The 72,089-nt window shown below is 35.9% G+C and overlaps 1 protein-coding gene and 1 long non-coding RNA gene across 2 annotated transcripts; both read left to right on the top strand.

Moving 5' to 3' along the window:
* Positions 1 to 29,955: 29,955 nt before the first annotated feature.
* Positions 29,956 to 30,993, top strand: LOC110685494. The gene is made up of 2 exons (XR_002504084.1): positions 29,956 to 30,317; positions 30,595 to 30,993. It is a non-coding gene; the product is annotated as an uncharacterized LOC110685494 (long non-coding RNA).
* Positions 30,994 to 32,688: 1,695 nt separating this feature from the next.
* Positions 32,689 to 54,546, top strand: LOC110685509 (Fanconi anemia group J protein homolog). The gene is made up of 28 exons (XM_021862042.1): positions 32,689 to 33,211; positions 34,268 to 34,352; positions 35,486 to 35,561; positions 37,289 to 37,353; positions 37,444 to 37,488; positions 37,574 to 37,674; positions 37,782 to 37,923; positions 38,786 to 38,847; positions 38,921 to 38,994; positions 39,087 to 39,157; positions 40,169 to 40,256; positions 40,334 to 40,406; positions 40,486 to 40,581; positions 41,986 to 42,082; positions 42,520 to 42,613; positions 42,700 to 42,783; positions 42,877 to 43,033; positions 43,238 to 43,431; positions 46,696 to 46,740; positions 46,910 to 46,938; positions 47,028 to 47,149; positions 49,166 to 49,213; positions 50,839 to 50,963; positions 51,041 to 51,363; positions 52,084 to 53,011; positions 53,285 to 53,341; positions 53,541 to 53,660; positions 53,738 to 54,546. Exons 1-28 carry the CDS (start codon positions 32,866 to 32,868, stop codon positions 53,774 to 53,776), a joined length of 3,786 nt encoding a protein of 1,261 aa, XP_021717734.1. The 5' UTR covers positions 32,689 to 32,865; the 3' UTR covers positions 53,777 to 54,546.
* Positions 54,547 to 72,089: the final 17,543 nt, after the last annotated feature.

Here is a 72,089-nt window from a genome sequence, read left to right as displayed (position 1 = left end):
CCGTCTGTGGGGAAGGGATGGTTTCCCTTTTAGGGTTTAGAGGACACGTGTCAGCAGAGGATGGGAGCCCTGCTGACCAACGGCTGGATGCCACGTGTCACTAGGTCATTGGGCCACGTGTTTAGGGTATTTTTACCCCAAACATGTTTGATTAATGCGAAACAAGTCAATGAAATTAAGGGCGAGAAAAACAATAAAGAAGATATACAAAGAACACAAGGATTTACGTGGTTCGGTCAAAATAAACCTACATCCACGAGTGGGGGATTCGAGTGCTTCTTCACTATAATGGAGAAAGAAACAAGAGAATAATACAAGGAGTCTTAAATCTAATGGCTCAAAAGGTATTGAACCAAACTATCACCTCCAACTTGAATCACCTCAAAATCAATTTTAGTTTGAGAGATATAAGCGTTCAAAGTCAGCCCTACTAGATTTCGAGTCACAATTTAACAAATTTGTTTGTGAAATCCTATGTCTAATGCCTTGAATGTTTGTAAATCGTACGAAGTAAGCCTAAGCCACATGTGAAACTATTTATAATTTATGTATTGAATTATGTTTTTATATTTCAAGTATGATATGGACCATGTTGTTTTCCACTAACGTGAACATGTTAATGTTGATTGCTTATGTGCTTGTTTCTATTTTCTAATTAAGCTTTATCAGGCAATATATTGATATAATTGATCCTACAGTATAGTTGATTCAATCGATTCAGGTATATTTTTATTAAAGCGTGAAGTAGTAGGTTCTCATATTGTTTTTATCTTCTCATTTTAAAAGGTTTGATAAATTGACTAATTAATTTGATTTAAGTTAAGTACGAAAGATTATGTTTATTTATCTGAAGAGGTGAATTTTTCATATTTGTAAATATGTATATGTTTATTAATATTATAATCAATTCAGTTTTGTTGTATAATAATATACTACGTATGAAATATGAAGTTCTAAATTTGTGACATACTCATATGTAACTATTTATAAATTACATGACCAAATAAACTAACATGACTACTAAATAAGGCAACAATCAATATAAATTTATGGTATACTTTAAAGTATTTGTTACCTATGAAAGCCTCATAATTTTATGTTATTTACACTTATTACTATTAACTTATACTACGTATTAATCTAAACTTGGTATGTACTTGTAGACACCCATTTGTGTCTCCCCAAAACCAAACCCAGTGAAGAGTACCTTTCGCGTCGAATCATAATCGAATGAAGCGAAAGTGTGGAAAGTCTAGTGTTGCGGATAGTTTTAATTTCTTTTCTCTTCTCTCTGTTTTTGAAAACTTATTTTAAGAAAACAGCCAATTCAGTTTGGTTGGTCCATGATATGGGTCCAATAATAGTGTATTTGGATGGGGCTTGACAAGAGCTTTCCAACGATATATTATAAGCCCAATTCCGATGAATATTGAGGAAGTTATGGTCAATTTACCAAACTGAGCCCATTTTGAGCTTTATATGCGGCCCAATGATCTAGAGGAGGGCCTAATATGATTTATCATTCCCAATGCAATTAGGAATGGTTTTAGTCTTCTAGATTGTTCTAGAAGGTTCTTTTCATTCCTAATTTGATTAGCATTGATAAATTGACTTTTGTTGACTTTTCAGAGTTTTAATTAAAATCAAAAACCATTTTCGAGGAAAAGATACGATTTTATCCTCCAGTACGGCAAACTTATCTAATTTTCGAAAACACGTCCAAAACAGGCTTGGCGCCTGACTCCAGGCGTTGGCGCCTGGAACCAGGCCTGGTGCTAGCCATTGGCGCCTGACGCCAATTAGCTGGTTCTGGTGCCAGCTCTGTTTTGCGTGCGCCAATTTCGTTTTGCGTTCGCCAAGTGCTCTGTTTTGATATTTTATCTTTTTGGCCGATTTCTCTATAAATAGTGTATTAAAAACTCCGTTTTCATTCATCTACATTCGTCATACATCAATTCTCACGAATTCTCATCAACAATCAGTTTTCATTCGCAATCGTTAATTCTCTCATTCTCTTCTGAATCATCAATTCTTTCTTTTCTTTTTTTCTAAACTAATCTTTTGCATACAAAATTCCGCATTCACAAGATCTAGAAACATCTAGCCATATTCGAAGTTGCCTTCGCCCTAGACGTGAAATGTTTAATTTCTGAGAGTTTGGTCCCAAATCTCTATTTCAATTATTTAATTTAATTGTTTTGATTGTTACTTTCTTTGAAGTTACTAACGTGTGTATTTTGTTATTAGAAAGAGGTATGAGGCATCAAAGTAAGTACTTTAATGTTTTTATTGATGTTCTGATGTAGAAATCATGTTTAAATTGTTATGATTTTCCTAGTATCATGTTTAGGGAAAAGATTATAATATCAAATATGCTTATTATGATTCCTGCGATGCTTCCTATGTTCTTCCTAATATTTGTGATTGTTAGTATCATGTTAGGGTTAAAGATTTGATTTTTATTGCTTAGTGACATGCTAGGGTTTGTTATTAATCTTGTCAGTATCATGCCTAGGATCTTGCTATTATTATGCTTTAATATTAACATGAACATGATTATGATTATAATTTTTATTATGAATATTATTATTGTTATTATTTTGATGATGATTATTTTATTTAATATGATGATTATGATTATTTTATTATTATTGATATTATTTTGATTATAATTTATATTGATTATTATTATGTTGCTTGATTGCTTGATCACGCCTTTTTATGCATGTTTAAAGGGAATTTGTACTTGTAATCATGCTTAATAAGATAATTAATAATCTTGTTTAGGGTTAATTTGATTATGATTCAAGTGATCGCCAATAATAGATTTGTTTGTGCATTAATATTCAACCAACATAGATAAACATGCTTAGGGTTAATCCTATTGATTGTATGTTAGTAAAGAAGCGCACATGAATACGATTAGAATAAAAGTAGAGGCCTATTATTAGGGCAGGTTCAATCTCTTTTAGGTTGGATTTGTACCTTCATCCCCGAACCCTTATTTGGTTCTAGACCTTATGGAGTTGACGATCTCTTGGATCGTTAAGGGGTGTAACCTTCACCCTGTGAACGGTTTACAAGTTCCTAAAACTTGTTGGCGACTCTTTTGCTCTATCTTCTTCCCTTTTGGACGCCACCGTACTTTAATGTATGATCACAGTGGGGTTCAAGCTAGGGGTTAATGCTTGAAATATTCTCTACAGTACTATGGTCATGTTATTAATTAAATTTATATTATTATAAATTCCTGGAAAAAGGCATATATTGAACTTGGAGTAATACTTGTACATATGGACCTAGAGTTCCATTACGACAATATATTTATGCCCTTAAAATAGCTAATTGTTTTGAAAGTATGTTAACTAAATTATTATTATCCTTGTAAGTTGATAAAATTATGAAGCAAATTATATACATTATATTGATTGACGTGTGATTAAATTCAATTATAGTATTATGTACCTACTTGAAGTTAGATTATTAGAATGAATGTAAATTGAATACGATGTGCGGACCTGAAGTTCCTTACATTTATAAAGAGTATTCACAGACATAGACTTAAAGTTCAAAGCTTGAACATATAAAGTGCTCAAAACCCTTAAGGTTAATATATACAAAGAAATGTGCATGATCTACAAAGCTAAAGCATGTTGCTTAGATATCCACTACATACTGTAGACACCTAAAAATGTCTCCCCAAAACCAAACCCGATGATGAATAACCTTTCACCGCCATTATTGGTCGGGTTGAGTATTTAATCTTGGAGTGCTTATATCCATATTTCCATTTCATAAACCAACCCAACTCCTAGCCCATTTCCCCAAACCATAACTTATTTTCCTCTTTTTCGTGCCTTTAAACCCAAAATAATTCATTTTGTGTCCTTTAAAATCATTCATTTCGTGTCCTCTTTATAAAAATGTTTATTCCAGTTTATTTGGTCCATAATCTGGGTCCAATGATTGAATATTTGGATGGTTCTTTAAAAGAGCTTTCCTACGATATATTATAACCCCAAATCCGAGTTATAACGAATAAGTTATGGCCAAAATATTAAACTGAGTCCAAACCGAACCTAAGCCCATCTTACCTACGACCTAATGATCATGTGGAGGGTTCAAAAGATTTACTCCCATTCCTAAATCAATTAGGATTAATTGGAAGCTTCTATGAGTTTCTAAAATATCTTAATTATCCTTTTTGAAAATATAAGATTTAAGAGTTTGAAATTGAATAAAACTTTTCTTTTTGAAAGTCCTAATTCTATCCGAATTGAAAGACGTTCAAAGATAGACAGATATTATTTTAGTGCCTCATAATTTTTATCTGAATCTTAGATGGTTGTATAGCCCTAGAAATTGTGTTTCCAATGATATATTATAATATAAATTCCGAGCTATGACGGAAAAGATATGAATGAAATATCAAACTCTATCCAAAACTGACACCGTCTCACTATTTCGGCCATATTTTTTATTCTACAAAATATTTTAATCTGATTTTAATTGGTTTAGAAAGTAGACTTCAATGGATTTTCAACGATATCTTATTTATCTTATTCCGATTTCTGGATCAAAAGATATGATAAAAATAAAAACCGCAAAAACTGCTGTCTATCGTAAGAGTTTTATTCCGATTCCAATTCTTATCTTTTCTTGATTCTTCGACCCTATTTTTTCCTTATAAATAGAGGTCATATCTCCCCTTTTTCAATGAAAAACAAGCTTGATCATCAAATCATTCTCTCTTCCTCTCTTTTACACCAAAAATCATTCTTCTCTCTCTCTTCCTCATATTCTAAGCCTTAAATCTATATTTCTAATTACACCATTCTTCCCTTAAGTACTCCAAGGAGTCCATACTTAATATGAGGTTCCGTACTTAAACCAAGGTGTGAAAGGTACAAATAACTGATGGTTTGGACCAAATCAAATCTACATGTATTTAATTTAATTTTTAGTTTATTTATATTTTTATTAAAGTTACTAACAATTTATTCATGATGTAACAGTTTAAAGGAACGCGCAAAATGAGAGTAATTGATTAATTTAATTACTCTTATTTTATTTTTATATTGCTAGTATCATGATTAGGTTTATTTATATTTGATTTGACTAACGATATTATTGTTAAATTGCTTCCAATATTAATGTTTATTCTATTATATATTTATGATCACAATATTGCATGTTTAAAGGGAATATGTAATTGAAAATCACGCCTAATAAGATAATTTGGACAATCGGTTTAGGTTCCTCTTTAATCTTGTTGTTTAATCAAGTGATCACTAGTAATTAGAATTATATGTTGCATTAATATTAAACCAATATAGCTTAATAATAGTTTGGAGCAAATTGAATCTTTGTTTGTATGCCTTTGAGATCGCATGAATCACTTTTCACAATAAGAATCGAGTAGAGGCCAGTACGGGCGAATGTGACTCCATGACTCACTTCGTACTATCATCCCCGATCCTCCTTTTGTGGTTCCGAACCATATGGAGTTAGTAATCTCATGGATTATGAATGGGGTGTAACCTTTACGGGTCAATCGGTGTTGCCTATCGTTGTCCTTTAATCGTGGTTGCCTTTTATGATCCGTGAACGGTTTACAAGTTCCTTAAAAACTTGTTGGCGGCTCCCTACTTTCCTTGTCCCTAATCGTATATGTCAATTCTCACTTCCTATGAGTGCCAAGCATATTCACAACATGCTTTAACGTAGGTGCACTTCGAGTGACGCCTACACATACTAACGTGATTCTATAAACACAATGTCATGAAATAATATTATACAAAATATATTGAATAGTATTCAAGTTATTGAACTTTAGGTGAAAATTTGAATGATTAAGAAGGTAACAAGCATGTATGCATGAAATTATTCTTGATTATAAAGTTCATAAAAATTGCAAACTTGATTATATATATCATCTATTTTGACCTAGAAATAATGTTATGAGTTCAAGTAATTAAACATGGCATTGTGAGCAACTTGCATTGCTTGGAAAATATATTTATTATGTCCATACTTATAAGAAATTAATATAATTGGGCAAGAGTTACGAGTAAAACAAGTTTGTAAGAATAACTTTATTATGTTTGATACATGTATTGCTAAAAGAATTTATGCCTTGTGAATGAGATTTAAATGTTGTTGGATTCATTTCATGTCCCACGTGCAAGAATTAGGGGGAAACTGTATTAATTATTCTATTATTTTATCCTTGCACATAAATAATAAAATATATTGATGGTCAGTTTGGAACATACACTAACTCAAATATTAACTATTTACTTAATAGAAGTGGCCACATGCATATTATTTAAATATTTTTAAATGATACCATCTTAAAGATGGATATAAATGATTGATAATATACTAATTATAAATGCTCCAAATAAATTATTGTCCCAGAAGGACAATATTGATTACTAAAGAACCTTAAGCAGAAGCGTTGCAGTCCAATAGAGTTAAAATATAAGAACTTTTGGAAAAGAAATGGAGCATCTATTGATAATGATGACAAATTTGAGGAAATGATAAATCTCATTACATTTCTAGAATAAAATAACTTTTAATAAGATTCATATGTTCCATGATTATGTAAAAGACTCCAGAAGAGTATGAAATGTCCAACAAAATTAACATGTATCAAGATTATAGTCAAAACTCCAACAGAGTATATATAAGTAATTATTAGATAAAATATTAATTAATTGATTGTCTTGCTAATTGTATAAAGAAACACATGTTGGTGTTCTAATATCACATCACATTCATGGCCATGCATATAGTAAGTTTAATAAAGTGATCACTAGTGGTGAAAACTGACCAGAGTTCAAATTTAGAGAAGTGATTGGATGTGATAATTAAATTAGGTCATCCAGGTTTAATAATAATTACCCGCAATGGAAACCTGAAGTTTCATTTGATAATGTGATAACGCTTTCTCAATGCGACATTGAGATTGAGTTATATTTGGCTTGTGAGTTATAATAATTTGTATTGATGAAAATTTCAAGATTTAATATGTTTTGATTTTTTTATATAAAGGAGTAATGGCTGACCAGAAGTTCACCAAAATAACTAATATATTATTGTCAACTATCAAGTGATCAGAAGCTCACCAAATACACTATTTAAGTCTTTAAAGATCCAGAAAATCATCACCTACTAGAATTACAAGCAAGTGATTTATGCTTGTATAACAATTCTTTTGATTATGGCTATTATATGTCAACACATGAAATAGAGGAAGAAAGAAAAACGTACAACTGCACAATATATGTCTCCCCATTGATATTGATCTCCAGAAGAGAAAATATTATTGAAAATTTAATAATAAATACACATGAAATATAAAGTTAATGAATAAATGATTCTTCATTGCAATTGTTCTCCAAAAGAGATAGATTTTGATTGTGATCCTTCCAATGAAATGAATTTTAATGAAAATTTATATACTATGTTGGTATAGAATTAGACTCCCCTATAAAAGAGATATTTTACCAACTTAGGGGAAGAAGAAATAGCAAAAGTTGGGAAAATCGAAAAAAAAAATTAAATAAATAAAGAATATTTATGATCCCTATAATGGTAGTTTGAAAAGTTATATACATGCCAACTTTTGTATATACATTATCAAGATATGTTGCACTTTTATGATTTGATTTGTATTCAGTTATCACTCATGTTGCATAGCGTTGAAGATACATTTTGGTCATATTAATTATGTGTATACATTGAGATAAAATCTTGACAATTGTACTTGAATCACTACACCTGAAGTGTAGGTTGTATATGATCAGTTCCAAAATAAAGATATGTTTAATATATATGATATTTGGCAAGATAGTGCAGTTAACACTAATAGTGTAATAGTATATAAATACCATAGTAAATGAAATACCCTAAAAGTGGTATAGATTTCTGAATTATTATTATAGATGGCCTATGATGTAAGAAAGTTATGATGGTACTAATAAAAAATGTATTCATATATCATAATAAAATAGCATGCGAAATGTACGTTAACGGAATTTTAAAATACTGGTACCAATGAATAATATGCATATGCATAATAGAGTGAACTAGAGAATAAATGATCTGAAATTGTAGGGAATATTTCAAGCATTACCCCTAGCTTGAACCCCACTGTGATCATACACTAAAGTACGGTGGCGTCCAAAGGGAAGAAGATAGAGCAAAAGAGTCGCCAACAAGTTTTTTTAGGAACTTGTAAACCGTTCATGAGATGAAGGTTACACCCCTTAACGATCCAAGAGATCGTTAACTCCAATAGGTCTGGAACCATGACTGGTAGTTCGGGGATGAAGGTACAAATCCAACCTAAAAGAGGTTGAACCTGCCCTAATAATAGGCCTCTACTTTATTCTGATCGCATTCATGTGCGTTTTTTGACTAACATGCAATCAATAGGTTTACCCTAAACCTGTTTATCTATGTTGGTTGAATATTAATGCACAAATAAACTATTATTGACGATCACTTGAATTATAATCAAATTAACCCTAAACAAGATTATTAATTATCTTATTAAGCGTGATTACAAGTACAAATTCCCTTTAAACATGCATGAAAGGCGTGATCAAGCAATAACAATAAAAATATATCACGCAACATAATAAATAATCAAAACAATAATCATAATAATAATTGTAATCATAATTAAAATTATCATATCAACGCTAAAGCATAATAATAGCAAGATCCTAGGCATGATACTAACAAGATTAATAACAAACCCTAGCATGTCACTAAGCAATAAAAATCAAATATTTAGCCCTAACACGATACTAACAACCATAAATATTAGGAAGAACATAAAAGACATCATACTTTTAATCATACTTGATATTAAAGTTACCCTAGACATGATACTAAGAAGATCAAAGCACCCTAACATGACACTAGGAATCATAATAACAATCTAAGCATGATTTCTATATAATAACATCAATAAAAAAACCATTAAAGCACTTACTTAGATGCCTCGTACCTCTTTCTAATAACAAAATACACACGTTAGTAACTTCAAGGAAAATAATAATCAAAACAATAATTAAATTAAATAATTGAAAGAGAGATTTGGGACCAAACCCTCAGAAATTAATACCCAGCCCTACAAATTTTTGAATATTACAATTACAAACTCTTGAAACTTTATGTGACTATATCATTGACATCTCAACCTGAAGTTTGAGTATATAAGAGTTAGTGAGATTTACTATTTGTATTCGCAGAAAAAATATCGTGTAGTTAATTACGAAACTTCTAAAGAAACGGGATACGTATGCGTGAGACTGTTTTTTTTATGGTCCAGAAGAACCATGATCAATGTATATAATTACATATGTTATATTATAATTCATATGAGATTGTAGAATGACATTAATAATGTCAAGTTTTGTCATCAAATGATTATTAATGAATGTTTGATCAAATAATGATCATCAATTTCTATTATTAACAACTTCCAGAAAAAAGTCATAATCGTATAAGTTTAATTTTTAAATCAACTATTAAACAGAGATTTGAAATAATGATATTAGAGATAAACACATGTATGGTGAAATGAAGACACTTCACATGTTCACGTGAAGACTTGAAGAATTGAAGATGCAACTTCAGCTTAGGAGATTCGAAGATCAACGTATGATATTTTACTTACTACATATGAGAAGATATCCAAACATATTGGATTCATTGTTGCGGCACTAGAAGATCTCAAGTTATGTATTCATTAGGGGGAGAAAATACGCGCTGCACTCTTTTTCCCTTGACCATGGTTTTGTCCCACATTGGGTTTTCCTAGTAAGGTTTTTAATGAGGTAGCATCTAGAGTGTATTACGAGGAATGTTGTACTCTTTTTCCTTCATTAGGTTTTTATCCCACAGGGTTTTTCTTAATAAGGTTTTAACGAGGCACAGTCTTCGATATTGGACATCCAAGGGGGAGTGTTATGAAATATCGTGTGGATTACCATTATGCTCCTTATATCATTCGGGAATATTCTAGATATAGGGTTTATTCTTATCTAAACATATTTGTGGATGTCCATCTTGTATCACTCTAGAACTTTCTACAGTTTAGGACTTATTATTTTCCAAGTAAACTCTATCAATTCCAATTATACCTCCATCATATAAAAATAAGTAAAATACACATTTCAATTCCCTCTCAATCTTTTGTATTTATCCTTATTTTACAACACTTTAAAAGTTATTATTTTTTAATTTTTAGGATTTTATTTCATTTTAAAAAAATAAACCAAAATCTATTATAATTACAGAGTCGTTTGGATGAGAGTGCTCCAAAACCCAAATGCTCAACTCTCATGCATTGAGTTTTTTTTTTTTTTTTTTTTTTTTTTTTTTTTTTTTTTAAAGAACAAAATAACTACCCATCCCACTACTTTGTTTTTATTTTTTTATCATTTTTTTTTTAAAAGTCAATAACTACTCATTCACTATTTCCTTTTGGTTTTTCTTTTTGTTTTTTTTTTCAAGGGACTACTACTAACCTTTCACTTTGGTACAATAGTATAATATATGTTGTTTTGGGGTTTTCTGATGTCCTGCGGGAGAGCTATAATTCCGAGACTGGAACCGGACGCCTGTACCTGCAAAATAACGGAGACTCCTGAGAGCTCCGCCTCCAACGGTCAAGTTAGTACCTGATTAAGGAGTAATTAATACAGAAATTAAAGTAATAAGGTCTCTCTAGGTGAGAGTATTTAATGTAGGTAATCTGCTTTGCTAGCGAGATCAGCCGGTTATTAGTGTGTTCCGTAATGTATTCGGTTCCTTGATTAATGAGGATTAATCGAGTATTTATAGCCTTGGGAAGCGTGCAACTCTCTAGGTTTAAGGTAAACCTAGGGCCGATCGGGCTTCTAGACTGAAATGGGCCTTGATGGCCGGTTGTCCCATTTGGCATGGGTGGACACGTGGCGTGTCTTAAGTGGTCCGTGGAGGACGCGTGGCGGAACCTGGTTGGTCCACTTGTCAAACGGCGCTTGGTGGATAAAAATCCCCTAATCATTTGCCCCTCACAGGTGGCACGCGACTGGTCACGTGTCGCCTGTGACAGGTGTCGCACGGTGACAGGCGACGGCCCGTTACAGGTGTCACCTTGCAGACGGCCGGGAGACTCTCCCGCCCAAATTTGAATTCGGAGGCGACCCTTCGCCTTCTCATTTTGCCTATAAAAGGAAGTGCTGACTTCGGTCATTTTCACATTTGAGAATTTTTGCGAGAACATTCGGACCCCTGAACTTGCTCTGACATTTTCGGACTTTTTCTGCCTACCGCCTGTTCTGACAAGCCGACTGACCCGAACTTTCAGGACTTCATCAACTGTCATCCGTTCAGGTAACTCAGTTCTCTTACTCTTAATTTTCTTTTTATTTTTTGAAATGGCACCATGGAAGCACACGACACGCCCTAAGTTAGTGATCAGCCGGTCACCGGGGACGGCTGAATCTAGGACTAGGAGTGCCGCCTGCCCTTTTCTGGACCCATCTTTGCCCTTTATACAAAGTCCGACTGAATCTGTGTCTATGCAGAACGTGATGGCCAGAACAAAAAAGACTGCTAGAATATCAAACTCAGACGGCTCCTCCCAAAGGGTACTCCTTAGCGAAACATCTGACCAGGCGCCAGATGTGGAACGAGGCGACTGTCAAGCTGACAGTTCTGAGAGAGGGACCAAGGTGTTCCCTTCTCATCTAACCGTGGACATGTCTAATTTACCTTCTGCTCCTTCTAAGGGAGAGGAGGCGGGCCCCTCTAGGAGAGGGGAGGAGTCGTCCTCTTCGGACTCGTCAGGGGACGAGTCCGATTCCAGCTCTTCTGACCATAGTTCTTCTGACCATAGTTCTTCTGACTCAGAAGAAAAACATAACCGCCTACAAGAGGCGAGAAGTTCCCATGCAGTGGAGAAGGGGGATAATTGGGCAGAGCCGTCCGCCTCTTACAGAGAGGAAAACACCCCCTACTACTGCAGGGTGCCCCGGGGCCGGATCGCAACCATGCGAGACAACGTGGCGAGCTTTATTGCTAACCACAAAATGGGCCCGGAGTATTTACTGTTTGTGCCGGATCCAGAAGATACTGTCGTCTGGCCGGCTGGTACCAGCTATGGTGACGGCTGTTTTGGCTGCTATGTGGCGGCCATCAAAGCTGGTCTGCGCTTCCCATTACATCCGGCTGTTCAGCGGATTTTAGATGGGTATGATCTGGGGTTATGGCAGTTAGCCCCCAACTCTTGGGTAAACGTACTCGGCTATGTGGCCGGGTGCGAACTGAACGGGGTGGAGCCAAGTTTTGAGGCTTTCGCCCACATGAACTATCTCAGCCGGACCCCTAAGTCGGGAGGTACCGGCTGGTATCAACTAACAAGCCACAGGGGTTACCTCATGACGAGAGGTAAGGCAAACAAATGGAAGGATTGGCGGAACACCTTCCTTATTATCGAGAGTTCAGACACGGAGCTGAACAAACGTTTTAACAAGTGGAACAGGGATCCGCCTCTTCTTTCAGGCGGCCGCAGCATGCCGCCTGTTCCCCCAAAGGCTAAAAGAGAGATCCTAGACAAAGGACTCTTCAAAGTAGAGACTAGGGTGAACTCTACTTCAGGGGTACGAGAGCAAGTACCCCTACACTGCGTCCCGAGCTTCAAGTGGCTCTATGATGAGTACTTCTTGGCCGCCTGTGGCCTCGGCAGTCGGTGCTCTAGAGGTAGCCGGCCTGACGAATACTCTGTTTTCTCACGCCTTGTTTACTTGGGATTTTTACTAACTTTGCTGTTTATTTCTTTCAGCCGACGCCATGAGTAAAATAACAGCATCTAAGACTGCGGCGGCCATGCTGCGGGTTTCGCTAATGAAGCAGTCGTACGCCGACTCCCCCAGCAAGGAGGCACCCTTGGTAAGCTTTGAAAACTCTTCCCCTTTAAGTTGTATTATGCATATACTAACTCTTTTTGTTTTCAGTCTGGCACTCCAAGGGCTTCTTCCTCGCAACAGCCGGACCCCAAGGCCCGGAGAACGACTGTTGCAAGCTCTCCTGGGTCTTCCAGGAAAACAGTGGCGGCTGAGAAGCAGCCGGCCACTTCCTCAAAAACCCAGGCGGGGCCGCCTAGATGTATGGACACTTGCTTGTAAAAACTCACTCTTGCTTCCTTCTTGATTAGGTCTAACTTGTTTTTCCTTTTGCTTAATGCAGCCGGCCCCCAGGGACTTGACTTGGTTGAGGTAGCCAAGTCAATGGTTAAAGTAGTTCCTCCCTCTGACAGGGAGGCGGTCAAGGGTGCCGGCACCCTTGACCTCGATGGAATTTCGGGGATCCTAGCTGAGGTATACCCTTTTGAAGTTCCAGGACGCCTGTTAACCCTTTTGATTGGAAACTGACGCCTGTTTTTCTTTGTACTTAGGCCCTGCTCCGAGTCAACAGCCTTCGCAAGCCGATTGATCGGAAAAACAAAGAGGTAAAGGCCGCAAAGGCTATGGCCGCCTCCAGCTGTGATAAAGCAATGTTTCAAATTGCCCAAAATGAAGTACTGACCATTGATCTTCTTTATTATCAGGCGCAGGCGACCGCCGCTGTTCGGGCTCAGCTAGAGGCGGCCCAAAAGAAGGTTGACGAGCTGGAGGGGACCGTCACCAAACTTAAAGCCGAGCTGAAGCCCCTTCGTCAGAAAATGCACTCTTACGAAGCCATGGAGAAATCTTTGGCTAACGTAAAAGAACGCCTGGTGAACCAGGAGAAGAGTCTTACCCAAGAGCTCTCGGACAAGGCCGAGCAAGAGAAACAAGAGCTCGTCCGGGAGATGGTGGAAGACTCCGCCCAAATCCAACGCATGACCTGGGAACGACTGTTCCCCAGTGCCGACTTTGCCTCATGGGAAAGAACGTACCGCCAGTGTTCGGAAATATATAATCAACAGATCCTGGCGGCTGCTGAAGAAGAGGCGATGGACGTTGCGTTGGAGGAGGAAGAGCCTGTTGTGGCGCTTGTGCCACTTGGGGGTAAGGCATCAAAAGATGATGCAGCTAAGGCCGAGTCCAGCAAGAAGAGTGCTGACCAGGCGGCTGCTGCTGATACTGAACTGCCCCCTTCTTAAGCTTTAAGTATATTTTTTCTTTTCACGGCCTGCGTGCCGTTTGCTTTGTAATTACCCGGCCAGGGGGCCGGGGTTTTGAATATTCTGCTGGTCTTTTATGGCCGGCTCATTTTAATCAAATTTTTTGTTTTTGTTCAAATTTGTCTAAGTATTTGAAATTTGCTCACTAGACAGACTGTTGTGTATGGCCGAACGTTAAGACAGGTACAAATAGTAAGTATGCCGCCTATGCCCCTGGACGACTGGTTGTCTGTTTCCAGGATAGATGATCAGTCGGCCATTTAATCAATCGGTATTCGAACTCTTTATTCAATTTGACCAAGTAAATAGAATTACCAAGTAGCCAAGGAATTTAAGTAGGAAAACAAGCGGCGGGTACCGGTTGTTTCCCTTTATTGCCAATGTTGGCCTCTAATTTGTTATTTATTAACCTAGCAAGAGTATTGGTTGAGAGCCTTTGTTTATTAAAAACAAGTGGACGACTCGTACCTTTTAGGCTCAGTACTAAGTTTGAGTGACTATTAAGTTAACATAGGAGTTACTTAGTCTTCGTCACAATCTTGATTGAGTAGTAAAGGTATCAGGCGGCGTAGGCCGGCTAGACCCCTTGATTTACCAATGTTTGTTGGCTATTTACTCAATAGGTTATCCAGTAGGAATAGGGGTTCGAGTGCCCTTGTTTGTATAAAACAGGCGGACGACTCAAACTTTTTAGGTTCCATACCAAATTTGAAGGAGTGACTATGAGTTAACTTTGGAGTTACTCAGTCGCCGTCACTTTTGTTTGAGAAGTAGAGGTACCAGGCGGCGTAGGCCGGCTAGACCCCTTGATTCGCCAATGTTTGTTGGCTATTAACTCAATAGGTACCCCCTGCATTTATCCCAAGTAATACAGGCGGTCATCTGACTCAGATGTCAACTGCTACCACTGGTTTGGTTAGTGATAGAGTTATCCTTGTCTCAAAAACGGCTACGTGGTTGCCCTTTGGGACAGTCGTATAGGTGCCGTGTAATTAGTTTATAGAACAATGTTCCACCCAAAAGGGAGCTGCTCTCTGCGACGAATTTCATCCGAATGGATGCCGCCGGACGCCTGCTATAATGTTGGGACAGGTCGGATTAGTTTTTAAAAGTTAGATCAGTTGACTAGGCGCCTGGTCTGATCATTCGGCCAGTGGCCTTGGTATGTTCTTGGTGAACGTATGTGCTAAGTAAAAGAAGGGTAGCCGCCTGTTAGTTACAGGATCGGCCAGGCCCTAAACTTTTTAGCTAAGTATTGTGAGTAAAATACTCGAGGGAGAGTAGCCGACTGTAATGGAACAGACGGCATGCCCCTGTAAAGATAAAGAGTGAAACTCAATGGAGAGTAGCCGACTGTAAAGGTACAGACGGCATGCCCCTCGTAATACAAAATTGAATAGTAAGTGCCAACTTTTTTAAGTAGCTCTTTACTTTACATCATTCAAAAGAAATATTTCTTAAGGTTATCTACATTCCAAGTTCGAGGCAACGGTTGTCCGTCTGGTGTTTCCAGACGGTAGGTACCGTCCCTGACTTCCGCATAGATTCGGTAGGGTCCTTCCCAGTTGGGAGTTAGTTTGCCAGACTCGTTAGCCCTACCAACTGCTTCCATTTTTCTAAGTACAAAGTCCCCTACTTTGAGTGGACGCCTGTGCACTTTTTTGTTGTATGATCTAGTCATTCTCAGGCGGTAGATTTCATGGCGCAAAACAGCATTGCCCCTCTTTTCAGGAAGTGAGTCTAATGCCAGGCGCATAGCTTCCCAGTTTGCCTCTTCGTCATATAGCATTACTCGAAGAGTCGGCTCGTAGTGTTCTATTGGAAGAACAGCTTCTGCACCATAAGTTAGGAGGAATGGAGTTTCTCCAGTCGCCCCTTTTTCAGTCGTCCTAATGGCCCAAAGAACATGTGGTAGTTCATCTGCCCATAGGCCGCCTGCTCGTTCAATTTTTTTCTTGAGACCGTCTGAGATGATTTTATTAAAGGCTTCTACCTGGCCGTTTGCTTGTGGACGGCCGACAGATGCAAAGTAATGTCCAATTCCTTGGTCTCCCAACCAGCTTTTGAGAACAGGCGTCTCAAATTGGGGACCATTATCAAAAACCATAGACATGGGAACCCCGAACCGAGTGATGACGTTTTTCCAAATGAATGAAATTACATCTTTCGTCTTGATTCCCTTTACAGCCTCCGCCTCTACCCATTTAGTGAAGTAGTCAACGGCAACAAGTATATACCTTCTGCCGCCTGTAGCAGGCGTATATGGACCCAGAATGTCCATGCCCCACTTAGCAAACGGTAGTGGGCTGTGAATGGTAGTGAGGTCAGTAGCCGGACGGTGAATTAATTTGCCAAACCTTTGGCACTTGTCACATTTTTTCACCATCTCCATTGCATCTGCTTCCAAAGTAGGCCAAAAGTAGCCCTGCCGCCTTGCCCTTTGAGCAAGCATCCTACCACCTATATGGGAAGCACAGAAACCAGAGTGAAGATCATCTAGTATCTCTCGTCCCTTTTCAGGAGTAACACACTTTAAGAAGGGTTGAAGGTGCCCCCTCTTGTGCAGTTCCCCCTGTATCATTTCAAAACAGGAGGCTCGTTTTTTCAGTGATGCCGCCTGTTGAGGATCATCCGGCAGTGTACCGTTTGTCAGATATGCCCTGATTGAATCCATCCAGGTTGAGCTTCTGTCTAGAATTCCAATAGGATTTTCCTCGATGCTTCTCTTCTCCATTACTTCCCAAAACACAGTTCGAGGAGTATCGGAGGAGGCGGATGATGCTAATTTCGAGAGTGCATCTGCCTGGTTGTTTTCTGATCTCGGTACTTGGATCAGATGGAAATCCTCAAGGGAGCCGACTGCTTGTCGGACCGCCTGTAAATATTTGATCATGGCCGGATGTGTTGCTTCGTATTCGCCATTGTACTGACTCACTATCAGTTGTGAATCAGAACAGGCGTCTATTTTCCTTGCCCCGGCCGCCTTACACATGCGGATCCCGGCTAGTAAAGCTTCATATTCTGCCTCATTGTTTGAAGCCTGGAAACTGAAGCGTAGAGCATACTCGAACCTGTCGCCCTCTGGAGATTGACATACGACGCCTGCTCCACAACCGTTTGAAGTAGAGCTTCCGTCCACATATACCTTCCAGACTTGGTCTGGAACTTGAGAGTCAGGAGGACGAGTCATCTCTACAATAAAGTCAGCAAAGGCTTGCCCCTTCACTGCTTTTCTAGGCTCGAAAGTAACTTCGAGACTCTGCATTTCTATGGCCCATTTGATCATTCGTCCGGAGGACTCCATGGTGGTAAGGGGCCGCTTGATCGGTTGGTCGGTATACACGACGACTGCATGTGCCAGAAAGTAGGGCTTCAATTTTTTAACAGCCATGAAGAGTGCAAGACCAAATTTCTCCACTAGGGGATACCTCAACTCGGCATTTTTCAGTACGTGACTGACAAAGTAGACCGGAAGTTGACAGCCGTCCCTTTCAGCAAGGAGCACCGCGCTTAACGCATGATCAGAGACGGCCAGGTACATGTAGAGATTTTCTTTGGGCAAAGGGCTGACCAGCCTTGGCAAGGAATGCAAGTGAACCTTTAATTTCTGGAAGGCGGCCTCAGCATCCGGCCCCCATTCAAACCTTGCCTTTTTCTTAATTGCCTGGAAAAAGTATAGGCATTTGTCGCCTGATCGGCTTAGAAATCTTCCCAAGGCCGCCAGACAACCTGTTAACTTCTGAACCTCTCGGACGGTACGAGGCGACTGCATGTCAATGACCGCCTGTACCTTCTCAGGGTTCGCCTCTATTCCTCTCTGGTTGATAAGGAATCCGAGAAATTTCCCAGACTCAACTCCAAATACACATTTCTTGGGATTGAGCATGACATGGTGCCGCCTGAGTGTGGCGAAAGTTTCTCGGAGGTCCGTCAGATGATCTTTCTGAAGTTTAGTCTTAACAATCATATCATCAATGTATGCCTCGACGTTTCTCCCAATCTGATCAAAGAACACTGTGTTTATCATTCGTTGGAATGTAGCCGGGGCATTCTTAAGACCAAACGGCATGACCGTATAACAGTATAATCCCTGATCAGTGACGAAGGCCGTCTTCTCCTGATCTTTCTTCCACAAAGGAATTTGATGAAAACCAGAATAGGCGTCCATAAAACTCATCAAGGCATGGCCGGCTGTTGAGTCGACCAGGTTATCAATTTTGGGCAGAGGGTAACTGTCTTTGGGGCACGCCTTGTTCAAGTCTGTGTAATCTACACACATTCGCCAAGTGCCATTCGGCTTTTTAACAAGTACCACATTTGCAACCCAATCTGGGAAGTAACATTGCCGAATGAACCCTGCATCAAGTAATTTTTTGACTTCGGCGGCGGCCGCCTGACCTCTTTCTTCACCATGGTTCCGCTTCTTTTGCCGTACCGGCTTCTTTTTCGGATCCACAGCGAGTTTGTGTACTGCCAGATCAGGACTAATGCCTGGCATTTCATGGACTTCAAATGCAAAGATGTCCTTGTATTCTTTCAACAGGTTGTGAAAGTCATCACCAAGGTTTCTCAGAGCAGTCGTCCCAACTTTGACTGTTCGGTCAGGGCGGGAGTCGTCTAATATCAGGTCCGTATGCTCACCAGCCGGCTGAGGGCGGAACTCATCCGGCCGGTCCTCTGCCAATGATTGCTATTTTCTTGCCTTTCTGGCGGACTCTGTCTGGGACGCCTTTCTTTTTCTGTCGCCTGTTTCTTGAACAGGCGCACTTTCCTTGACATTGTCAAGGTCTGTTTTTTCTCCACTTGACCCAGTGGCCTTAGCAGTGGGTTTGACATCCGAGAGATAGCACTCTCGGGCCATCCTCTGATCTCCCCTTAGGGAGCCGACTGTTCCATTGTCCCTTTCAAACTTAAGCAGCATAAGTGACGGGATTATAACAGCCTTGGCACTATTCAGGGTTGGGCGACCCAGAATCATGTTGTAGGCAGAGAGTTCCTCTACAACTAGGAATCGGACTACCATGTGTCGTCCTTCCCCTTTTTCGCCCAGGCGGACGGGTAGATCAACTCGTCCCAGTGGATGGACGACTCCTCCTCCAAACCCTATTAAAGGGTGGGAGGCCGGATGTATGCAGTCCGTCTGATATTTCAGTTTTGACAGACATTTGCTGCTGATGAGATCTGAAGAGCTCCCAGTATCTATGAGGATTCGACCAACTCTCTGGTTGGCCACTTTACATTCAATAACGAGAGGGTCGTCATGCGGCCCCCTTATTCCTCCTAGATCCTCTTCAGTGATGACAATCTCAGGAAATGTATATTTGGACGGTCGTTCTTGGTGAACGGAATTTACATCTAACCGCCTTATATTATCTTTGTTGCCCCTAATAGTGGGGCCGCCTCCTGAGAAGCCGCCTGCAATGGTGTAGACGACTGCATCATCTGTATCGGAACTGTCGGCCTGTTGATTCTTTTTGGCCGACTGCTTTTTTGAGGAAGTATTCCCCGTAGATTTCTTGACATAAGTGTCAAGATCACCTTGATCAGCCAAGCGGTCTAGGTACCGCATGAGACTAATGCAGTCGTTGGTGTGATGACCAATGTCATCATGATAAGCACAGATTTTGTCTTGGTTCCGGTTGCTCGCAGAACCCTTCATGGGGAGCGGTTTCTCAATTGAGAGCCGTCCCTTTATTTCTTTTAGGATAAACTGGTTATCCTTGTTAAACACATACTTTGGGGAGTATGGTTTGAATTCCTTTTTCTTCTTGGCCGGCTGTTTAGAGGAATCAGCCGCCCAGACCCCTTTTCTTTTTTCATCTTTGTTGGACGACTGTTTCTGTCGTCCTTCTCTATTGTCGAACCTCTTCCCGTCCGACTGTTTCATTGTACACAGATCAGTCGCCTGTATATAGGCTTCTGCTTCAATCAAGGCCTCTTGAAGAGTCGCCACCCTTTTTCGAACTAAATCAAATTTGAAGGTAGACCCGTCTTTGAGACCTCTAAAAAAGTCAGTATGAGCTACCTCATCCGGTAACCCTTGAATCTGTATTCTCATCAGGTTGAACCGCCTGATGTAGGAACGAAGCCCCTCCTTTTCACCCTGCTGAATTGTTCCCAAATCAAGGGTCGTTTTCTTCGCAGGGATGTTCATTGCAAAGTTGGAGGCAAATAAGTAAGCAAGCGTCCTGAAACTGTTTACACAACCAGTCGGCAGGTTGCCGAACCATTGCTGTGCAATTCCCTTGAGAGTTGCTGGGAAACACTTGCACCAAGTGGGATCATCCAACCCTTGAAGGTACATCAGGTTGGTGAATGCCATCAGATGGTCTTCCGGGTTAGTAGTGCCATCATAGGCGCCTACTAAAACATTTTTTACTTTGGCCGGCTGAGCGGCTTCAGTAATTTCCTTGGAGAAGGCCGACGGCTGTTCACCAAGTCTAAGCAGCCGTAGCTGCCAGTCCATAGGTTGGACGTTTTTTGCTGCAGGTCCACCAAATGGAGGTGGCTGCATAAAATATTGTTGTTGCGGCACAAATGGCAAATTTGGTACCGCCTGCGCACTATGAAAGCCAGACTGACGGGAGGTGCCGCCTGACTGACTCTCATGGTACGACTGAGTTGGCCTCATCGAGGCATTTCGCAAACTGTCCTGAAAATTTGAAGTAGAAGCCGACTCTGATAATCGGTCACTCTTCTTCTGCTCTAGCAGGTGCCGAGCATCTGTGAACGTTTGCCTTGACCCGTCCGCCTGAATATGACGAACCGGTTTCCTATTTCCCGTAGGATAACGGAGTTTTGTGAAATCAAGAGCAGACGGCTCCCGCTTCTTAGATTTAGGATGGGGAGTCGCCTCTCGCCCTTGAACTGGCTTCCTCTTCAGTGAAGTGGAAGGTTTTTTGGCCGCCTGCTCTTTGACTGAAGCAGGCGGTTTTTTGTTGATCAACTCTTGGATCTCTCCCTTGAATCCCCTCATGAAGGTCATGAGTTCGTTCCTTGTGATCGGAGCAGACCCATCAGTCGGCTGTTGCCGAGCAAGCGGTGCGCCTGCTGGCTCGCTTCCTGTTTGAAGATACTCCCGTTCCCTTATTTCAGTATGACGGGTACGGCGGGCCCTTAGGGTCCCGTCTGGAGCTGTATGAATTTCAACTTCAAATTCACTTTCGGTATCATGGTCCGACTGAACTTGAGGGTCGTCTAGGGGACGCCTCTCTTCTGGGGTCGGTACAGACTTGGATGCCATCTCTGAAGTACTCTCCCCACAGACGGCGCCAAATGTTTTGGGGTTTTCTGATGTCCTGCGGGAGAGCTACAATTCCGAGACTGGAACCGGACGCCTGTACCTGCAAAATAACGGAGACTCCTGAGAGCTCCGCCTCCAACGGTCAAGTTAGTACCTGATTAAGGAGTAATTAATACAGAAATTAAAGTAATAAGGTCTCTCTAGGTGAGAGTATTTAATGTAGGTAATCTGCTTTGCTAGCGAGATCAGCCGGTTATTAGTGTGTTCCGTAATGTATTCGGTTCCTTGATTAATGAGGATTAATCGAGTATTTATAGCCTTGGGAAGCGTGCAACTCTCTAGGTTTAAGGTAAACCTAGGGCCGATCGGGCTTCTAGACTGAAATGGGCCTTGATGGCCGGTTGTCCCATTTGGCATGGGTGGACACGTGGCGTGTCTTAAGTGGTCCGTGGAGGACGCGTGGCGGAACCTGGTTGGTCCACTTGTCAAACGGCGCTTGGTGGATAAAAATCCCCTAATCATATGTCATGCATTAGCACTAGTATACAGTTCTTTTATCAATAATTTACTATAATACTCTAAATCCCCAACCCTTCAATTATATGCATTTTTATAGGGACTACCCTCCAAACATTTTCCAGTTCTTTAATCGTCAAAAACAAAAAAAAAATGTAGTACACGTTTTTGTGCAACTAACCTTAGCGAATAACTACTTGCAACAAAACAATGTATGTAACTCCTAGAGCAAAACGCTAACCCATATGACACTAACCGAGTAACACGAGTAACCCCTATAACACTAAACGGGTAACCTCTATAACTTTGAAAAAAGTAAACCCCATAATAACATTGCGTGGCCATCAACATAAAAGAGCAAGATCCTGTTTTTTTGAGCTTCTAAGCAAAGCATAGAATATCATATTTCTGCATAGCACAGCAGGTGTCAGCACATTATTAATACAATTATTAATACTCAGTACAACAGATCTAATTAGGGTTCAACAAAACCGGTCAGTCCAAAACCGACCATTACAGCTCAAGTCTAAATTACAACATCAAAATCAATTTTCCATATTTTGAATATATTTTTTCTTTTATATACCGTGCATTTTGCACGGGAACACTATAGTAGAAACTAAAATAATAAAGTGGGTTAGAAGGGAAATGGGGTAATTTGGGAGGGAAATATGCTAAAGCGGTTTATGCTTTAGGGTGTGTTCTATTCGCCTGATTTTTACTTATCTGAACTTAATTGATCTTGTCTGAACTTATTATCCCTTATTGGAACTTATTTTAGTTATAACTTAAGCTTGGTAGCCCTTATTAACCCTTATCAGAATTTATTTTTCCTGAACTTATCTTATCTGAACTTATTAACCCTTATCTGAATTTATTAACCCTGAAATAAGTAGAAATAAGGTGAACTAAACAGGGCCTTAATACAGTACTATATAATAATCCTCGAGCGATGCCTGGTTTTGCAAATATAGAAGAAACAAAATTAACTGCATTATGATGATATACTTTTAATTTTAATAATACCAATGGTATAAAAGTTAATAAGCCATGACAATTTCATGGAATCTAAATCTATAAAAAAAAATGATAATAATAATTTTAAAGGGACAAAATGATTGAAATAAAGCATTAAAAATTCAGGATTTTAGGTACGTAGGGCCAGTTCTGTTCAGCTTGATTTCAATTCAGTTCAGTTCAGATCCTAATTTCCTTCTTTCATAAATAATTCATTTCAGCTCAACTCAGTTCAGTTCAGTTCAATTCAGCCCGAATCAACTCAATTTAGATCAGTTCAGTTATCTTCAATAAATCGGAACATGCCCTTAGTAATATGAAAAGGAAAAAGAAAAGAGGGGGGAATAAATGGAGTTATGAAATTAGTTAATTACTCCATACAAATTTTATTTAGATTCCATGTTCGTTAAAAATTTGAAAAATTATTGGGTTTTTCTAAGCTATGCTCCCCAAGTTTTTCAGTTTCTAAGCTGTACTCATGCATTTTCAAAGTTATAAGTTGTGTCCTCCACCTCACGATATTTTATCAACAATACCCTTTGACAACCATATCCGTTAACGAAAGTTAAGTTATATCAACCATGGTAATACCGTAGCATTATTAATTTGACATGTGTCCCGTTCTAATTGATTAAACACTTAAAAGAAAATTAAATCATAAAATAAAATAATAAAAAAAGGTTATTGTTAACGCCAAAGGTTATTTTTTATAAAAATTAGTGAGATTGAGGGCACAAATTAGACGTTTGAAAAGGTATGGGCACAGTTTAAAAACCGAAGAAGTTTGCGGGCTTAACTTAGAAAAACTCAAAATTATTTTAAGAGTTATCGTTTCCTAAAATTTAGATATTATTTTCATTAAAAACAATAAACGATAAATTGGGAGGGAAAATGGTTAGTTTGGGAGAGGGAATCTGCTAAAGTAGGTTTTTTTTAAAAAAAATAAAAACAAAAAAGCAAGCAAAAATTAATTAATCAATTGAAAAGCTTAAGTCAATCATTACAAACTTAGGCAGTTCACTAGGAACTCTTCCATCCAACTCTAAAATCATAAAAAGTACAATTTAACTTAGCTAGTTTGTGAGCTATACGATTACCTCCCCTTTGACAGCCTTAACCGAGCTCAAGAATATAATTGACGACGTTGTTGGAGATGTAATACCCTTTGCTAGATTGTTATAAAGCTTTAGACAATCAATTTCCAGATAAACAACTCTTAACCCCAAATCTTAATTATTTATAAAATTATTATGTTGGTAAAAAAATTTAAAATTAAATTAAATTAATTGAGGGTATTTTGAAATTTCAGTTTTTTTTTTTTAAAAAAAATATTAACCATAGTTAAGTATTTACTAAATTGTTTCATTAATGTTACCATTAGATAATTGTAGATAATTAAAGTTTATTAAAAATAATAAGAATTTTTACAATCTACCACTTAGAAAATTAAAAAAAATATTGTTACCAAAGAGAATTTCCTTAAATTATTAATTATCAATAATTTTATGTGTCAAAATGCCCAATATAATATATACAAAATCTCATGTAATTTGTTAATTTATAGATAATTTTAATATAATTTATTTATTTTTTTTATTTAATTTGGACTAACTTGTATAAAATGCTAAATTTGTGGAGGGTGTTACGTGTTAACATATCATTCTAAATGGTAATGCTTGGATTTTACAATGGGTTTTATTCTTATTTATACTTACATTTCTCATCCAATTATACCCTCTAACATATACAATTATGAACGACATTTAGCTGAATGAATACCCTCTTATTTGTGAGAAAATACACGATGGGTATATGGATGCATGTGTGACACTGATGGGTCAATTTTGCATTTGGCTGCACATTATGAAAATTTTACAAGCATTTGATATGCTCCCACCATATGTGTTATTACGGCAAAAGATTGTGACAAAGATACCTTTTTCACTATTGCTGCAAGAGATGACCATCTGATGTTCATCCAAAATTTTATTGTGCAACCTTTCGAAAGGTTGTTGAAAATGAGCAATTTACAAGGAAATACCGCATTGCACCAAATAATTCTAATCATATAAATGTAGTGACATATCTATTTGGACAACGGTTTGACATTATCAATAGTTACAATGCTATCAAGAGTCCAATTTTTCTTGCTATCAAGAGAAAATACATAGATATTGCAAAGATATATAGTTCAACCAATTATTTCCTTTTTAGACCTTTCATGTGTTGTCACATATCCTCTAGTAGGCTTAGTTAAAGTTAAACATGCATTTTACAATATAATTTAACTAATGTTTTTCACAAATGTTTTGGGGGTCAAGCCCTATGAAAGCCTCACAAATGGTCCGACCATGCTTGTAGTGTAAATTGGAAAAATTGCATGTGGCAATGGCTAGTGATTCTGCTTGCTAAAAAACTTATTTTATTTATTTTTCAATTAATTCGTCTAGCTTTTGTGTTTATGAATGATTTACGTCAGATGCACTCAAATTACGAATTATCTTAATTGCATTGAGGAAATCATGGGAAGCTGTAGAAACTTCAAAGTAGAGCCCCTCTTAGGTTATAGGCCAATAATTAATCCAAGTAATTTTGATATGATCATGATCTATGCTCTATAGATGCCTTTAACTTTCATTTACATGATTTTTTGACGAAATTGGAAAGATTGACCATTATTTTAGAAAGGAGTGCTCATGCACCTCTAGTTCTAAGGGTGAGCAAAAATTCCGAGTACCTAGAATTGGAACTGGAATTAGTTAGGAACAGGAATTAGACCCAGTGGTTCCAATTCCGGGTAATAAATTAAGGACCCGGTTGCAACCGATTCCGATTTCAATTCTCAATTTTTTTTAGAATCGAAACCGGTTGGGTACTTGGTTACCCAACATATATGAATGAACTAAATATATTTATAAAAAAAAAAAATGTTGAACGTATCTAATTAGTAATATAAAAATAAATAGTATTAATATCTAATATAAACAAAATAGCTTAATGCAAATAAAAATATAAGTATTAAATGCTAAAAATGAAAATAAACTAAAAAAAAATTATAATTTGTACTTTATATTAGCAAATATGTATATAAGTGGGTATCCGGAATCGGAACTGGTACCCGGTAGAACCTATTCCAATTCCTAAATTTTAGGACCCGGTTGTATCGGTTCCAATTCCGGTTTCGAATTTTAGGACCCGATCCCAACCAATTTTGGGTCTGGATCCTAAAATTTTAACTGGGTACCCGATTTTCTCACCCCTATCTAGTTCTCTTTTGTAATTGTGAGATTTCTGATCTAAGGTCGGAAACTTAAGGCTAGGTAGAAGTAAAAGGGTACTTATTGTAAGATATTACATTCGGGTATCACAAGTCATTATTGCAAGTCCTACAGCAAGGGATTTAAGTCTCTATATGGCCTATGGTGGCCACTGACCATAGAGAGACTTTCTTGCATTTTTTTTTTGGTGAAAGAACCTCGAGGAAGTATAAATCAAGGGTTGTGAGACAATTGAAAATGTCTCACAACTATTAAAATAATATAAAAGTGTAAGTGTGGGGAATATTTCAAGCGTTAATCCCCTAGCTTGAACCCCACTGTGATCATACACTAAAGTACGGTGGCGTCCAAAAGGGAAGAAAATAGAGCAAAAGATTCGCCAACAAGTTTTTTAGGAACTTGTAAACCGTTCACGAGGTGAAGGTTACACCCCTTAACGATCCAAGAGATCGTCAACTCCATAAGGTCTTGAACCAAATAGGGTTCGGGGATGAAGGTACAAATCCAACCTAAAATAGATTGAACCTGCCCTAATAATAGGCCTCTACTTTATTCTGATTGTATTCATGTGCGCTTTTTGACTAACATGCAATCAATAGGATTAACCCTAAACTTGTTTATCTATGTTGGTTGAATATAAATGCACAAACAAATCTATTATTGGCGATCACTTGAATTATAATCAAATTAACCCTAACAAGATTATTAATTATCTTATTAAGCGTGATTACAAGTACCAATTCCCATTAAACATGCATAAAAGGTGTGATCAAGCAATAACAATAAATATATCAAGCAACATAATAATCATCATTAAAACAATAACAATAATAGAATTATAATCATAATAAAAAAAACAACCATGATAATAATAATAACAATATATTCATAATCATGTTAAAGCATGATAAAAATAGCAAGATCCTAAGCATGATACTAATAAGATTAATAACAAACCCTAGCATGTCACTAAACAATAAAAATCAAATATATAGCCCTAACATGATACTAACAATCATAAATATTAGGAAAGAAAATAGAAGACATCATACTTTTAATCATACTTGATATTAAATTTACCCTAAACATGATACTAGGAGTCATAATAACAACCTAAGCATGAACTCTATATCATAACATCAATAAAAACCATTAAAGTACTTACTTTGATGCCTCGTACCTCTTTCTAATAACAAAATACACACGTTAGTAACTTCAAGGAAAATAATAAAATCAAAGAATTAAATAATAATAGAGATTTGGGACCAAACCTTCAAAAATTAAACCTTTCACGTCTAGGGCGAAGGCAACTTTGAATATGGATAGGTGTATCTAGATCTAATGAATGCGGAATTTTGTATTTGAGAAAAGGCTAGTTTAGAAAATAGAAAGAGAGAAAGAATAATCAAGAGAATCTTGATGAGAGTTGGTGAGAATTGAATGAGAGAGAATTGATGAGAATTGATAGATTGTAGGTTTTAGATGATTGTTGATGAATGAAAACGGAGTTTTTACGACGTTGTTTATAAAGAAAATCAGCCAAAAAGATAAAATATCAAAAACAGAGTTCTGACGCAAAAAAAACCGTGTTGGCGCCAGACGCTGACCTTAGCGCCAGACGCTAAGGTTGGCGCCAGGCGCCAATCGTAGCGTCAGACGCTACAACTGGAGTTTGGCGCTGACTCAGAAATCCACGCGTTTTTATTAAAATCAGATAAAAATTGCCGTACAGGAGGATAAAATCATATTTTTCCTCAAAAATGCTCTTTGATTCTAATTAAAACTCTAAAAAGTCAACAAAAGTCAATTTATCAATGCTAATTGAATTAGGAATGAAAAGAACCTTCTAGAAGAATCTAGAAAACTAAAACCATTCCTAATAGCATTAGGAATGATAAATCTTTATTAGGCCCTCCTTTAGATCATTGGGCCGCATATAAGGCTCAAACCAGGCCCAGTTCAGTAAATTGGCCATAACTTCCTCAATATTCATCGGAATTGGGCATATAATATATCGTTGGAAAGATCTTTTCAAGCCCTATCCAACTACACTACTATTGGACCCATATCATGGACCATCCAAACTGGATTGGCTGTTTTCTTAAAATAGGTTTTCAAAAACAGAGAGAAGAGAAAAGAAATTAAAACTTTCCGCAACACTAAACTTTCCACACTTTCACTTCATTCGATTATGATTCGACGCGAAAGGTACTCATCACTGGGTTTGGTTTTGGGGAGACACAAATGGGTGTCTACAGTAAGGAAGAGAGAAAGGAGGAGAGAGATAGGAAAAGTGAAAAAGATTGGTGTGGGCCCCACTAAAGCTTTTCAGACACATATCACGTGCAAAAATGGAAAAATTTTTTTGGGGACCACTACCACTGAGTTTATATTTTGTTCCACTAAAACTCCAGTGGGGCTTTTTGAAGTACCACTCAGGCTATATTTTGTACTACTGAGAGTGTAATTTGTACCACTGAAACTCCAGTTATATTATTTGATAATTCAATAAGATAACTTTAAACTGACGCTTGAAATACCTATATTACCCTTGTGATACATAATTTTACCGTCTCTCAACCTTGCCTTTGTATAACCTCAAAGAACCTCTATTTGATAGAAAGATTCCATTGTTATCAAGTAGTAGATGATGCACTTTAGCCCATAATTTTTGAAGAGGTCATTTGCTATCACCAGACGTTTTAACTTATTGTGACTCATAAAATTAATAGAACTAGATCCTCTAATACAATTAGATGACTGATTTTGTGACTTAGTATTATATAATCATTAGTCCAATGTGTGTCGATCTCCTTATTCTCATCAGTACGTGCAACTTATCAATGGGCACTCAAAACGTACTTAAATTAGTACACTCAAAACCTTAGCATACAATGGGGAAATACTAGTGTATCAGCCTGATCGACTTAATATGCACATTAGGTGGCATTTTCGGTAAATGTATCAAAGTGCTTGTGGTAAATATATAACTTTACACGGATGGTGGTCACACGGAAGTTTGCACTGAAATTTGTTGACTAACAGCCAAGTTAGTCAAACCATTAACGATATTCTCTGTCGTTTCTTCACTTCACTTTACCAAACTGAGAACCCCCAAATTAATTGTGACCTAGGATCATCTTCTCCGATATCGCCAAAAATTTTGAAATCCTTAGTGGCTTTATACACGACAAATTAAGATGTGGTTTCATGTAATTGGGTTCTTCTCGGACCCAATTTACAATTAAATAAAGCCGTCATTGTGATTAGGGAGCTGCATTTTGCCGAGTTCATCTTCTCCGAAGTCTCAAAAGATTGGAATTTTAGTAGGTAGTTAATACACGACAAATTAAGATGTGGTTTCATGCAATTGGGTTCTTCTCGGACACCAATTACAATTGAATAATCGCGTCATTGTGCTTTAGGAGTTGAATTTTGCGGAAGTCAATTTCAATTAGGGCTTAACTGAAATTGGGATCGCAGCACTGCATTTCGGTTCTTCTCCGACCTATTTCAACTAGGCCTGAGAAAAACTATCTGATTATCCGATAATCCGAAGATCCGATCCGCACCCGATCCGAAAATTTAGGGTAACCGATCTGTAATTTTCGGATATCGGATCGGATGTCGGATTTCGAAAATTTGAATTTCGGTTATCCGAATATCCGAAAATAAAGTCGGATATCGGATTTCGGATCGGATATCTGATCCGATATCCGAAAATTACTTTTTTTTTACCCATATTTTAAAGTTCAAATATTATCCATATGCCCAAATGCCCAACAGCCCAAGCCCAACAAAATCTCAACTTACCCTAATTTCAAATCCGCCTCTTTGCTCTTTCTTCTCACTTTCTCAGTTAGTCTTTCAGTTTCTCACGTACTCCTCTCTTAGTCTTCTCTGAGTTCTTCTCAGTCTCTCCTCTCTACTCCTTTTCTCGATCTCCGACCACCCTCTCCCACCAGAAGCGGCGCCTCACTCATCCACCAGAAGCGGCGCCTCACTAATCCACCAGAAGCGGCGATGCCCCTCAGTGCCCTCACTCCTTCACGGCTTCACCAGAAGCGGCGCCCCTCACTCCTCCACCAAGGTAATTAACCGTTTTCCTTTTCCTCTTTTGAATTTTTGATATAATTTATTATTTTAATTAGTTAATTTGGTTTTCAAAATTCTATTGTTCTGTTCTTTTGCTTCTTCTTGATTTTTAGGTTCTATTAATCTATTGTTGTTGATTAAATTTGGGGAAAACGTTAGACATATGATTATCTTATGATTATCTTATGATTAATCTATAGTTTAATTTCTGCATCTTTTTTTGTTTTTATTTATCTTATGATTATCTAATATTTTGATCTCATATTTTGTAGAGTTGTTGACTTGCCGTATGCTCATACTTTGTTGAATGTTAATCCGCTATCGGTTTCCGGCGTTGATGACTTATTTTTTAGTATAAGATAAAATGCATGTATTGTTAACTATTTGGACATTAATGTATTTGGACTTTAAATTTTCTTTGTCATATAATTTGTACTTTTGTAGCAGTTATCTAATTAGTTTGCATTTTGGCAAATTGGCAACCATGGCAGGTTATTTGTATTTTGTTATTTTATTATTTTGTTTTTTTTTCTTCTGAAAATTACTAAATTAGTTGTGGACAATATTTACAAGTCCATTTTTTTAATAGGATAATTATTTTAAATAGGATAATTACACATCTATTTTCTCTCTCTTTGTTCAGGTTGTGAGTAACATGAGGAGAAAATGGGAAAAAAAAAATTCAATTTTGCCATTTAAAACAACTCGTAATCAAAGTAGTCAAATACAGTCCGGATTTTCGGATATCCGAAATTTTCGGATCGGATACAAATAGCAAATATACGTATTTTCGGATACGGATATCCGATCCGAAATCCCCTTTCGGATCAGATATCCGATCCGTGATCAGGCCTAATTTCAACCATAAATTAAACTCGCTAACAGCTCTGCTGCGTATATGCCAGGGTGGAATCACTGTAAGTTGTTCACTGGTCTGCCTCGTGCCGACTTTATTTAACATCAAAATCAACTAATTGCATAATTACGATTTTGTAAAATTATCAATTACAATGCAATGTTATGATGCATTAATGTTGCATTTCCTAATTGCAAATTTGTTTGTTATATATGGACAAAGTGTTGGAATATAAGAATGCATTGATGGTGTAATTGTTGATTGCTGATTACTGGTTGTATGCTTTAATTACTGGTTGATGATTGCTGATAAAATATTTGATTACTGGTTAGCAACATCGATAGTGGGTCTGATTGAAAAAAATTGCGATTTTTCTGTTAATGTGTGAAGCTAACGACGTTAACTGCCGAGTTGTATGGCCCACAATAACGGCACAATTCCATCCGTTAGCAATAGATGTACACATAAATACAATAATATTATATTATCAGGTACATTTTGTGGCCTACTAAAACGTCTGATTGACAAAATTTTGCCAATCAGCCTGATTACCTAGGTCTGGCTCGCATACAATTGACTTTATCTCAAAATGGTTGAAACACTTGACTCCCCAAGTCCATAACAATTACAAGTGTATTTATAACCCAAAGATAGATTATTATTGATGATAATTATAACCTCTTCCGTTTCATAATGTTAGTCACATATGGAATCAATTACATAAAATAAGAAAAGAAATATATTTGGAATCTAACATTAAAGTACAACATAATTCATACTCGTAATTAGTTTACCTTTTTTAACTTTTTGATTTTTTATTCGGAAAGCACAAGTCATAATTGCATAATTTAAGGTAAATATTTCCTTACTTAGTGTCATGTCATCAACCCACAACAAATTAATTAAAAAAAAATCAATTTATAAATGAAATATATTCAATATGGGAAGATCATTTTGAAACGCCCAAAATAGTATATGAACTAACATTATGAAACGGAGGGAGTATTAATTATTATTATGATTAATAAATACTCATTATTATTAATATTAATAATTATTATAATTTATTTTTAATATTAATAATTTTTATAATTATTTAAAATAATAAATTATTATCATCAATATAATTAATTATTATTATTATTATTATTATTATTTGATAAAACAATTAATTATTATTATTGAATATTAATTATTATTGTTATTATTAATTATTTGAAAATAGATCAGAGCAGATTTAATTTGAACATAACAGACTCAACAGAGCAACTCTAAAGAACAGAGCTTTAGTTGTTAATCCAAACTGTTCGTTTGGCATTGCTGTGGTTTTCTGTTTTTTGGTTTTTTGTTTTCTAATAGTATATGATGTGTCCCATAATGAATCAAAATTATATAAACTTATTAAAATTATGATAATGTTGAAAACTGACAACAGAAAAATGAAAACACCTTTTTCTTGTTTCCTGTTTTTGGTTTTAAAAAAAAACAGGAAATTGAAAACCAAAACTGATGTCAAACAAGTCCGTACACATTGAACTTTTGCGGACTTGCGGTAGAAGCTATCGAATTGCATTGCGCGGCCAAAACCCCCAATTTTAAACCTCCTTCCCGCCAATTCATTCCTCCCAATTTCATCTTCTTCCTTCTCTTTCTCTCTCTTTCCTCAAACACAGCAAAACCAGAAAAAATGGAAGCATCAACTCACCAAATTCCAGAAAACCCTAGAAATGTCTACCACATTGGAGGAATCCCAGTTGAATTCCCTTACAAACCGTACGGATCGCAGCTTGCATTCATGGGTCGGGTCATCTCTACGCTTGATCGAGCTCAAAGGGAAGGCCATTGCCATGCTCTCCTTGAGTCTCCTACTGGTACTGGAAAGTCTCTCTCTCTCCTCTGCTCTGCTCTTGCTTGGCAGCTTCATCGCGGCAAAAACCCTATTTTTCAGCAGCAACAGTCGAAGCCTGATTCTAGGGCGGCTTCTGACCCTCTTAATCATGGCGGTGGCTTTGTCGTTGATTCTCAGCTTTCTGGTTTGTTTTCCTACTCAAATTGTGCTTTCCAGATTCTAGGGATTTTGAATTTTAATTTTACCCATTTTGATTTGAATTACTTTGGTGGTGTTAGGGTTTTGGAAGTTTATTTATGGTAGTAGGGATTGTGGGTTTTTGGTGAAATGCTGAAAATTTAGATGTAAATTTAGCGGTGTTGATAATATTGTACTTCAGTGTGTCAATTATGGACTATTGGGTAATCATTTTTCTTGAGATTTATAGGTTTTGTTTGTTTATTCACTTATTAATGGTCTGAGATCCGTCCTTCACTCTTCTGGTTCAATTCGAAGAAGTTTGGTGTTGTGGATTTGTGGAAGTTTAGGGTAGGGCTTGTGGTTTAGGGGTGAACTGTTCAATATCTGCAAGTAAATTTAGTGTCACTGAATCATTGATCATCTTTATCCCGTTCTATTAGGAAGTTTATGACAGCTAAGAACTATTTGTTGATCTCGAGCTTCAAAATTCAATTGATGCGGATAGAAAAAAAGCTAGTGGCAAAAGCAAAATTATTAAGAGTGAAGGTTATGGCCTTATGAGTAATGAACATAATTTATATGCGAATCAAAGTTATGGGTTTTTATTTATGTTGTTGATGTTAAAATGTTCATGGCAGGGCTTAGGGAAACGACTGTGTTTTTTTTCTTTTTTTAGCATCCGACCCTCAATTTCTAACAATGAAGCAGCTAGGTGGGAAGCGTAGAATAGAAACGTGTGCAAAAAATTACTGAGCTTTATTGTCAAATGAAGCTCTCTTAAAACTGGAATCTATTTTTGTTATGATATATGCGTGCATTAACCCTGTTGTTAAGTGATTATAGAGGTGGATACTTAACATTTTTTAGTTTAAGTTACGACAATTTTTGTTCTCATTTCTGCTAGTGGTGAAGATGGCTCTTATAGACACAATAATAAATATGAATTGATTATTGGATACTTGCTAAAATGGTGATGATATGTTTAAATTTCCTAAACAGTGTTTCAGCCTATTATATGTTTATAACATGTCTATAAAGAGGTGATCAATTTTTTCTCCAGAGACTTCAACACCAGAGACAGCTCCACCTGCAACAAATACTACAAGTCAAAGCAAGAAATCAGTGCCCACCATATATTACGCCTCGTAAGTGTGGAGTTGATGTTCTTTGCGATCTTTTTCACTCAGTCAATTATTTCCCGTTTTCTGCTCATAAACCAGCGGTTGGGTTTTAGCATTATTTAGTAAAGAACGTTTTATATCTGATTAGGGAACCCTCAATTGATTTTGAATGCACACCTTGCTTCTCAAAATGACTAGACATGTTTGACTTTTTTGGTCAGATCTTGTCAACCTAGACAGCTATTGACCATAATTGTATTTCTCGTTGCTTTTCTGTGTGTTTATTATTGTCTTTAATATTGTATATTATAAGGGGATCATATTCCTGTCTCTGATAAACATTATATTTGGCATGCCATTTTACAAAGCATACATACTTTTTTCTGGAGCAGAGGCCTCATTGCCAAAAGAAGCTTTAGAAATTATTCTATATGCCTGGAGGCAAGTTCTGTTCTTAGAGAATAAAATGATAACACATAGTGAATAGTACCAGATACCAGATTAAAACGGCTGCACCATATTGAAAAAGTGAGTCAATTCTGAGAACTGGACATTTGTTTCAGTTTTCCGGACCAATTAGTTTTATGTATAAAACATACACGTAGTGACTATGAAGAGGAGATGATGTGGTGAAATGTTCTGATGGTGATCTTGTGTACTATGTGGTTGGAGCTATTAGCCGTATATATTCTATATATTTTTTCTTTTGTGAATTGCTTTGGAACATTGTTCATCTTTATTGGCAAAGGCAGCAGGGTCTTTAAAGGGTTATTCAATTGGGAATATTCAGAGGAATTTAATATATTTGTTATTTGTCTTTTGGCATCTCTTTAAGAGTACACAGTCCTTTTCTGTAAGCTTTTTCTTGATTGATCAATGTAATTCTTTTCTCTTAAATAAAGAAAAACAGAAAATATCATGAAGAGGAATGAATGAAGACCACATATATGATTTTATTTATAAAAGTGGAAGGTGCTTATGGCAGATTCTCACTTTTCTGTTTGCTTAAAAATGTCAAAAATAAATTTCTATACCGGAGCTTTATAGGGAGATGTATTATGTACTTATGTACTTTGAATTTGGATGGATTACTCAAATTATAAATTTTTTGCCCAAGTAATGTGTGCTGATTATCTACTTATCTGTAACTTTGTTAGGAGAACTCATTCTCAACTTACACAAGTTATTCGTGAATATCGGAAGACGACTTACAGGGCCCCTATGGCTGTTTTGGTAAGTCTTACAATTTTTAATTTTCTGCTGGCAACTTATATTTATTTATTTTTAATCTATTAAGGCCGAGATACCAAATGCTGAACTCTGAATTGGCTGAAAAAGCTCCTTGTCTTTCCATGCCGTGGTGTCTATCTTGTCATCTAATGCACTTGCTCATTTTGTAGATGAAAAGTAATTTTTTTTTGAGAGCATGCCTCTTTTTTAATGTATAACTTGAAGACTATTAGTTGAGACGATGAATACAAGAGGGGGGTGAATTGTATAGAGTTCCTAATGACTACTTTTTGCGGATAAATAAACAATGCATATAGGAACTTAATAAAACACACAGATTTTACGAGGAAACCTTCCAGGGCCCAACTGGAAGTAAAATCTCGACCCTACCTTAGGGATTTCAAACAAAAAACACTTCACTATAATAGGGCAAACACCAAGTTACAACCTATTAGACACGGACCTTTATTTCACAAGTTCCTCACTGGACTTGCTACTTGATAAGACCCTATCCTACCCAATCTAAGCACCACACTTAGATTCACTCGTACCACCAAAGTACTACACGTACTGCCAAAGTACAACTACTCGTACCACCCAAGTACAAAACTCACAGCCTCACCTAGAAGCCAACACAAAACTGTATATTACACGAACTATAAATTCACCCAAATAACCCAACCAATACAAATATATGACACCTAGTATGATAGGTAAGCAATGCACGAAATCCGAAACTAATATGACAAGTTAAAAGCTTGGTAAACTTACTCAATTATAGCACTGTGATTTCTCCTCGCATCAACTCACAAAAACCTAAAATCATTTTTCGCTCTACTATTTATACAAGTAACACTCGTATAGAAAGTAGGTTTTCTAAAAGATAAATAAGTTAACTTAACTTATCTTTAAACACGGTTTTATGTGAATCAAGTAAAATAAAATCTTTTTCGGAAAATAAGCTCAAAAAGATATTTATTAAGAAGACTTATCTTTTTAACAAACTGATTTTAAAGAAAATAATCTTTTTAGAAAATCTTTTCCTAAAATCTATCTTTTATTATTTTCCATATTTATTTTATTTACCAAGTAAGCTTATCACGTTTCTAATAAATTTCGTGCACTAACCTACTTAACATATTTACAATAATTTATAAGATAAAAACCTTAAGTAAATATTATTGCTGCGCCGCACTTTGATCAGGTAGATTACTTGGACTCCAAGCATATTAAGTTCCACCAAAGAACTTAAACTGCTCGTCTTCAAAGTTCCTGTTAGGGAACTTAGTTCTTGTTAGAGAACTCTTCCTCTGATTTGTTTAACTTCTTCAATAAAGGTCTTCTTCATGTCTTCTTAGTTTCAGATGGTTCTTCAATCACCAAGGTCAATCATCACCTTAACTAATCACACACTAGAGAATCTTTATTAGTTGAGTTTGCTTTAAGTTCAAGTTCCTCATCATCAAAATCATTATGCTTCAACAAAGACTTGAAAATATCATGATTTCAATGTGTTGATTTGGTTTAATGGTTGTTGGGTATGCTTCGTCCTCAGCAATTGGATTCCCAGATTTTTTTTATTGATTTTGTACACTAGGGATGATTGTAGAGCCGGTAAGCTGGATGGTTGTGGTTCTTCATCATGTGATATACCTAGCTACACAGAACAAATGCATGCTCGTTTGGTGGAGAATGTGTAAACCTTTTCCTTACTTCTCACGTTTTTCCAGGGATCTAGGAAGCATTATTGCACTAATGAAAAGATACGTAATGGAGACAACCTAGATGAGGAATGGTGAAATTTCGTTAACCCAAAATACGTAGGTTAATTCTGTATTCTTTCTTAATTCCTTCCCCTAACATGGAGATATGCATTTTTGTGTAGCAAGTTACTTCTCGAGAATAAAGAAGCTGGGTGTCCACTATTCAAGTTAGTAATTTTCAATTTTTCATGATTCCATGTAGATAATCTTCACAGTTTCTGAGCTTCATGTCTGTGCCCTTTGTCTGTGCAGAAATGCTCATAGAGTTAAAAGTCATCCATCTCTCCAGAAAGGTGGCTGTCATGAGGCTCATGATATTGAAGATCTTGTTAAAATTGGAAAAACAGTAAAAGGCTAGTTAGCTTATTCAGTGCTTCAGCCTTTTTTTTCTTACCCTTGCAGTCTAGCCTATATTCCTGAAATTTTCTCTGAAATAGAGCAAATGTCTTTCCATTTGCAGGTTGTTCATATTTTGCGGCGCGTTCATTGGCTGTTGATGCACATATTGTTTTTTGCCCATATAGTTATATTACCAATCCAATTATCCGAAGAGCAATGGAAATTGACATCAAGGGAGCTATTCTTGTTCTTGATGAAGCCCAGTATGCTTATAACTCTCATCTTGACTGTTTTGTCTCTTTCCCACTGCATTTATGATCATGATTTCTTGATAGGAGTCTGTACTCTAGTCTTTTTTTATGTTGGTAAACATACCAATTTCTGCAGCCTTGCCTCTACATGTGTAATATATTGGAAAAAAGAAAATTTGTTTTGTTTAATGCTTCAATCTCCAATTAAAAATACAAGCTTTTATTGTCATGTATAAAGGAATGTGCCTCAATTGTCAACTTTTAAAATTATTTTCTTGATATCTGGCTGTATGTCTTATTCATATTTTCTCCCCGGTCTCTTAAAGGTAAATGCTTAACCAGTTATCAGTTTGAGTTGATCATGTCTATGAAGCCATATTTAATTATATATTAAGCCTGAAGTTGTGTCTGGTAACTTAAGCGATTATGACATTGTACACAAAAATACAAAATGCCATATTACCATTACTTCAAATATGGTTTTAATTTTGTTGTCTTCAGCGATTGGGTTGGGTTGCTTCTGACATTAAATTTCAATTGAAATTCCAGTGATGATACATATGCTTCCTGAGTTTTGTTATCATTAGGCCACATAGCTGGCTTTATTTGAAATGAATGAAGAATTGCAGGATTATGATTTCACAAGTACTTGATAATTATGATTTTGGGTTTGTTTTATGTAATTATAAAGGTGTTCCTCTTGGGAATATTACCTGTAGACCTGTAGTTGTTTTAATGGTGGTCTGACCAAGCTAGAATATTAAAGGATAGTGATACTTCGTGTGATTCCATAAGTTCAGTTTATATATTGTCACCAGTATCGGTAGTTTTTATAGAGAAACCTCTGAACTTATCACTTGTTGAAACTTGACAGTAATATAGAGGACATATCTCGAGAAGCTGGTAGTGTGGATGTTGACGAAGATGCTTTGCATAGTAAGTGAATCTCTTACAGTATACTGCTTTTATCTTTATCATCTGTTACTAATGCTCCCATACTTTATAAAAGAATTGCAGATGGAGCTAGGTCAGCTCTGTGGAGGTGACGCACTGACATACCAGCCTCTGTATGAAATGGTCCAGGTGATTGTTTTGCTTTTAAGCATATAAATCCATATTATCGGATTGCCTGATTAATTTTTTCTCTAATCAATTATGATGGCTGAGACTTGTAGGATGTTTTAAGCTGGATGGAGCGCCGAAAAGGGGCCTTAGAAAAGCGTGATTTTCAGCGCTATGTCTCATGGTGAGTAGATTTTTCTCTTTACCTCCCGTTTTCTAGCTTAGTTTAGTATGACCAAAGGTTGAAGAAGAAAAGAAGACAATTTATGTGATTCAGTTCTTGATTATTTTGATTTATATATCTGGTTTACATCAGTGTATAAAAAGGGTGCCTAGGCTCACCAGACTACCTGAGGCGCATTTAGTCATATATATATATATTTAATGTTTATACAGTGTGTCTCACTTCAAAGAAGCGCCCAAGGAGGTGTGCCTAGGCGCAGTAGGACCTCTATTGCTTTAGTGTGCCTTGAGCTTTTTTATACATTGGTTTTATGGTTTACACTAAACTATAAACATGCCTTTTCTGTACCATGTGTGTTTTTTCTATCTATTTATATTTTTTGATAAGTGATTGTGACCACGCAAATCAAAATCATGTTTAATGGTTTGCATTGTACTCGTATTGTAAATCATTCTTTTACTTTCTCATTTATAACATTTTCAAAATGCTATGAAAGTTGAATCTTGAATGTGACAATTGGTTATGTATACCCCCTACTCACAACAAGGGCGGGCCATAGGGAGCTACCTTAAATGCCATGGCTTGTATTTAGTCTTTACCATCTAACATTAATTTTTTTTTGCTCTAACTCATATCCTAAGCTCTAGTACAAATGCACTATTATTTTTAACATTATCATACATATAAGGCATAGGGTGTTTTAACTAGTTATAAATAATGCTAATCTATCCCAAAGAAAAATCTCTTCATTTTTATCTCAAATACTAAAGTAAGCTATTTGACTAGTGTACGTATCCATAAACATATTTTCCCTTTCTAAAATAATCTACTACATCAAAGTCTAAACAATCAATTATTTTAGGGGCTTGTCCGAGGATACTTATAACCATCTTGGAAAGGGAAGAGAGGCTTACTTTTAAAACATCCAAAATAGTAAGGAGCTAATTTATTTTGATATAGTGAGTTTTACCCTGCCGATTAAACTATGCTTCCATTGTATTTCAAATGCAGCTGGACAGGGGATAAGGCTTTAAAGGAGCTCCAAGAGGCTAGCATATCACAACAGTGCTTTCCAATCTTGCAAGAGTGTGCTGCTAAGGTCCATATCTTTACTGATAAGTTAGCTCTTGATAACCAAGCTGCTGCTTTGCTAACGTGTACAATCCATTTGTTAAGGCTATCAAAGCTGCTTCAGACACCGAGTCAGGGTTAGCTCATTTAAGTGGCATGTCAGCAGTAACATTGGAGGGTAATTACTTTTGAAAGTGCTTTTGCTTTATTCATCAGATTCTGTCAAACTCTAACAAGATATGTTTTTATCATTGCAGGTCTTTTCTGCTCTCTTAATTATTTTTTTCAGAAAAATGGGCTTCACATAAATGACTTCCAACTTGCTGTACAATGCATCTTCAAAAAAGACACTGGTGAGATTTCTAGATGCTGGTTTGTAACATGCAATGTTGATAAGTGAAGGAAATTGTTATCACGCATGAGGAGACCATGTATATGGTGGACTTGCATTGCAATTCTCTGGTTTGTTGGTTAAATAACATTGACATGCTGATTTCCTTAACCCTCAAAGATTTTGAAGGCACAACTAATACATAAATATGTATATTTATTATTTTTATGTGGTCATGTATGTGTCTTTGAAGTGTGATACTATGCCACAAGTTCGATGGATTTCACCCTATCAAATGATATTTTGCTGGCAAGCTATTTTCTTTTCTGAAGCATTGAACCTACCCCCTCTTCTAGCTAGGATGGTGGGGGTAGGCTTGTAAGTCTGAGGTCAAGGATTTCAAAATATATATAAATTTGAAGGTCTACAAATATCGAGTTAATTCATTTTTTTCTTTAACATTTCAACTAAGTGAATTCTTGATGTCTTCTTAAATTGTTAGCTTCATTCCATCTTATAAATTTGAGCATCCTTAAGTCCTCAACAAGGAAAAAAGAATAAATTGTGCCCTCAAGCATATTATTTTCTTTTTAATGTTGACCTAAAAAATGGATCATCATAATAAGGATGTTGTTTTGCTCTATATAATGTCTGAAATCTGGAACTTAGGCGACACTCTCTCAAGGACTTTCTTTCACTACAATATCCTGAATCCTGTCTTCCTGCGAATCACCATCCTTATTTATACTGCTTTTCTATTAAATTTTTCGACTATCTGGGGTGATGATCACCACCAGCACTTCACATCTCGGTGCAGTGGAACTTGGTGAAATAAGCTCTTTTAGAATCAATCTTGAACCACCTGCTAGAGGTTCGTATGTGGACATAATTGCCCTTACAGCTTCCAACCCGTGATTACTTGCTGTCTGGCAGAGAAAGGCAGATTAGAGGAAGGAGGGGGGAAGAAACAAAAAAGAAAGATGGGCATAAATTAAAAGTGAAAGTACCTGTAGATATTTATATTTTTCTTGATCTACCATTAAAAACCCATCTTAATATATGCTTGAACACTTTTTTTTTTTTTTTTTTTAACACATTATTATGAATAAAGTAATAGAAAGAGGAATAAATCTTTGTTTTAAAAGACAATGTATTTGGTAATAGTTAAGTAGTACATTTTGGAATAGGCTGTCACAAACTCACAATGATTTGGAGGAGTGAGACTTGCCAAAAGAGAGGATGTACTAATTTTTTCTAGACTTGGTTGATGATGCTCCAAGAATGTAGTATGAGATAAAATTATCAAATATATTATGAAACCTACAATTATCATCCCCTCTCATCTTTTCTCTATGAATTTCTTCTGCATGTGACTTTGACTATTTTGTCAATATATCTTATTGCGGTGTTGCTATGCACATTTCAGGTAGCTGGACTCTTACTTTCAGTTTGTGGTGTTTGAACCCAGCTGTTGTATTCAGAGATATCACTGAACTTTCATTATCAGTGATTTTAACATCTGGGTAGGTTTTTGCATATTTTGCTATAAGCTGTGGTTAATTTATAATCTGTTGTTTAGGGTTGCAGTCAGTCGTACAGCAACCACCCAATAACATACTTTGGGCCGTCACTCTTGAGTTTATGTTGCTGCTTGCTGAATACTTTGAAATTGTTTCTCCTTATCGGGAAAATTAATTGGTTAGCATTTGTAGTTGAAAAGTTCACTAATTCAGTTTGTGTTAATTAAATCCATGATTGCATATGTGCACCTGGTTGAAGTTAATCCACTCCTTGAAGATGCCTGCTTGCCTTTTTCTTTGTTTTGTTATATAATTTGCACCTCAGAATCTCTTAATTTCTACATTTTTTATTTGCAACTTCTCGTGGTTGTTGTTCTGTTAATAATACGCAATGTTTCATGATTTTTATTTATTTTTTTATTTTTTTGGGGTAATATCAGGACTCTATCACCAATGAATTCTTTTTCATCTGAACTTGGAATCCCATTTGGCACGCTTCTAGAGGCTCCACACGTAATTGACGTTGAATCTCAGGTATAGTCTGTGAACATGTCGTATCTTATTGGCCGAGTCCCTTTATCTCATGCTTTGTTTTGACTATTGTTCTTTATTTTCCACAGGTTTGGGCTTCAATAATTTCTACTGGTCCACATGAATATCCCTTAAATGCTAGCTATAAGACAGCCGATGCATATGCATTTCAGGTACTTGCTAATTTATTAGTTCCTTTTCCCTCCATTGCTATGAAGTCTAGGTCAATCACATCTATTTTGATTCTATTGTGAATTGTTATGAAGGATGCTGTTGGTAAAGCTTTGGAGGAGCTGTTCAAGGTTGTTCCTGGTGGTTCACTGGTGTTTTTCCCAAGCTATAAGCTAATGGATAAGCTTTGTAAAAGGTGGATTGAAACAGGCCAGTGGTCTCGGATGAATGCTAGAAAACCAGTCTTTGTTGGTAATTAATCCTGTTCTGCAAATGGCAACATAAAAAATTCAATGTTATGTTATTGGATAGTATGTGTTAACTACCTGGAGGGCCTCTTGTTTTTGTTCTTAATTTAAATGCTATTTGGAAGAGATATTTTTTGAGAAATCCTGGTTTTGCTCTACTTTAGGAGCATAATCTACAAGATAATTGCTAATATCCTTTGACATGCAGAGCCCAGAGGAGGTAGCCAGGAGGATTTTGAAGCTGTTTTGAAAGGTTATTATAGTGCAATTCGTCCAGGCACTAAGCCAGCTCTTGGAAAAAGGAGAAAGGCAAAGAAAGTAAAATCCAATTTGTCTACTACAGCTAATTCAATTGAGGAATCTAAGGAGGGGGCTGCATTTCTTGCTGTTTGCCGTGGAAAGGTGTGTGACGATTTTTATAGTTATGCATCATTGTTCAGTCCCTAGTAAGAATGACTTTACCCTTCACCATTACAGAATTATAATGATAAGTTCTCGCTGCATGATACATTGATACTACTATGTCTATTATGTACATGTGTGTGTGTCAACATGTAATCTTGCAATGACCTGGATATGTACTTAAAATAGTTGGTTACATCATATAGGTCTCCTATACTAGCTTCATAAGCACCTTGGTATTTATGCTAATTTAATAAGATAAAAGACCTTTGCACCTTATGTGGTAAGGCGTCAACAACTGATGATTAAGATAATTTTAAAATAAGTACCACATGACTGTCAGATTTACTGTAATACTAGAGGAGATTAAAACCCCATATCCACCATTTTTTTTATAGAACCCTAGCTACCCTAGCTAATGATCACATATCTCTTTCACCCTTTCTCAAAATTCATTTCTTAGACATTTTTTAGAAATTTATTTTTATATGTATAAAGTTCACCTTGCCTACTAAAGGCACACACCTTCACCTTGTGTATAGGTTCCAAGGACGTTTGCACCTTGGTGTGTCTTGCACACTTCTAAGGCTATAGCTTGGTAGATTTGGTCTTTTGTTTGTGATTAGTTTTAACATAAAGTCACTTACCTGTGTATATTATTTCTAAATTCTTTTTGCTCCTTGAATCCTTGGGACACAAAATTATAAGAAGGCTAAGATTCATCAAGCAATGAAAGTCAGTCAATCAATCAAAGCCTTAATCCCATAAGTGGGGTCAGCTACATGAACCAAAAGTGATTATTCCGTATAGTCATCCACTAAAATCTTCCTCCTCCATCCCTTACAATCAAATACCTCATTCTCATGCAAATCCATATGCTTCATATCCTTCCTAACTCCTTCCAACCAAGTCATTTTCGGTCTCCCTCTACCTCGTTTATCTTCTCTATGATCCTACTCTTCCACTTTCGTACTGGTGCACCTTGGGGTCTCCGTCTTACATGTCCGAACCAACGGAAGGAATGAAAGTCAAGATCAACTCAAATTAAGAAGTTCTTTAGTTGAAGCCTGATCACAATAATGGGCTCTTCATGAGATCTGGCTGGTGCTTGATGTGCTAAAAGGATATTTTATTTCAGTCTTACGAAATCTGGCTGGTGCTTAATGTGCTAAAAGAATAGTTCCATACGAGATTGCAGTGAACTGATATTAGGGAAGAGGGGCAATTTAGGGAGTAGAGTTACAATAAAGTTGTTAGGAGAATTTAGTTAGTTTGTTAGGGAAATGTTCTATAAATAGAGCTAATTAGAGAGAGATAAGCATGTTGAGTATTGTTGAATGCATTAAGTTAGCTTTAGAAGGCTAGATTGGGAGAGAATCCACTTCTTGAATGTGGAATTATCATACAAAAGTGCTGTAATTCAGGTAATTAATCAAAATTCATCATCTTCTTCCTATGTTCTGCTATCTATGAAGCTCAAGCTATGTTAATTCATAGCAAAGATCTGGGTGGTGCTTGATGTGCTAAAAGGATATCTTATTACAGTCCTGAGATCTAGCTGTTGCTACCAATGACGTTTTTATTTCTTTTTTAAAAAAATTTCTAATTGTTTTTGAAGTTAGATTGAGGAAAAGCATTTCAGAACAATAGAACATCTTTAAAGGGTCTGTTCCTAATAGTCTAAACCACATTAAGGCAGCTTGTGAAATTTGTGGTTGAAGAAACACACTGAGTTCTTTGGTCCAACACTTCTTTTTTCTTTCTTTTGCTCTTTTGTGGGGAAAGATATCTAGGTATACTTCTCTTTTTATTACCTGGACTGAGGAAATATTTACTGAGGAGATAAAGTGATAACATACTATCAAATAAAAAAGGAGAACACTAAAGTAAACACTGTTGTAGAAGTTAAGGAGCAAATTACATGTTTTTTCAAACTTGAGTCAAATCGCAAAAGTAATTGACCATCTAATGGAAGAAACCTGCATTTTCCTGCCTTTATTCGTGGTTTCATAGCAGATAATCCTTAAATCCCTGTGATGGTGTTAGAACCTGTGGTAATCCCAATGGCCAGCACATCAACCAGAAGTGAAAACATTAGCTATCCTCTTTTTGGTGATTATATTTGCAAGAAGCAGATTTAAGAATGACTTTGATGTCTTTTCATATTTTGTTTATAATTGATGGCTGCTCTTCTAAAGTTCTAATGCTCATAACTCTTTATCACTTGGTCCATAGTACTGATCATCCAGTGCAAAGAGCTCATAAAATTGATCTTATGGGATGATTCTCTCTCTAAGTGTGAGAGAAGATAACTATGATTTCAGCCGCAGCTAGTTAATTTTTATCTTGCTTTGGACCTTAGCTCCTGACGAAAGCAAAGCAGGAAAGATAGTGGGAAGAATTATAATAGTCATAATTGTTTGGTCAAGTCTTCATGTCACCATTTGCAAGTGCTTCCTTTTGAGGGTGAGGTGTTTTTTACAATATTTTGTTGTTGGCACTCTTTTAAAGAGCAGGCTTTCTAATATTGATCAATGGTTCTTTGTTACGTTGATCAAGTCGGATTTTCTTTCTTTCTTTGGTAATTCATCATGAAGTAAGTTGAATTTTTGGAATCCATGTATGTTAAATGGTTGAATAATTCTCCAGTGTTTATTTCTAATGGAGTCAAAAGACTCACTATTCTTTTGATTAGACATTTAAACTTCAATAGAATTAATGGCTATCTGATTAACAGATCAAGTATAGATAAAAAAAACATCCTGAGAAATATATATGCTTATAGAGTAACAAAAATGCAGAAATTAAAACCTTTTGGGAAGTTTCTTAGTTCTTACCTAGCACCCCAGGCTTGTGAAATTTCCTCAAAAAGTTTAATCTAGCAGTTATGAGCACTTCGTAGTAAATCTACCATGAGGAAATTACAGTAACTGGGGTAGGCTGAATTCTATTATGCAACCAAACAATTACTGAATCAGACAATTTGTTAGGCTTTTTGTAAATAGTATGTGACTGTTGCATTTTATATATAGGGTCAGCTTCTGTTTGAACGAAGGTTAGGTGATTTGTTGTTGGTTGCATTCTTGCATTTAAAAATTCTTTCCTTTTTAATTATTCATTTAGCTCTTTTTTTTCATATAGATGACTTTATTCTGTCAGAGTTCTAGTATAACAATGTATTAACATTATAATGCTGATGTAAGGGGACAAATGATCCTTTCAAGTTGCTGAATCTTGGTTTTTGGCTGTTGGCTATGTGTGCAGGTTTCTGAAGGAATTGACTTTTCAGATGAAAATGCTCGTGCTGTGGTATCCTTTTTGAACTATTTCAAAATTTTATATAAAGTAGATTATGTGTAATAATTAGGTAGATTATGACTATAATGAGCTCAATGTATGTCAGTTATTTATTTATTGCTATGAGAAATTCCTACTTTATACTAATATTTGTGGGGGTGTATCTTCTTAACTGCTCCAGATAATAATTGGTATTCCTTTTCCAAATATGTAAGAATTTTTAGTCTTTTCTATCTTAATCGAACTGGGTTTTTTGGTTGTATACCAAATTGAGATTATCAATTTTGAAATCTTTGCAGAAATGACATCCAAGTTGCAGAGAAGAAGAAGTATAATGACACATATAAATGCTCCAAGAATCTTCTAAGTGGAAGTGATTGGTACTGCCAACAAGCTTTCCGAGCACTGAATCAGGCTGCAGGTATGCAGGGGTATACTAGAAAATGAGCGTCAATTAATCTTTAATAGGCTGATAGCTACAACATATTATTTAAGTGATGCTCATATTAAGTTATTGTAGGCTTTGATAAACTCGGGGTATATAAAAGAAAGGGAAACATTTTTTTTTTCTAGATGTTGCATAAAGGAAAGTTCGGTTTCAAGCTATATGTACTGCAATGTTATTATAGATCAACAACATTGGTTTTCAGTTTAATTTAAATAGCAAGGTTACAGATGAACTACAGCATCAATACATGGTGTGAAAATCCTAAAAGTCCCATAGTCTAGAAGCATAATCTCCTTGCAAAATAACATGCTAAAATGTGATTGTTGAAGAAGCCCCTTTAAAAAATCCAGCCGCTCTCAATTACGGGGAATTTAAGACAATTAAACCTGTCCCCCCTCCTCCCCCCCCCCCCTTTCTAGTTACAAGCACCATACTATAGCCAGCCAAAATATTTTGCTCCTAGACTTCAAAAGCTTGAAAAAGATGGACCCTTAGGGGTGAAGGATGATTGATTTCCATGGTTGGCTGTATGATTCTGTGATCTCTCTTTAGATTAATCAGTATTTGATCTTCCTTTCTAGAAGGTTTGATTGTCTTGAGAAGCTTTATTTATTAAAGTGTTCCTACCAATCAAAACTTCTAGGAAGGTGCAAGGAATCAATGTTAGGGGAAGGGTATGTTAGTCATAGCCTATTAGTAGTAGCTTGGGGAATAAGTTAAGAGTTTAATATGAGAGTTTTTCTATAAATAGGCCTCATTAGGAGGAATAATAATCATGTTGAATATTGTTGAGAAGTCTGTTATTGACTTGTTGGAGAGCACCTTCCTCTCGAAAGAAGGCATTTTATTGTTGAGCAATCAGTTTGATAATACAACTTATCCCTCTTAGCTATCCTTTTCTATCTAATTAGCTCGCTTACTTACTGTTTGGGAGCTAATTCCTAGCAGAAGGCAGAACCATTTGAGATTTTGAGAAGCTAACAAGCATCAGACAACAAGTCTGAGAAACAACCTATTATCTGTTCAACTTTTCCATTCAATTTGAACGATTTCAAATAAATATTTATTGCTCTATTGATTTACTAAACAATTTCACCTATACTTGTTATCCTTGGAGGCTTAGACTGATTCCTGGTGCTCAAGGTTAGTTTGAATGGACTTATGAGACTGAAAACTGAGGTACCATTGTCTGGCTCTCGTGACCAAAAATTAGGCTGCTCAGAATGTGTCATGATTCTCAATATGTGGTATTTGAAGATCCTTTGGTGTTTTGGTTTTTCTGCTCAATATATGATTGCATTCTTGTGGCTTATTAAAAGCAAGAGATCTCAAAAGGATCACTCAAGCAGTAGTAAGTAGTTAGCAGAAAGGTGAAAAAAAAACCTTTTGTTGTTCCTCTATATGTTTAATGTGTGTGTGTGTGCATGCGTGGTGTGTTCCTCTGTACGTTTGATTAGTCCTCTGGAACACCGGACAGTGGCAGGTTTAGTTGGTAACAGGGTGTTCCATTTTAGGATTGCTAACATCTGAGGGGATAGGTTATGAAAATCTGAAACAAATCCAGGTCCAGAAGACATGCCCCCCCCCCCCCCCCCCCCCCCGGGTGTGTCATCCCCTGTACCTGTGACTCTGGTCAGGCAACAGAACTTGAGTGCTGGATCACTTGAAGTAATTATATTTCGATGGTTAACAGATGTGTCCGCAAATTCGAAGCATAACGAAATCATGTCCCTAAATGTGCTCACTTTTCAAATCATCATATCATTTATATTGTTTCTTTCAAAAAAAAAAAAATCGTATATATTGTCATGTGGCTTTATCTTTCTATTCTCTTAGAATCAAGTATTGGCTCTAATTGTTTCTGTATAGGTTTGTATAGTTTAAGTCTACCTTGCTCTCGGTACTATAACTTTTATAAATTAGCTGTTGTAATTCTTGTAACCAAGGGTTTACCATGTGATATTTACTCTTTCATTTGCCTAATGACAGGCAGGTGTATCCGTCACAGGCATGATTATGGGGCAATCATATTCTTAGGTAATCTTTTTCTTAGTTCTTCCTGTTGGTTTTTTGCTGCTTTAATGTATTGGAATTGGATTGAGGTTAATAAATGAATGAGCAAAAAGGCATGATCTGGTTTGGAAAGGGATGAAGCAGTTTTATTTATTGTGCATAAACTGCATATTATGAACTCTATAAATCTGTGTGAAGTTTTATGTATGAGTAGAGGCTGCATCATGTTGTTTCTGACAAGATGGAAGAGTATCCCAATGCCTTAAAAAGAAACTCTTTTTTTCTTGATAGAGATAAAATAGATTCTTAACCATGAATGTTGTAGCATAAGATAAAATCTAGTTTATGGAGTCTGTCTTTTTTTTTTTTTTTTTCCTGGCTGTCAATGTTTGTTAACATTTAAAATATATCATACTCTCTCCGCTCCCCTTTGTTTGCTCCATTGGGAGACAGTAACTTATTAGTTTTTGGTTGAAAGGAATTGACGAAAGAGAGAAGTAATGGGGTTAATGGACTGGTTGTGAGAGAAAAGTAGCTTTTAAAAGTTGTCATGTAAAAACCACTGCATTTAAAAAAAAAAAAATGCAAATTTACATGTGTGAGCATTCTTTAGTTTGAATCTTCTAAAATTCTTTGATTTAGTGAGGAAGAAAAAATTTAGACTAACAGCATGATTTTCAAATGTAAAACTATTGCCTTGGTGTAACCCATAAGCATGATTAATACTACCTCCATTTCACAATACATGCACTGTTTTGACTTTTTTTTTATTTGTTTATTTTTTATAATCTAGTTATTTACTTTGACTAGATTTTTTACTTGTATAAAAATTAAATTATAATATACCTCTTTTTTAATAGCACAATTTGGGTGGGCACAAAGTTTATGTAAGGAATGAAATAACAAAAAGCCCATGTGACTACAAAGAAGAGAGATTAAAAGTGAGGTTACAAGGGTATATATCAAATGTGAGTAAGGGTTAAATAGTTATTTGGTGTATGAAAGTATACCCATTAGAGAAATGGTGCAATTGATATCCAACTTCCCTAAAAGAAAATTGGTGTGATTAAATAAAACAGAGAAGTATAAAATATTCTTGGATTGGTTTTAATGTACATTTTCAATATATTATCTTTCCATAATTTCTTACTAATTGATTAAAAAAAAAAGAGATAATGGTCATTGTTGTGTTTTTACAAAGTGAAAAAGTCAAAATATTGCATCTATTGTGAAACACAGGTGGTATATTATTTTGCAACCTTTTCTTTATAAAATATTGATTTATACGAAGTAACCTTTCCTCACTCTCCCTTTTCACCTGATTTGAACTGAAGACTGGCCTTGCTTTTTTCTCCTTTTAGCCTTAAAATCCACTTACTGTTTCATATTTATTTTTCATGTCCCTACAGAACACTTAGTGGTAAAACTAGTTTGTTGCAACACAGATCATGGTAATAGAGGCAAGGTCTCACTTGGAAACTGATCTTTTACTACGCTTAATGTTCAGTCCATATATTTAATTTATTTTGTGTTCTGCCTCCTGTTTCTTTGCTGTCAACTCCTTCCTATCTTGGCATGTTTTGGTAGTAAATATATCTTGTCTACGTTATACAACTTTAGATAATGGCTCTTCACTTACTCCCTTTCAGATGAACGATTTCGTGAGGAAAGAAATACGATCTACATTTCAAAGTGGCTAAGGAAGTCAATCAGAACATATGAGAACTTTGAGACATCAGTTGAAGGATTGAAATCTTTCTTCTCTAACATTAAGGTTAAACAAGATGCTTTATTAGATGTTACATTTGTTGTCTCAATAGTTTTTTAGATTTACTTTCTAATTTTTCACAGGAGAGGGTTGGCAACACCATTAAGTTACAAGATCCTGTTGCTGATTTAGAAGGTAATCTTCCTGATGCTTCAGCCAAAGAATCCATAAGGTTGAAAACTCAGAAATCAACCAATTCACAAGTCAGTGAAATGGGAATGGTTTCTGGCAGCATGAAGATGCCATCTACTGGACTTTCTCATTGTTTATCACGCAAAGCTGGGGGTATCTCTAATCATACGACAATAAGATCTCAAAGAAACAATGGAATCCAGGAACCTTCATCAACTCATGTGGAAGATATTGACAACCAGAAAGAGATTGACAAAGATTGCTATAGTTTGGAGTATGTCACATTTGATTCTTGTTTGTTCTATATTCTGTTACACAGTAACACTAATACTACAGCAACAAAACCTAAAGCCTTATTCCCAAAAGGATGGGTTCAGCCACATTAACCAAGAATCTATGAATTGGCTCGTTACATCTATAATTGAGATTATTTTTATTGTTTATTAGTAATATCTTGTATTTATCTAATTTTTTCTACCACATATCTACAATGCCATACATAATTTAAATCATGGATTCTTGAAAATATATATTTTGGGCAAAACTTTGATGTAAATAATATAATCCATATTTTTTTTCAAAAAAAACAAAAAAAAAAAATGTAACCCATTTTTCTGGCAATCAAAACCGTTTGTTATCCACCTATAACTGAGTGTATTTTTCTATAGGAAGTGGAAAATCGGTAATGTTCATGCTGTGTTGCTGACATTGAAGTCAACTTGAGCTCATATTCCAGTAATTGAAAATTGAGTTCTGACCCTTGCTAACCATCTTCCTCTTCAAGCTAATGAAAACATACTCTCTAAAATGCCCCTCCCCCTCACATTGATGCTTATCAAATTTCCTTGAAATATATTCTATCTAAATTGATTCCTAGCAAAGTCTGTTTTTTTTGTGCTAAATTCTTTTGCATGTGAATTATTCTCTGTTTACAGTAGTCAATGGCAATGTTTACTCAGGAGAATGTTACTGACATGGTTTCCTTCATTTTCAGGTACTGTGAAACACCTTGCACAGCTAATTTTGAAGAAAGGCTAGAACTTTCTGTTGTTAAGGAGACTCCTGTGGCTGGAAATTATGCTGTATTTAGTCCTGAGCCTTTCATGAACGAGGACAATTCTTATTCCACCATAATCCAGGCATCTGAGTTTGATCAAGCACATCATGTGTCTTTAACAGATTCAGCTCAGTCTCCTTCAAAAGTGACGTGCGCTGAAGTCACTCCAGAAAGGGTTGGCAGGGGAAATACCAAGGAGTTAGCACAGGAAATAGAGTCATCTGCAAACTTGAGTGTTAATTCTCATGCACAGAAAAGGAGGATGTTGCTTAATATACAGCAGATGAACACCATTCAGAAAATGAAGTTTGATGTGGGGAATGCAGAAAATAATCAGGACTTTAGAATGATGGATTATTCAGAGTTAAATGACAATTCAAGTCAAAGAACAAAATTTTCTAAGGTTAGTTTATCAGCATGTGAACTTAAGCCTAGCGCTCAACCTTATGTGGTAAGTGAGGGCAATATATATTCCAAGAGTGGGGGTTCCTGTACGGATCAACTATTACAAATTTTTTGCTCACTCTGCAAAAACCCACTTGGTCTTCCTGAAAACAGCTTGTATGCCACATGTTTCTTGACTTCAATATCAAAAATTATTTTGAGTAATCTTTCTAAAGGACATGGGCTGCAAAGTCTACGGACTTCACCATCTCTTGTGCCAGTTGTGATAGTGGATATATTATCAGTTGATCAGCGGCTTTATAATAGGAATAACAAAGATATTCCAGGTCAGGGTATCTGGTGCCAAGAAGATGGATGTGTATACAATTCCATATTCTGCCCTTTCTGCATTTCTACCAACCATTGTCTTGGAGTGCAGATCATGGCTGCTGATGCATTAAACACTCAGTTAATTGGAAAGGTAAGGCTATTGGCGGGTATTTTGCTTACAACTTGGATAGTTGGCTCTTGGCTGGGGTATTTTTCTGTGTCCTACACCTCATAATGGTGGTATTTGACCTCAAATTTCCTTACTCTATATAAGTCTGACTTTGCTTATTAATAACTATGCTTACCACAAGTACCTGCAGGCTAATACTTTTGTGATTTAACCTCTTTAATATAAGTCTGACCTCAAATAGTCTCTTTGCTATCTTGTTCTTTCAATGTTATTCAGTTATTTTCTTTTGTGCAGATACTCTTCTACTATGATCGTTTGGAGGTTAAGACTTGCCTAGGATCGGAGAGCAAGGTATTTCACTGGAACCTCTTGTAGTTCTTGTGTATGTTCCCAATAGAATTGCAGTTACTGTGGGTTTTTTGCAAACTACATTTGAGGGTAAGGTACTAAATTTGTTTAGATTTGTTAGTTGTGATCACAAAAAGTTTTATTCAAATATTTCTTAAACTTAATTCCAGAATTCTGAGCGTTTTACCTGACATGCTTGTAGGATTCTTTGATTGATAACAATTCGTGCCGAGATCAGACAGTTGGTATAAATTCTATTAAAAAATATGAATATCAATCTCAGCCGCATAGTCCAGGAAGCTGGAAATTGACGAAAGCAAAGGTGTGAATTACATTCAAATGGTCCTTATTTAGTTTCTATCGTAAACTTGTTTGATTTTGCCCCTCTATATCTTGCAGTCAAGACTACTGAAGAGAAGCCCTATGTCACAATCATAGAAGAAGATTAGTGACTACTGCGTACTGAGCTACTGGGCTCCGGTTAAGCTAGGCACTGTACAGCACATGTACGACACTTCAATAGAACATTTATTATTGACTATTAATCACATGTCAAGGGCACATATTTTAAGTTAAGGTGACTTGTGGTCGACTCGAGTTATGATGGCTTATAGCAGTGGGTTGGGTCACTTAGGTGTGCCTCTGATTTGTAAAGTTCAGCTTTTGGATAGATTCTCTAGAGGGGATGGTAACATGTCCGCAAGAATTTTGTGTAAAAATGTATAGTTAAACGGAAATCACCAATGTACAGAACGATTGAAGTTGTAATATATCAGGCTTTGTATAACATTTATGATGCTGATTGACTCAACAAAATATTTGATCATCTTTATTTGGTGTTTTTTTCCCCAATTGGCAGCCTATTCAGTTCTCCGTCTGCTGCTTCATAGTTCGTTATGGCTTGTTGCTGAGTTCAAATTTTTGTAAACAAAGAAATGGATTCGAGTCTTGGAAGTTGGAATACCAAGTAATGTTCATATTTTTGAATGGTTCTTACTTCCTAGCCTATTGATCAGTGGCAGTGAACTAGTAATTAATAGCTTTGGAAATTGCTACTTGAAGTAGCATTTGCTCACTGAACCGATTCAAAAAAAAAAAAAAAAAAAGGATTTTTTCTCCACTTATATAGACGATTTATCAGGAATTTTTGAAAAAATAGTTGTATACTTAGCTTGTAATTGCAACTTTTTGACTTTTTCGTACTCCCTCCGTCCATTTTTTACATTTCTGTTTGTGAAAATACACGAGAGTTAAAGAACTAAGAATAAAACAAGTAACAATAAAATAAAACATAATGAGAAGTACAAAACATTAAATGATGTCTTTGTGTAAAACAAAGATAGATTAATATTTAATGATGTCATGTCATCAATCATTTGTAAAAAAAAAAAAAAAAAAAAAAAAAAAAAAAAAAAAAAAAAAAAGGTAATGTTATATGTAGCCCTAAGGGTTATTAAAGCTTTTTTGGTGTAGCAGGCCACACCGTGTGGCCTACTGCCAAGTCAGTAAAATAACGGATTCAGATGCGCGCATAACGGCATGCGCATAACGGGGTTACTGATTTTGTCAGGGTTACTTGTATTTTTCAGGGGTTACTTGTATTTTTTTCAAGGGTGGGGTTATTTGTATTTTTTTCAGGGGTTACTTGCATTTTTTTTTTCAAGGGTTACTTGTATGGGTTAATTCAAGGGTTACTTGTATAAGTTACTTATTTAGGGGTTACTTGTTTGAGTTATTTCAAAGGTTACTTGTATGAATTACTTATCCAATGGTTACTTGTTACTTATTCAAGGGTTGCTTGTAGGCCCCATACCAAACCAGTATCACCTTACAAGTAACCCTTGACCAAAACTAGTAACACCCTACAAGTAACCCCTGACTAAAATCAGTAACACCCTACATGTAACCCCTGACCAAACCAGTAACACCCTTCAAGTAACCCTTGACCAAAACCAGTAACACTGTATAATTAATCCTTGACCAAAGCAGTAACACCCTACATGCAACCCTTGACCAAACAAGTAACACCCTACATTTAACCCGCGACCACCCCAGTAACACCCTACAAGTAACCCCTGACCAAAACAGTAACACCCTACAATTTTTGACGTAGAATGTTCGATCTAAGATTCCATGAAAAAAACGAACTCGAATTTCTTTGGTTCTCATTGATTTCACTACTTCAAATGTCGTTGATGATTTTAAGGATAATTAATCATAATTTTTCACAACAATTTGACACCCAATTTCTACAATTTCAGGCTTTAATTGCAGCAATTTGGCAAAGAGGAGAGAGAAAATGGGTGGAGTAGAGATATGGTCGTTGGTGATGTGTGGTTTCACTTGAAGAAAAAGCTAAGAAAAGAGGAAAGAGAAAATGGGTGGAGTTGAAAAATGGTTGTTGGTGATGTGTTATTTGGCTTGAACACAACAAGAATGAAGTTGTTTTCCGATGGACAAAATCAATTGGAAAAAATAATAAAAACCGTCGGAAACTAAATTACCGATGGCAGCCATCGGTAATTGTCCGTTGGAAGCCCATATATCGGTAATCCAAACTTTACTGATGGAAAAGCCATCGGAAAAATAATTACCGATGGGGAAACACATCGTGGAATATTATATCCACCGATGGTTTTATCCATCGGTAATAATTTCCAATGGCTAAAAACCATCGGTGTTTTTATTTTCCGATGGTTTTTTGTCATCGGTTTTATTAAATCACCGATGGTTTTTTACCGTCGCAAAATTTTCAAAAATTACCGATGGCATTTTAACCAACGGAAAATGATAATTTCCGATGGTGTTATTGTAGGGAATATTTTCAAGCCTTTAAAATCCCACTAGCTTGAACCCCACTGTGATCATACACTAAAGTACGGTGGCGTCCAAAAGGGAAGAAAATAGAGCAAAAGAGTCGCCAACAAGTTTTTAAGGAACTTGTAAACCATTCACGAGGTGAAGGTTACACCCCTTAACGATCCAAGAGATCGTCAACTCCATAAGGTCATGAACCAAATAAGGGTTCGGGGATGAAGGTACAAATCCAACCTAAAAGAGATTGAACCTGCCCTAATAATAGGCCTCTACTTTATTCTGATCGTATTCATGTGCGCTTTTCAATTAACATGCAATCAATAGGATTACCCTAAACCTGTTTATCTATGTTGGTTGAATATAATGCACAAATAAACTATTATTGGCGATCACTTGAATTATAATCATATTAAACCTAACAAGATTATTAATTATCTTATTAAGCGTAATTACAAATACCAATTCCCTTTAACATGCATAAAAGGTGTGATCAAGCAATAAATAATGTCAAGCAACATAATAAATAATCAATATCATGAATAATAATTAATAATCATCATAAAAATAATAATAATAATATTTATAATCATTATAAATTATAACAATTATAATAATAATCATGTTCATGTTAATATTAAAGCATAATAATAATAATAGCAAGATCCTAGGCATGATACTAACAAGATTAATAACAAACCCTAGCATGTCACTAAGCAATAAAAATCAAATCTTTAACCCTAACATGATACTAACAATCATAAATATTAGGAAGAATATAGAAAGCATCGTAACAATCACATTTAATATTAAAAATACCCTAGACATGATACTAGGAATATCATAATAACAATGTAAACATGATTTCTACATCATAATATCAATAAATCAATTAAAGTACTTACTTTGATGCTTCGTATCTCTTTCTAATAACAAAATACACACGTTAGTAACTTCAAGGAAAATAATAAGACAAAACAATTAAATTAAATAATTGAAAGAGAGATTTGGGACCAAACCCTCATAAATTAAAACCTTTCACGTCTAGGGCGAAGGCAACTTCGAACATGGCTAGGTGTTTCTAGATCTTGTGAATGCGGAATTTTGTATAAGAAAACCAAAGTTTAGAGGAAAGATGAATGAGGGAGATGAATGAAAGAATGCTAATTAAAACTAATTGTTGAGGAAAACATGTGAATGAGGAGAATTCGTGAATGAATGGTGAATGATAGATGTAGATGATGATCGAAAACGGAGTTTTTAATACGATATTTATAGAGAAAATCAGCCAAAAAAGATAAATTAACAAAACAGAGTCTGACGCTCAGGAAACAGAGCTGGCGCCAACCCTGGCTAGCTTGCGCCAGGCACCAGCACTAGCGCCAGGCGCCAAGGCCTGGGGTTGGACGCCAAACTTGATTTTAACACGTTTTCGAAAATCCTATAAGTTTACCGTACTGGAGGATAAAATAATATAATTTCTTCGAAAATGCTATTTGATTTTGATTAAAACTCTGAAAAGTCAACAAAGTCAACTTATCAATGCTAATTGAATTAAGAATGAAAAGAACCTTCTAGAAGAATCTAGAAGACTAAAACCATTCCTAATTGCATTAGGAATGATAAATCATATTAGGCCCTCTCCAAGATCATTGGGCCGCACATAAAGCTCAAACCGGGCCCAGTTTGGTAATTTGGCCATAATTTCCTCAATATTCATCGGAATTGGGCTTATAATATATCGTTGGAAAGCTCTTTGCAAGCCCTATCCAACTACACTACTATTGGACCCATATCATTGACCAACCAAACTGGATTGGCTGTTTTCTTAAAATAAGTTTTCAAAAACAGAAATAAGAGAAAAGAAATAAAAACTTTCCGCAACACTAGACCTTTCCACACTTTCGTTTCATTCGATTATGATTCGACGTGAAAGGTACTCATCACTGAGTTTGGTTTTGGGGAGACACAAATGGGTGTCTACAGTTATCCATCGGTAAAACAATTTTTAAATATATATTGCAAATTTTTCCGATGGCTATAAGCCATCGGTAAAAATAAAAAGCCATCGGTAATTGTTTTTGTTTTTTTTTTTAAAAATAAAAAATAGTTACTGCTTATTATTGGCGATATTATCAAACCTGTTATGTACCATATTGAGAACCTGCATTTTAATGAAACCTGATCAAGCTAAGCGTATAAAACTACAAAGTTGTACACCCGAAATAAAAAATGGAAACATATATCTTACTTGATGCATACACACTAAGTTCATAATTTTTTCGAAATAAATAAAACAACCGAGTTCTTACTACCATACTAAGTCAAAAGGTCATGCTAATCTAAGTCAAAAGGTCAAGCTAATCTAGATACGAAGCCCTATACACATGATGCCCCTGAACTACCACCCGCTTCTGGTTCATCATCGCGATGTTGCCTAGAAAACGGGGAGTAGTCAAAGTTGTGGGACCCATACTACAACATTCCTCTTTTAATTTCCTCAAGCAAAAACTCTTGTCTCTTCTCCATTTCTGCTCGTTCGGCGGCCAAAGTTTTATCCACTTGTGCCTGAACCTATGCCTGTACTCGTGCCTCCACCTCATTCTGCACTTGTGTCTGGAACTTGGCTTGGAATTGAGTTTGCATTGCTTGCACCCTCTCTTCAAATTGTGTCTGTAACTAACTGAGACACAATGGACGATGTGTATGATTGGGAAGCACCATGTCGTGCTGGAGTGCCATAGTACAAGTGATCACTCTGACCTAGTCCTTTCACATAACCCCTGTTTCGGCCCCCAGCTGCCTCAAAGTACGCCCGGTTGGGATCACAAGCCACACCCTGACTACTTGATTCATCCATTCTTTTCTTGAAACGTTCCTGCAATTAACATGTTTGCTTATATTAAAGGAACGAAATAACATGGTATACTAAACATCTAAGTTATAAACATTCATATAATTCACACTAGTTATAACTTTCTAACACTTCACATAACCATTATTTTGCATATTTAAGAGTTTTAAGGTTCAATGTGCACGAAACTAGTTCAAAATGGGCATATTTTGGTACTTGCTTTCCTATAATCCACATACTCATGCAAATGGTTGAATAAACACTTGAATCATGCCTTAAACATGTAGTTACAACTTTCTAACACTTCACATAACCATTATTTTGCATATTTAAGAGTTTCGGCAGCATTTCCCTACAGTTCTCCAAGTACACAATATGAGTAGTTATGTATACTTATATGTGTACCCAGAGAACAGATTAGGAAAACACGTATCCAAAATTTTCCATAGAATCAATAACAAGGCATACAATAACCACCTAAGTGAGAATGAACGTCCAAGAACAGTCCCAACCGGGGACTATTCAAGACATACACATTCGGGTATCTAGGCAAATGATGATGCAATTGTTGAATCAAAATTGAGACAAGTACATGAAGATCAAGAAACAAAATTATAGACATTAACATCATTATCCACATAGCATTGCATAAAATAGTAATACATATAAATAATTGAAAGAAAAATCCACAAAATGTGCAATTAATTCACAACAAAATCCATAATCAATCAAGCTAGTAACATATAATTTTTTTTTAATTTATGAAACATGAAGCAAATAGGTGTATTTAAACATCCAACTAACAAGCTCCTAACACATTATTATATTTTAGTTAAAAAGTTAAGTACTAAAAAAACTAATTAAGTTATTATCATATAGCATAACTAAATAATCAACACATATAAACTAGTACAACCAAATTTAGGGAATTTAACTCAAAAAAAGTTAGGGTTTTGACATCAATAATTGAAAATTAAACAAATTACTTACCTATGGAAGGAGATCGTCGGTATACTTGCTACTAGGTTGTTGAAACTGTTAAGATTTATGATCCGTCGGTAAATAATTGAGTGAAAAAAAATAATGTTTAACTAACAAAAAAAAAAAAAAAAAAGTTACTTACCATGTACAAACGGCCGATGACCGGAGGAACAAGACCCGGCGAAGACTCCGAGGTTGCTAGCGGTGATGTTGCGTCGGAACTGGAACAACCGCCCTTCACCGTAGCTTCGTCGTTCGCCGTTGCCCTGAACTCGATCTCTCTCTCTCTCTCCTTTGCGTCGATGCTTGAAAAAGCTAGATCTAAAACTTGAAAGTCGTGGGGTTTTTTTTTTAAATGTCAGTGTATTACCGATGGCATTACCGATGGTAATGGCCATCGGAAAAAAAAAATAAATATTTTTTTTCTATTACAGATGCCAATAACCATCGGTAAAAAAATTAGTGTTTTATTTTTTTTTCAAGAAAATTCTACGATGTAAAAAAGCCATCGGTATTAAATTTCCGATGGTTTAGCCATCGGTTGACCATCGGTAAATTTGGTAATTTCCGATAGTCACCTAAACCATCGGAATTTGAAGGTATTACCGATGGAATTTAATAGCCAACGGTAATTGCCATCGGTATTTCATCAATTTCTAGTAGTGGAAGAAGAAGCTAAGAAAAGATGAGAGAGAAGAGTTGTGGTATTTAAAAATAATAATAATAACAATTGTGGCTGACCACACCGTGTGGTCAGCCACATACAAAAATTTGTGAAGGATTATATATAAGCATTAAATATACTCTTGGAAATTGTATAAAATTAGGAATTCATGACAAAAACACGCGTAAATCAGTGTTATTAGTATTTATATTTTTGATGATTTATTAACTTTTTACGATTTTCAAGTGTAAATTTAATGCTTATATGTAGCCCTAAGGGCTATGTATAACGTTTTCCAAAAAAACAGGACCAATAACATGTTATTTTTTCCCAATTGGCAGCTTAATCAGTTCTCCGTCTGGTGCTTCAAAGTTTATTATGGCTTGTTGGTGGGTTCTTAATTCTTATGTTTGTAAACAAAGAAATAGATTTGAGTCTTGCAAATACGAAGAGTGCTCATACTTTTTAATTGTTCCTAGCCTGTTGAGCAGTTGCAGTGAACCAGTGGTTTGGTGTAGTTAGAAACTTTTGCAGAGTAGTTTTGAGCTAGATTTCATCTCTATCTCGAATGTCGATATCATTTTCAAGATGATCTGATTTCCAGAGACGCCTAAGGAGAAGATGGAAATGATTACAATTTCTGGCTACCCTATGTAAACTGATGCAACTTCATCTTATTTCGTTGTCTGTACAATATTTTGGGAACTCAAACCTGTGCAAATAACTCCAGTTCTGAACTTTAGATTGGATTTTCAAGCTTGGTCTCAGGCTTTCAGCTTTTTACATTTGTTTATAAGCTCATAAAATTTGTTCAAGCTCAAATTATACAAATAATAAGTTTTGGCTATTTATTACATTTTACAGAAATTTATGAGCATTATAAAAACCTCAGCTCAAGCAATAAATATGAGCATTATAATATGTTGTACTTCGTAGTACCTACGGTAAACCATTTATAAAAACCGGCTAGCAATATCAACCGATGCCCGCAGCTTGCCAACTAATCTCCTAAAGGGTAACTTTTAAGCTACTAATCTCTAAGAACTTTCACACAACAATCTGCTGTATTGCCACGTTTCCCTTTTATAAGTTAGTTAAGGCCTTGCTTATAAGCTTAGCTTAATTCAGTTTAGCTCAAAAGAACGAGGCTTTGGTCACAAAAATTAATTGCGACCATCATTTAAGTAGGTCACAAAAATGTATTGTATTACAAGGAGTACTATTATTTTTAGTCCTAGAACATAACTATATCAGTTTGCAATCGACCAAGGGTTAGTGAGGTCGTCATTTGCTAAGCAATTTTATCAAACAATAAGTGACATTTTGCAAGCAATTATTTGTGCCTAAACTCAAAAGAAATTTATTTCTCCTGCATAAAAAGCAAGGAAACCCGGTACAAGTACACTGGAAAACACAGGATCAAATAATCCTTGGATCGATTTTCATCATTCGCCCTTGTGACTTTACAAAAAAAAAAAATAGGACAATACAACAGAAACACAGATTTTTATTATCAAAATAACTCTTGACAAGGGAGAATATATTATTGCATGCATGCAACAAACATAGAAAGCACACCAATTGAATGGGAAACAAGGGAAATAAAATTACCAACAGAAAAAAAAAAAAAAAAATGAAAGCAGCAAATAATAAAAAGTGAACATCAATAAGCTCCAATAGGTCCATATTGCCACACGATACTGATTGATTGAGATTAGTGTTGACATTCTTTACTAAAAGCGCCTGTCTGTCTGCATACTGAAAGACCACAGCACCTCTTTGTAAACCACCCGCAACTTTCTCCAATCTTCAAGCAGTTTGGCTTCTCATCTATAAGAATAATGTTGTAATTAATCACCCAAATTGATACAGAATACTTATTAAATTTTATTTTCTCATTGGTACCATTTTTACATATTATGCTTAGATTGTACCATCGTAACACCAAAATAATTCTTCATCGAAATTGTGTGATAATGCAAAATTGCGGTACTTACCATATTTACAAAAACCAGAAACACATGACATTCCCGCACAACATTGTTTGAAAAGAAGGGAGTCAAAAAAGCCGCCGCAAGCATGATGAGTACTAGCAGTACAACCTAAAGTTTGAACTGCAACATTAAAATTGGGATTGTTAGTTTGTTACATTAAACATTCTAACATCTATTATTGTACAAAATTAAACTACGCGTAGGTGATTTAAGATTCTAACATCTATTTTTAATATTTTTGGCAAAATGCATGCATGCTTAATTAATTAAAATTACCTGCATAGTTGCCAACTACAAAGATGATCAGCAAAATTGCTAACATGTTCTTCCTGTTGGAATCCATTTTGAAGCTAAGTATTATTAACAATATGTAGTACTTGTTTGATTGGTGTAATTTGTAGAATATGATTAAATAAATTATAGATTATTGTTATGTTATTTCAACATTTATGTGTCCCTATTTACATTAGTTTTGCTTCCACCAAAGTACTTGTATATTATAATAAACTATGAACTACGTACGAACGTATATTCTATTTGTCCCCCTTCAATATTACTTGACAGCCTTATTTTGATATTATTGTAACACTTATATTTAATGCTACTTATTTATTATGATTATGTTTAACGAGGTGAATTCATTACTATACTTTTGTTATTCATGGACTAGTCATGGTACACCATTACATGTAACTAGCCTTCTAGCCCGTGCAATGCACGGGTTGTTTATAGAAAGTTGTATTGAAAGGTAATGATCGAGGAAATACCAATAAATCATTATGGGGTGTAATGTGTAATCTAAAATATAATTAAAGAAATTAGATTTTTAGGACTCTAATTCAAAATGAGGCTTTAAAAAAAAGAAGGTGAAGGGACTAATATTAAAGAGAGAAAAGGAAAAGGTTGAATTGAATAGGGGAGATGAATATGAAACGTGTATGAGAGAGATGAAAATATAAGTTTAATGAAATAATTAAGATAGTGTAATAAAAAATTTTAAAAAAATAAATATAAGAAGACGTGTGGCACATCTAGTGTAAAAGAAGCTAGAATGAAAAGTGTGATAGAATGGAGACATGTGTATTTTCCGGTTAATATTTTTAAATACTAAGTATAGATATGATCTAGGTGGTACATTGTAAAATACAAACAAGGGGAATTGAACCTTTGACCTTCCATATCTATACATCAAGTAACTAACCAACTAAACCAACTACAAAACTTATGTATTTTACACAAGATTTTTTTTATTTATATGTATCAAAATCTTGGCATAGGGGGGGGGGGGGGGCAAGGCCCGACTAGCCCCCCCCCCCCCTAGATCTGCCTATGCCTCCAACCCCAAAAACCACCATCAAGGTAGTATCTTACAACTTTTTACCTATTATTAATAAATTTCTTACAATATTAATATTTTTTTTTGTTAAGTAGTGTCTCCCAAAATTTAGGTTTTATTAGGTAGTTTTGGACAAAAAAGAAAAAAAAAAAAAAAAAACCCTCCAAATTCCTTAGATTTATGAGTCTACTGATGAATATTTTTGTATGACACGACCTTAAATTAACAAATTGAAACTAGGACAGTTTACACCTAGTTTAAGGCAAGGCCATCTTCTTTTCCTAGAAGACGAACCTAGTTTAAGGCAAGGCCATCTTCTTTTCCTAGAAGACGACTTTGCAAATGGTCGCTCATGGTCACTCACTAAGACGTGAGACTGTGTAATTATGCTTATCTCAGATTCAATAAGATTATGCTTATTTCTTATTACTCGATTATACTATCAAAAGTTAATTTTGTTTAAAATTCTTAATCAATGATAGAATGCTTGTTCATTAGCAAAAAAAGTAAGGGAAAATTTCTACATAGTATATATCCTACGTGATAAGTAATATTAACTAGCTTACATAGTATATCTTTTAGGATCTGAGTTTATGAAAGCAAGTATAAGATCATGTGTTTGCGTACGAGACAATTTTATCATCGTGCATAGGACTAGTAACGACCATCCGAAGCACCATCAGGAATATTTAATTAACCATGCCGCGTCCATGCGTATGATACATTATTTGCACATTTAATTATTTTATTAGTTTCTATCTTATGGAACATGCCGATAAAGTATATATTTTATTAATTAAAGTCATACGACATGTATAATTGATAAAATCAAGATAATGAAAACAGATTTAACGAAATTAAACAAGAATTAATCGGGAAAAGGGCTAAGAATCCAAATACATAGATATAACAATTCGGCACATTATGGATTCGTTTTCTCATATAACTTTTTGAGTGGATCCGTCACCGCTTTATAATTTTTGTGAAAAAAAAATCATGTGATGATTTTGCAACCCGAAGCCGAGCAATAATTAATAGGAGCTCTGCACAACTGAAGAACATATCAAATGCATATAAACCTTTATCTTCTGAAGGAGATCGAAAAAAACTTGTATTTCGAAGGAGATAAACCCTTTCTTTAGGGAAAGCCTTTTTACAAACCAATAAACAAAAAAATTATACTTTAAAAATATTAACTAGCTTTCATATTGAATTATAAATGACTGAAGATATAATGATTTAACATACCCAATGATAAAAGTTATAATACAAACCTAATATAACTAAAAACAAAATGAAGGAAAAATAATTTGAATACATAAGGAAAATTGGAAACTAATAATGTCATCTTCGCCTTTTATGCTAACAACAATTCCACCTTTTTGAATTTCAAGAATAATCCCACCTTTGACCCTCATCTTCTTGAAATAGGTCTTTTACCGGTTTGTGAAATGGGTAACTTATTTTAGAAGGTGACTTGCCATGTGTCACCTTCTGATTGGTACAATTTTAATTTTTTCAATTAAAAAAACCAAAAAATAATCTTCCCTCCCCAACTCCCCATCACCACATCACCACCCCTCCCCTTTCCCCACCACCCTTTCCCGGTAGGTTTTCCCGGTAGGTTTCCCCGCCATTGCAACCTTAATCCCGGCCTCCCTACCCATCTCAACCCTCTTCAACTCCTCCCTCGTCGTCGACTCCTCCACCATCAAATAAAACTTTTCTTCTTTTGGGTTTAATTTAAGGGCTGATGCTGCTCGATGGGGTAGGGGTTCGTGGCTGGTTTGGATTCGTGGGTGGTTTGGGTTTCGTGGGTGAGGTCGGGGTTCGTGGGTGAGATAGGGGTTCGTGGGTGGTTTGTGGGTAAGATAGGGGTTTGTGGGTGGTTTGGGTTTCGTGGGTGAGATAGGGGGGTCATGGGTGGTTTGGGTTTCGTGGGTGAGACCGGGGTTCGTGGGTGGTCGAGGTTTCGTGGGTGAGATAGGGGTTCGTGGGTGAAATCTGGGTTCGTGGGTGGTTAGGGTTCGTGGGTGAGATCGGGTTACGGGGTGGTCGGTATTTCGAGGTGGCTGGTGTTAAGGGATTTTGTGGGTGGATGAGGGGTGGTGGGGCCGTCGGGTTTAGGGGTGCAGGCCCCTGGGGTCGTGGTTAGTTGCGGTGGGGTGGTTGTGGTTAGGAGAGAGAAAGAAGGTGGTGGGGTTAGGTGGTGATGTGGTGGTGCTTATGAATGGGTGGTGGTGGTGGCTATGGTGGGTTGTTAAGGTGGGAGATGAGAGATTGAAAAAAAAAAAGTTAACCAAAACAAGTTGTAGACTTGTAGGTTAAAAGGCTCACTTTGAGAAGATGAGGGTCAAAGGTGGGATTATTCTGAGAATTCGAAAAGTGGAGATTGTTTTGAGCAGAAAAGGCAAAGGTGAAATTATTAGTTTCTAATTTTCGAAAATAAAATGAAGGAAATGTAAAATGAATACAACATCAAAATTAATTAAAATATCAAACTACAATAACCGCATTTTAGGGGGAGGGATTCCTAGCGTGCGTGTCTGGTATCACACATTCATACAGTCTATTAAATACAAAATTTCTAACATTTGACATCGTGCTAACATAGTTTATCATTTTTATAGGAAAAATACACTTTAATAATCCCAACTATTTGCGATTTACCTAGAATAATCCCAACTAAAGTTTATTTTCTAACAGTCCCAACTTTGCCTCTTATTTTCTTTCAGCAGTCCCATTGACCGGTAACCTGTTGAAAAGGTAATTTTTTTTAACTTTTTTTATAAATACCACGTGTCAACACGTGATTAGTTTAGAATTTAAAAAATTAGAAAAAAAAATTAGAAAATTCATTAAGAATCTTAAAATGAAAAAAATAAAAAAAAAAACAAAATTTTATAAAAATTAAAAAATTAAAAAAAATCAGAAAATAAAATACAATCAGAAAATTCATTAAAAAAAATCAGAAAATTGAAAAAAAAAATAAAAAATATTTAAAAAAATCAGAAAATTAAAAAAAAAAAAAAGAAAAGTAGAAAAAAAATATCAAAAAAAATTTAAAAGTAAAGAAAAAAGATAAATCCCAAAACCCACCCAGCCACCCTCCCACCACCCCGTAACCCTAGCCAGCCACCCTCCTTCTCTTTCCCTACCGGCGGCCAACCCCCATAACCCCCTACAATGGCCGGCCAACACCCACTCATCCAGGAAACCACTCGGCTGGCCCAAAACCACCCCCCGTAACTACCCCCTCGCTATTCCCGTCCAACAAAACCACCCCCTTCCTCTTCCCCGGCCCCTAAAACAGCCCCTCCTCTTTTCCCCTACCGCCGAAATGGGCGGTTTTGATGGTGGGGGAAAGGAGGGGGGTTGTTTTGAGGGTCGGGGAAGAGGAGGTGGTGGTTATAGGGGTGGTTTCGGGGGTGATTTTGGGTCGGCCGAATGGTTTCCGAGCTGGATGGATGTCGGCCGGCCATTTTAAGAGTTTATGGGAGTTGACCGCGACATGGAATGGGGAGGGGGTGGCTGGCTAGGGCTACGGGGTGGTGGGAGGGGTGGCTGGGTGGGTTTTGGGTGTTTTTTTTTTTTTTTTTTTTTTTTTTTTTTTTTTTTTTTTTGTTTCTTTAAATTTTTTTTATAAATATTTTTTATCTTTATTATTTTTTTTTGAAATTTTCTAATTGTCTGATTTTTTTTTTTTTTTTTTTTTTTTGTAATTTTCGGATTTTTTGTAATTTTTTTTGAATTTCTTTTTTTTTTTTCAATTTTCTATTTTTTTCTATATTTTATTTTCAATTTTCTGATTTTTTTTGTATTTTCTAATTTTTTTATTTTCTTGATTTTTTTTTTATTTTGGACCAATCGTGTGTTGACATGTGGCATGTGAGCTGTTGTAACAGGTTGTTGACCCATAGTTGACCGGTTGGGATCGTTGGAAGAAAATAAGAGGCAAAGTTGGGACTGTTAGAAAATAATCCTTAGTTGGGATTATTCTAAATAAATCGCCAATAGTTGGGATTATTAAAGTGCATTTTTCCAAAATTATAAGAATTTATTGAAATCAATCTGTTATGTGTCTATTTTTTTTTTTAATTTTATTCTTTTTTTATAAAAAGGAGTCGAAGCATATACTATTATGAGTACGAAAACTTGTAAATAAAACCTTTACAACAACGTTCTTGTCAGAAAAAAAATCCTCTTAAAAATTTCTTGGCCACATTAAACCTGTTAATAAACTTTTTCTATGTTGAAGACAACCAAAGACTTCTAGTGCAGTTAATAAACCTCTAGTTTCCATTATTTCTTCCAAGTACCCTCCAACTCTCACTTAACTATTTAATAAAGACAAAAATGGCCACAACAACATGAACTATTAACAAGTTGCACTCAGCAGAATGAACTTTGACTAGTAGCTCAAACAGCACGACTTATAAAATAAGGTGCACGAAACATCTTTAATGAGTGTCTCCACTTGAGATTCTTTAAGATTCTCTAGGAAATAGCCCATATGTAATATTTTGTTATTTTTCTTTTTCCGATCAATTAGTACAATATATATATATATATATATATATATATATATATATATATATATATATATATATATATATATATATATATATATATATATAAGTAGCAAACACAAACTTTATATTCAACTTAAGTAGCATGGAAATAAAGTGCTCCCATGTTGTAACATGTAAGTACTTCTATAAGCTGGCTGCCAGCTTCAAAACATATTTAATTTTTAAAGTTTTTATCCTACAAAAATACTCATTATTTAAAATCAAGCATGATCAATAAGATTATGCGCATTAACAATATAGTTAACTGTGTGCTAGCTAGCTATATGTACATCGATCTCAGATTCGATAAGATTATGCGTATTTCTTATTATTCGATTATACTATCAAAAGTTTATTTTAATTTGTTTACAAGTTATCAATCAATAATGATAAAATTACAAGATCAGACTGCTTATAAAATTTCTACATAGTATATATCCTACGAGATAATTAATCTAGCTTCTAGGATCCGAGTTTATGAATGCAAGTAAAAGATCATGTATTTGCGTATGATACATTCTTATCATCGTGCATAGGACCAGAAACGGTCATCCGAAGCACCACCAGGAATAGTTAATTGACCATGCCGTCCATGCGTATGATAAATTATTTGCACATTCATTTACTATTTTACTCCCTCCGTTTTTAAATATTTGTTTTATTTTTCCATGCTCGAAATTTTAAGAAAAATTGAAGTAAGTAATAAAATAGGGAGGTAGTGGGGTAGATGGAAGAATAAAATTATAAAAAGCAAAAGTAGTGGAGAAAATGTGAGAAGAGAGAATATGAAATTAATAAAATAAGATTTATGTTGTACGAGTAGGTGAGAGAAATAAATGAAATATTTTAAAAGATTTTCAAATAAGAAAATACAAGTATTTATTAAGAGGGATCGGAGTATCTTACAGTTGGGTTATATCTTATGTAACTAACGTGCCGATAATTAATTACAAGCACATACATTATTATTATTATTATTATTATTATTATTATTATTATTATTATTTTTTTTTTTTTTTTTTTTTAATTTTTTTTTTATTCTTTGGAAAGAAGTCTCAAAGGACACTATATGTATACGAGTATATCATTAATTAAAGTCATACATCTACAACTGACAAGTTAACGATAATGAAAACAAATTTAACAAAATCAAACAAGAATTAATCAAGGAATGAAGGGCTAAGAATATAAATACATAGATATAACAATTCAACACATTCTCGATTCGTTGTCTTATAAAACTGTTTCTGTCTGGATCCGATAACCCGAGAACCCGAACCCCAGATCCTGATACTCCTATCGGCAAGCTGAGAACCTACACAATGAGCAGAAGCTAGCTAACCCCGGGGTGTTTCGGGGATAACCACTCCGATGATAAAGTTAGAATGTGTTTATAAAGAGAAGGTAAGTAAGAGAGAGAAAGTAGAGAGAGAGAGAAAGTAATTAATGCTCACCATTAATGAAGTTTAACCTACTATTTATAATGAACAACAAGACAGGTGGCTACAAAGCATGCAAAGCCTTTTTCGCCAAGTGTCACACTATTATTGCCATGTGTCAAATACCGACAGGCCGATATGTCTGCCTTGAGGAACATATCAGCCTATTTACTAGCTGAACTAGACTAAAGCCCATATTATGAAAGATGTCAGCCCGTTTCACATATCTTCCCATACAACTAGCCCCCCAAGTGAGGACGTTCGTTCATTAGGCGACGTTCTCACTTTTAGGATATTATGATATGTTCAGGCTTTCATTTCTTGCACTTTGTCGAGCACTTTATAGAGATTATGTACTGTAATATCTAGGATGTTATTTTAAAAAATTTAATTGAGTATGTTATTATGTTTTTCTGGTATGTATATGATGAACGTTTTATGTGTAGAAAGAGTAAAGGAGCGGAAAAAACTCCGTTTTCCCCCCCAAGTGACCTTGTATGCTTATAGCAGACAAGGTCTACTTTAATAAAAATTGGGAGCGGAAAAAACTCCGTTTTCCCCCCCAAGTGACCTTGTATGCTTACAAGGTCTAGCCGATAACGTGTATTCCAGAAAAATTTGGGGAGAGACTTTATGCTGATTGCTGAGAGGACCAATTTTATAGAATATTGCCGGAATCTATTAAGTGGAAGTTGAGGGGTTATATTTTATTGGGCGAGAAAAAATGGGAAGTCTGAGACACGTGTTGCTTATCCCGCCGTTGCTTTTTGAACTGCTACTTTCATCTCGTCCGTTGGATCTCTGAACCGCCTTTCACTTCAACAGTCTCTTCAACTTCCTCTTTTTGAATCGAAAAAATTTTATTTTTCAGTTTCACCTTTTCTTCTTCCACAGTATTCTTATTGAGCGATCATCCCTCAGTCTTTTTCAGTCGTTTGTTAACGAATTTTCAGTGCCTTTTAGTATTCTGCTTCTTTGTGCCAGTAATACAGAACGTCCTTTTCGTCGTTTGTCGCCTTTTCGTCTCTCCCGCATTCACTATTCATCAAAGGTATTCTCAAACTCTAATTTTAATTTTGCATGTTATTTTTTCTTGCTCGATTTTTGGGGTATTTTTAATCTTAGGTTATAAAAAATGTCTAAAAATAGCAAAGAGGAAGATTTGCCTAACCTTAGCACTGCTAGGCGTCGTTTAATTAGACAGTCTTTAGGCAAAGAAGTCGGTAAGGATCAGGGTAATTCATCATCTTTATCCAACAACATTGACTACCCCTTTGAGCCCCTAACCTCTGAGGAGAAAAGACATGCTTACATTCGTCATAAGGTTATTGCCTTTTGCGAACAGTACATGAACCCAAACAACCCTAATATCCCTGCCGATACCGAAATTCTAGACATTGAGCCTGTTAGTGTTCGTTATCATTTACGCAGCTTTGCTGAGGAACAACATTTTGATCAGTACGACTCTAACGTTGGCAATATAGGTATAAGCACTATGCCGAGAGTAAAGCGTACCAGTTACCAGCCTGATGTTGCTGCCGCTGAGGAAGCTAGATTCAGTAGAAAACCCGGTCAGACTCAAGTTGTGAGCTCTTCTGAATCGGGCGATAAGGAAGTTCCTTCGAGCCCACAAATGGATCAGTCATCACCTGTGCACGAATCCGCCGTTAACTCTGTTCTCGGTGATGATGAGACTGAGGCGGATAGCGACAACACCGAGAACGGGGACAATGTTGTTGACATGACCGCTGAGGTTATCCAGGAGGAGATTCTGGATGAAGGATACAATTCTGAAACAGACGGCGCAGAATTCCGACAACCCCTCATCCTGGCTGATGACGGCAAAGTTGCAAAGGCTAAAGTAAACAAAACCTTTAGGAAGATGGCACATGGAAAAGATTACTGCCTAAAACCAAAATATTTTACAATCTTCCAAATGAGTATGAGTTGGCTATTCCTCCATCTGGATCTTCAGTCTTAGACTGTCCGGCAGGTTGCGTTGCCGTTTATGCAAAGCATTTTGACTACGGACTTCGCCTTCCTCTCCATCCTTTTATTGCTAAAATTCTAAAGGCTTGGAACGTTTGCTTAGTGTAGT

Source organism: Chenopodium quinoa, unplaced genomic scaffold (assembly GCF_001683475.1).
Source record: "Chenopodium quinoa cultivar QQ74 unplaced genomic scaffold, ASM168347v1, whole genome shotgun sequence".
In the NCBI taxonomy this organism is placed as follows: domain Eukaryota; kingdom Viridiplantae; phylum Streptophyta; class Magnoliopsida; order Caryophyllales; family Amaranthaceae; genus Chenopodium; species Chenopodium quinoa.
This window is presented reverse-complemented; position numbering and strand designations above follow the sequence as displayed.

Bases quoted from the DNA above. Each gene is read 5' to 3' on its own strand.
- LOC110685509 (XM_021862042.1), top strand. From the start codon at position 32,866: ATGGAAGCATCAACTCACCAAATTCCAGAAAACCCTAGAAATGTCTAC. The intron at 34,353-35,485 runs GTAAGTGTGGAG...TAACTTTGTTAG, and splicing joins CCCACCATATATTACGCCTC to GAGAACTCATTCTCAACTTA. The intron at 49,214-50,838 runs GTAATCTTTTTC...ACTCCCTTTCAG, and splicing joins TGGGGCAATCATATTCTTAG to ATGAACGATTTCGTGAGGAA.